This window comes from Heliconius melpomene, chromosome 18, assembly GCF_056956725.1.
Source record: "Heliconius melpomene rosina isolate 202511_hmr_F chromosome 18, ASM5695672v1, whole genome shotgun sequence".
Classification (NCBI taxonomy): Eukaryota; Metazoa; Arthropoda; class Insecta; order Lepidoptera; family Nymphalidae; genus Heliconius; species Heliconius melpomene.
In genome coordinates, this window is record NC_140406.1 from 5,600,871 (window position 1) to 5,672,959 (window position 72,089).

The 72,089-nt window shown below is 32.1% G+C and overlaps 2 protein-coding genes across 4 annotated transcripts; both read left to right on the forward strand.

Annotated features, from left to right (window-relative positions):
- The first annotated feature begins 9,251 nt into the window (after positions 1-9,251).
- Positions 9,252-52,926, forward strand: LOC146529359 (alkaline phosphatase-like). Of its 3 annotated transcripts, none has more exons than XM_085201496.1 (12): positions 9,252-9,582; positions 36,080-36,257; positions 38,095-38,176; positions 39,303-39,444; positions 41,563-41,737; positions 42,846-43,024; positions 45,671-45,878; positions 49,107-49,286; positions 49,580-49,774; positions 50,192-50,392; positions 52,168-52,301; positions 52,588-52,926. In XM_085201496.1, the coding sequence occupies exons 2-12, from the start codon at positions 36,161-36,163 to the stop codon at positions 52,810-52,812; spliced, it is 1,818 nt and encodes a 605-aa protein (XP_085057622.1). In that variant the 5' UTR covers positions 9,252-9,582; positions 36,080-36,160; the 3' UTR covers positions 52,813-52,926. The 3 variants fall into 3 exon arrangements, with proteins under 3 accessions (XP_085057622.1, XP_085057625.1, XP_085057623.1); XM_085201499.1 differs by having other exon boundaries at positions 36,091-36,257; XM_085201497.1 differs by lacking the exon at positions 9,252-9,582 and adding an exon at positions 28,198-28,352.
- An 8,043-nt stretch (positions 52,927-60,969) lies between these two features.
- Positions 60,970-62,616, forward strand: LOC146529360 (uncharacterized). The gene is made up of 2 exons (XM_085201911.1): positions 60,970-62,350; positions 62,501-62,616. The coding sequence occupies exons 1-2, from the start codon at positions 60,970-60,972 to the stop codon at positions 62,614-62,616; spliced, it is 1,497 nt and encodes a 498-aa protein (XP_085058037.1).
- The last annotated feature ends 9,473 nt before the right edge of the window (positions 62,617-72,089 follow it).

Here is a 72,089-nt window from a genome sequence, read left to right on the forward strand (position 1 = left end):
CTCGGTTGAGCGTAGATATTATATTTTAGCATTAAAAGTGGAGCCTATATATCGAAAATCCTAGATCAACGAGTAATTTTAATATTTGTAAACCTTTAATAATATTTAAACTTCAAAGGCTTATAAGCATAACCGAAAATATATTGTAAATATTTTATTTTTCATTTGCCCAAAATGTAAATCTGAGCCGGTCTGATAAACAGCCCCGGACGTCCGGCATTCAAAATAGGACAAATCCGGGGAAATCCGGACAGATGATGGGATGAAAACTATAAAATATAAATTTTCTCTATATAAAGTTAAAATATTGTTAAACTTTTAGTAAGTACAGTAAATTGCATTATTAAGAATCTATACTAATATAATAAAGCGGAAGAGTTTGTTTGTTTGTTTGTTTGTTTGTTTGTTTGAACGCTAAGATCTCTGGATCTACTGGTCCGATTTTCATTGTTTTTGTTTTGTATGAAAGCTGCATTCTTCAGAAGTGCTATAGGCTATATAACATTACATTACACATATATACTAATATATTTTAAAGTACATTCTAATTTGACATGCAATTTATTCTGCCATGTTAATAACAACCGTCGTTGCTACGCGACCGCTACCGCGACGTTTTGATATTCATCCTTATGAAAATAAATATAATAGTCACTTTTAGCATTTTATCTAGATTGAAATTATAGTTTACTGTATAACATACTAATAAATAATTAAGGAGATGTCACTGATTCCAAATGACCTAGCCACCTAGCGGGCGGCACAGTATGACCGACGCGAACGGGCAGATGACGTTGACGGTTTTATAAATTTTCATACATTTTCGAACTTTATTTGTTGTTTATAATTAATTTAAAATACACTTTGATTCTCTTCTTATTTTATTTGATATTGCCCGCTAAAATTATCCTACTTAATAGAGAGAAATGTTTAGTTATTTCGTAGAGTCGATATCTATGTACGCACGTACGGAAAACTTTAGGTACTTTTTCTAATATTAAGAATACCTATCCTTTAGTTACTTTTAATCCTTTTGTTAGTTCATTTCAATAACTCAGATAATTTTTTCTAATAATGTGTATCTACTTATTATTCTTTTTGATTATTTGAGCTTATATTTTCTTACTAATTCTATTGAGAATTGAAAATAATTTCATGAATATATTTAATGAATATTCTTATAGTTGAAGCAGGCGTAGCCGCGTCCGGGTCCACTAGTGCTATATATGTTTATTAATGAAACTCGACCTGTAGTAATTTAAAATACATATCATATTCTATATGCGGATTCTTTATCAAATTGCGGTTTGTTTGTGAATGAATTCAATGTAGTTGTATTTATATCATGCGGTTACATATATATTAATGTCAATTATATCACAATTATAAAAAGATTAAAAAAAAAGGATAAAGTTCACAGTCTTTCATTAAACAAAACAAGAAAACTAAAACAATATAGTGAATTTATTATATAATTAAGCATTAATAGTTTTCAATTAAGTATTTTATAATTTATTAATTGAAATATCTAAGAAAAATGGTTTTATCCTTAACTCACATACAAAGCTTTCTTTGAAAAGCTGTGCAGAAACATCAACTGTAGGTGTAGCACTAACTGCTCTACTCCCCGCGGTTAATGTCAAGTTCTCGCCACAATTTCTCACTTGCTCCGGGATTGCCGTTTGTAGAATATTATAAGAGTCTTCCATAGATGTTTTAATCAAGCTTAGAGTTACTGAAGTGTGAGATTTAAATAAGATAAAATCAGCTTTACGCTGTATACATACACATAGCAGGGTACGCAGAGGGAACCTCATGTTAAGACACTCTGTTCCCCATTTTTCGCTGAATTCTGGAGACATTACGTGTTGAGTGGCGGAACTCAACACCAGAGCGAAGAAATCCATACCTATATTATAAACGTCACCTATATTATAAACGTCACCCAAAGTGAGTTTGCTTAATGCATACATGGCGCGCGCCGATATAGATTTGTATACATTAACAAAAATTAGATGATTTCTATAATTTGATATTCATCCTTACGAAAATAAATATAATAGTCATTTTTAGCATTTCATCTAGATGGAAATTATAGTTTACTGTATAACATTCTAATAAATAAGATGTCACTGATTCCAAATGACCTAGCCTACGGGCGGCATAGTATGACCGACGCGAACGGGCAGATGACTTTGATGGTTTTGTAAATTTTTATATATTTTCGAATTACTATTATTTTTATGTAATTATTTGCTGCTTATAATTAATTTATCTCAGTTCGGTTATCTATACCGATGTTATACACTTAAAATATCGTAATTTTAATCATTTGGGATTTTATTTAATATTGTTCGCAAAAATTAATAATTATTTAATATAGAAAAATGTTTAGTACGCGCGCACGGCAAACTTTAGGTACTTTTTCTAATATTAAGAATTTCCTTTAGTTACTTTTACTTCTTTTGTTTGTTCATTTCGGTTACTCAGATATTTTTTCTAATAATAAATCTTCACTTATTATTATTTTTTAACTTATTTTAATTATTTAGGCTTATATTTTCGCGGGCGTAGCCGCGTCCGGGCCCACTAGTTATATGTATAAAAACGGAGTACTTTAGAGAACATAAAAGTCAAGTTATAACATAATATGTCGTAATAATGTAGCATACGTATTGTCTTTAATTGGATGGACTAGATGGGTGACCAAACGACTACGAACTACGTCATAGTCTATCTCGCAATAAAAATATAAAAAGTTAAAAAATTATAGGACTTCTTTAATAAACAAGCTTTATTACTTCTTAATAAAAACAATTTTAAAAAGTCATAGCCTACTCATCTTTATAGACTGTGTGCCCAGATGCAATTAATTGTTTCCAATAGCAGTTTCAACAAAACTATTTGTGTTTAAACAATATATGCTAGCATGTTAGCTTTTGCTTGTATCAAAGCATGTATTTGTGCAGTTTACTAAACGCTTTAAGCGAAACCGCAGAACTACCGCTGTAATAATGCAACCACTCTAGTAGTTTGAACGAAATTATTATGTTATAGGTATGTAGTATAGTAATATAAATATCCTTCCGTTTTAACCTATTAAATAAAAATACAGGTGTGTTCACATGTATTTTTTTACTTTTAATGAAATTCACGTGCTATTATCATATTTCCCAAACAAATTATAAATAATTCAAATACTTAATTTTAATTTCAAATCAATCATAATGCTGCGATCGTATTACCGTAATTAAAATTACCAAACATTACACATTGTAATGCAATCATGATATTTACTAAAATTCAACGAGCGTGGATTAACGTGTTTTCAATTTGGCTGTTAGACTTTTCATGACTATTTTATTTTGCTGAAAATCTGTTGTTTATATTTCATTAATACGATTTAACATTGTGAAATAGAAAACCGCATCTATACTACAAAATAAGGGATGGGGGAACAAGGAAGTTACTGATTAAAGTTTCTTACTTTTTATTCAAACTTTTAAATTTACCGTCGTTGCGGCGCAGCTGGTCAGCGCCTGTCTGTAAACTGTCTGTAAAAGTATCTGTAATTGAATTTATTTTCATTTGCCTGCTCCGTGTTGAGTTCTACCAGGCTACTGTTGTACATAATATTAGCGTACGTAAGATACGTAATATTATTAGTACGAATATTCAGTGAAAAGGCAAACGGAGTGACATAGCACCAGGTCTCGTATGCTTATCCTGCTATGCGGAAAATAGCATGAAGCTCGTATGTTTTTCATAAAATCAAATTGAGATCATAGAACAGCACTGGACTGTAAAAACGATGGTTTAGGGTTCTATTCCGATATGGAGAAATAAAGATAACTCATATCCCTTTTTTTCTAACTCTCAACATGAAATACAATTTTCAATAAATGGCGGATTGTTTAAATAATAGATTCTCCCCATCTTGTTGGCTATGCAGAATAAAGGGAGAAACTGGTAAAATTACATTTATAGTACTTTTTTTTAAATTGCATTTTTTATGCTTGTCAAAGTAACAATAGCAAATATATAAGCAGTAGCGACTGGTAGACATTCTCTCTAGATCAGATATTAGGTCAACGCTCATCTATGGGTTTTGTTAAGCAGTTCTCCTCGGTGAGCTGAGAATATTATGTGATTAGAATCAATATGAGAATAGATGTGATCAAAATGTATAATTGAGATGATGCTCTAACATTATTTACTTGCTCTAGTATTATTTACTTGTTAAAAATAAGAAAATAATTATAATATAAACCTGTGTTGTTCTACTATGCATTGCATTAATTATTCCTCTATTTTGGTTTAATTTACGTATAAAACGAAATGAATTAACGTCTCGAAACAAAAGGTATAAAAATGTTCGAATAATGCGCGCAGAATAAACGGAATTGCCGACGGATAAAGAAAATTGCTTGTGCTGACAGACAAAGCGAGAATTACATACGTGATATCGCGTTATTCAAGCCGAGAGTTCTGGTAACCTTAAACGGTTAAGGGTCATAATCAGAAAAAGTGTACATTTTGTGTCTTTTCTTGTCCCGCTACTTTGAATGCGTTTTAAAAATACAATTTTAAAGATAGCTTAAATATTTTGCCATTTAAGATAAATTTACTTATTAACTTAAAGATTTTTGTAATATCTTAAATGTATTATGGCTAATAATAGTATTTTTTGTTAGTTGCAAAAATCCTTTCAAAATGCTTCCATACAATTTTTCCTGTCCCATTCACCACTTTACTTTTTAAAAATAAATTTGTTACGAATATTTATGGTTTTATTTGATTTCAGATGTGTTTATATTACTTTACATTATGCATAACATTAAATAGAACTACTTTTATTGATACATTATTTAGTAAATAATATATATAAGTTAAGTAAATTTGTCCCAAAATATTGTCTTTTTGTTACTCAGGGTTTCTAACGTACAATTAAATTATGAACGCAATTATTTTGAATGGTGTTTAATATTATTTTTTATTGTGGCACCATAATTCTTAAAGTCAATGCTGTCGTAGCTACAACCAGTAGTGTTCTCGCAGCAGTTGAGGGGTTCAAATGTTTTAGAGGGAATGCGTGAAATTACATCTCAGGGTTATAAACGGCTTTTATTTTGGTAAGTATTCTAAAATTTCGTTTTCTTGTTTATGTTATTTGCGTCTTTTTACAAAATCTCAAAAAAGAACTTCAGTGCTTGCACATGCAACACGTGGCTTATGAGCAAATATTTAAAAAGGTTAGAATTTCTCAGATTTTATTCTCAATTTTGTTATATTTCGTTACGTAACGAAACTGAGAAAATATGAAGCCTAGTTCATAATTACGTTACCATCGGAAGATTATGTATATAAAAAAAAAATGCTGGCATATGAAAAAAATAATTAGTGACTTTTGATAACGTGAAGTAACCAAAAATAATGATTTTTAAGTTTTTTGTCTGTTTGCTTGTTTGTTTAATGTGTTTGTGCGCGCTTATCTCAGAACGGCTTAACCGATTTAGTTAAAAACATTTTTTTATTCTTCCTGAAATTACTTGTGATTTTGTAATTTTTTTTTTCTCTGGAGATAGTGCATTAATAAATATGTAGCTCAAGCGGGTGAGGCTTTTATTTAAAAACAAATAGGTTCTGTACTAGACAATATACATGAAATATCATTAAATACATATTGATAACTATTTTTTATTTTCAGTAAGCGTCATGGCTCCTATGTCAAATGCTGATAGACAAAAAAGATATAGAGAACGTCTTAAACAGACCAATCCTATTAATGAAGATATGCGAAATAAACACTTACAAAGAATTCAACTTAATTCCCGTGATAACGACTCAAATTTTGATATATTTTAAAGTGGGTTTAATTTTATCATTAACTTTGTGATCTCTAACTAGAAATATAAGTTTATTACGTTACGAACTAGCATTATTATATAGTTAATATTGTCACTTTGTTATGTTTTCTTACATTTATAATCTATTAATTCAACGATTGAATCTTTAAAATTTTAATTTGTGTCTCATTAAATAAAAAAAACCAATAGTTTTATTCATATAATATTCTTATTTTGTTGTGTATAATGCCTTATAACATCAGTTTCGTAACAAACATTATCAGTATTGTTACTTATCAGTTACGTTACGAATTCGAAAATGTCCACTTTTCTGATTATGACCCTTAAATAAGCATGGGAAATATCATGGGATGTGTCAAGTGACTGTACGTGGTTGTAATATTATGTAGTAGGGAAATTCAAATGTAACTGGCATATCTAGGTTAATGATAATTTTGATTAATGCTTGATAATAATTTGTATATTATATATATTTTGTGAGGCCGTCGTAGCGCAGCGGCACAAGGATGTGACTTTAACACGACGGTTTTGGGTTCGATCTCCACTCGAGGAAATGAAAGTGGGGAACGAAGTGTCTTACCACTAGGTTCCCTCTGTCTATCCTGCTTTGTGTGGATTGTTGTGGATACATTGTGAAGCTTATTTAATTGTCGATTTTCAAAAATAATTCAGCAAATATAAATCAGCCATATCAGTCCAGTTATTTGAAGCACACTTAAGCTTATATCTTGGAAATCAACCCAACAGTTGGTTACTACAAATTGAATTTTTGTATTTATTGACTTAAAAATAATAAGCAGAAATCACTGGTGAGTGATTTGCAATTGCTATCCGTGCCATATAAAAAAAATTCTACCTTTAAAAATATTACTGAACCATAAAAATAATTAAATTAGAAGCTTTTCTATCATCAAAGTCCTTTTCAATAAATATCATTTCATAGAATGTCTCTAATAAAAAACTCATTAGAGACAATTTTTTCATTGACGGCAAAAATATTGCGTGCTCCATCACAAAAATCGAATCTTTTCATATACGGCTTCGATCTTAAAATTAATTAATGATTATTATATTATAAAATTAATTAAGAATTAAATATGAAAATGAAAATGGTCAAATGTCTTAAAATGTTCCAAAACAAATTAACATGAAGCTAACGCTTGTTTCGGCGACCACAGATGCAATTTATGAACGGAACGCGCGCCGGCTGCTTCCCAGAACTGGGCTCGAGCGATTTATGGGCGGACAGGCTTAATGTCTGGAGGTTTCCGAAACTATTAAAATCAGGCTTAACGCATCCACGCTGCTACGTTTGGCAATACCTTATAGGATTTGTGTTATGGTTTATATCGTTTTAATATTTTGTCAAGATTTGTCAATGGAATATTAGACATAGGAATGTGTATATAAGTTTTTGAGAACAGCGCTCTCAACAATTTTTTTAAAATTTTATAATAACAGCATAGATTGTATGCACATATTACAATTGTAATCTTATCATATACGATATATCTTATCATATACTCGTATATCTATATTCAACAATTTGAGAGTACATTATTAAAATGTTAAAAAATAAATAAAATTATTTGATAATAAAAAAAAAATAGTTATGTAACCAGGGCATAAAAACTTTTGATGTAGTTTTGTACTAGTAACGACACTAAGAGTGTATTCTCGTCAGTAGTCGTATTTTGAAAGAAAAACTTCTACAGCCTGTTTCACAAAGCGTAAGTGTACAATGGTTGGTCTAGAGTTTCTTCACTTGCATTGAACATGAAAGTTCTTGCTGTTATGTTTTTTTAATTCTGTAAATAGTTGTGAGCGCTGGAAGCGCTAGGAATAAAAAAAATAATGTCGCTAAGTATTTCTCTTATAAGATTCTTAAGTTTTAATTATAATTACAACTTTCTCTTGTTTCCCAAATTCACAAGAATTTGGGAAACATGAGCGAGCATAAGATCTTTTTCAGTTCTTTTATGTTTTATTATTATTTTAATAAAATGATTTTGTTGATAACAGTAGATGAGTTAAAGCGTGAAGCAAAAAAAGAAAAACTAAATGGCAAATTTCGTTACTAATAATTTTAATTTATTTGTTGAATAAATATAGAAGCACGCATAATATTATATACTCTGTATATTTTTAGTTATTATTTATTGAAACATTTTTAAAATATATTGAAAGGATTGTAGGTCACTCAATGACGTACTAACGCAACCTTTCCCTCACGTCTTATTTATAACTTGTTGCCGTATCTACGATATTATAACTTGTAAATATTTGACACAATAACGAAAAAATTGTGACAAGGAACGTTTTTATATGTATTTTTAATGTTAAGCAGAGAAGGGAGTGTCTTAGCATTAGATTTTCTATGTCATCACTGCTATAGGTTCACAATGTATCCCGTACACTGCGGGGTAGGCACTTTGGGATAGGCAAAGAGCGGCGCTGAGTTACCCCATTAAACACGCAGTGCCTCGAAAATTTCGGCGGAAAACGGAGAACGAAGTATCTTAATACTAGGTCGGGTCTGCTTGCCCTGCTTTATGCGGGATACAGCGTGAAGCCTTATAAAAAAGGTTTCGATTCAGCGACAAACAGTTCCATAATTACATCTTTAACTAAAATAATAAATCTGAGAACGAATGAAAAATACTTCCATTCCATTTGAAGCAATGAAAAAAATCTTTTTAATCTTTTGCTTTTACGCTTTTCGCTTCAATCCGATGGCATTTGATGTTCTGCACGTACTTTTTTATTATTTTTCTGTACTATATGTGTGTCGTTGTTAATCCAACTCAAATTGGCAATTTAATAGCAAGTTACTTTTCGATTGGGGAAAATAATAATAATTATTAACAATTCCCTGATAAGTAAGTGCGGCGTTGAGTTCCGCCACTCAAAGTGGTAGAATTCTAACAGAAAGTGGAGAACGGAGTGTCTTGACTAAGACACAGAAGAAGAGAACGTGAAGAGCACTCTACCTATCCTATTATGTTAGACTTTATCCCGGAATCATACTAGAATTGAAGAAAAAGTAGGTGTTATATATATTATCTTGAAAATAAAGTAAGTAACTAATCATCATAATTACGTATAAATTAAATATATAATACCTGAAGAGACATTAGGCATATTTTTATATTTGCAATATTATATGTATTATATTTAATTAAAGAAACAAATAAAGACAGTTCCTAATTACGTAACGTAAAATTTTAATAATATTTTTTATATATTCCAAAAATATTATATTAGTTTATTTTAATAGTTTTAGTTTGAGTATAATTTAAGTAACGTTTGAGAGAAGTGCGAGGTTTAGGAGGACGCATGCGTTGTAAATTCTGGCTTACTTCAGCACCAGTATGTTCTGAGGTTTGTTGGCTAGCGGTCCTGCTACTAAAATGTGATCACAGAGTGATAGCATACCATACATAGTTATTTTAATTATATATCAATTTTATTATCTGTATAACGTATATTATAATTAATAAACAGAAAAAAAACTTTTTTGAAATTATTAAAAAAGTTTTTACTAACTTACTAGACGTAAAACTTTTAAGTTATAATTAATAGTGTTTGTGTAAGTGTTTTAAACTTCTAAATAAGTGTAAGAAATATTTTTAATATATACTTTATGCACAGGTTTAAGTGTGGAACATAAATATAGTGTTAAAAAAGTTTAGTTAAGAGATTGGAAGCTGTTTCGGTGAGTAGGATCTTTAAACTAAATTAATTTAATTACATAAGAGCTAAATTTATTATTTAACACGCAAAATAAATAACGGTGTTAATTCACTATCTCTCAGCGATTCAAAAATCTTTTTTTATATATTTATATTCCTAATATGACATTGTATACAAAACCAAATATTTATTTATTATTTTTTTATCTTATAATATTTTTTTAAAAGCAAATATGAAGTTTGTATAATAACTTTTATGAAACATCTAACGGGTTAACACTTCGGTAAGTGTGTAATGAAAAAACACAGAGAAATAAATTGGGGTTTTAGGAAGGGTCATGTTTGTTTAGGATTTTAACTTACTGGCTTTGTATAAATATTTCGAAATGGCAAAAGAACGGCACGCTCTGCGGTTAGCTAATGAAACCCACAGATGAAATATCTGTGAATTTTGAATCCACTTTAAATAATATATTTTAATATTCCCGTAAATATAGGAATTCTTTATAAGTACTCGTATAAGAATAGCATTAAAAATGTCATTTGTAACATTTTACTTTCCAAACAATTTATATCTATCGTATAAAGGAAATTCGTCTGACGATTTCTCTCGCGAAATGTATTTTTAATGAGGTTCCACTTTTTATTTTTCATTTTGTTTTAATTCCTATGATGTAATTATATCATTTCGTTTTTCTTTTTTTTATTTGAAGATTAAAAGCTCGCCGATCTTATTTAGATTTCAATAATTATACGCTTATTCATATTTTATTTTAATTACGGATTTACTGGGCACGTATTGTGTGATGGTATCATAATATTTTTCTTTTAAATACACAATATATTTATTTATAAATGGCCGTCTTTGGTTGATCTCAGGCTAATGGCAGCTCTCTTTAATTTTAATTGTAACAAAATTAACGGTTAATTGTAGCGTAGTAATGTAATTAAATATCGATTATATTTAAAACAGCTAAGTACATCTAGCAATTAATAAAAAGCTGAAATACTGAAAAATTATAAAAATAAGTTAGATGCTAAAAGTTCGAAACATATATTTGAAAAATAAATAAAAATTTGCCACTGGCTTATAATATTGCGAACATCAAAGTAATTAACATTGACATGTTTATTGAGATTAATATATCAATTCAGTTTTTGTCGGTCACTGTTAATTTACTTCATACGATAACTAGTTGCCCTCAACTTTCTTTGCGTGGATTTTAAGTTTTAAATTTAAAAAATCGGCGCAGGAATTTCAAGAAATCTAGTCTAAATTCTCTCCAATACTCTGTAACCTACTTACATGCCGAATTGCATCGATTGTGCATTGTCTGCCTCTTAGTAACGGAACAGTTTTATATTATTAATATTTACATTCGAGTGTAATTAATAATCTAAGTAGCGAACTACATATTTATTAATTTACTGATCTGTATTACTTTTATTTTCTAATAATAATAATAATCATTATAAAAACAATTTAAATTGAATTTCTTCCCTCTGGTATCAAGGCAAAGTGCGGCGTTGAGTTCCGGAACTCAACACGCAATGCCGCCTGTATTCGGCGGCAAGTGGATGATGGAGTGTCTTCATAATAAGTTCCTCTGCCTGCTCTGCTATTTGCGGGGTACAGCGTGATTCTGATTTATTATGAAAACAAAAAAGTTTCAACTAATTCAGTAAAACTGTAGCAAACTTTAGCAATTTTGTCGAACAAACATTCTTAAACACAACCCTGCCAAAATACAATCGGTTAAGCAGTTTCTGAGATTAGCATGAACAAACGCACAGACAAATAGATATACAGACAAACTATGTATATTTTTTGGTTCTATTACGATAAATAATATTTTTTCTTATATATCTTCCATGTACGACATCGATGACGATTTTATTATAAGTACCTCTAGATATTTATGGAAGTGTTTTATTATGAATCTTTGCTCTTCCGTTTCTGTATTAATATTAACGTTTAATATTTTTTGGAGCAAGAATAGCTACGAGTACAATAAATGATAAAGGAAATTATACGGAAAATAATAGCTTTTCATGAAATATATTAATATTTTTGTTGTTACACGCGATTTAGAGGTTAGTGACTTTGATTTGAATAATTAATATTTTAGATTTCTATCAGAAAGAAACGATTTGTTTCGAATACGATTAAGCATTATACCTACGGCTTCGCTGGCGTAAGTTAGTCGTATCCCATAAAAAAACATACATATAAAATCAGAGCCAAGTTCAATTTAAAGTAATCAACGTTCTCGACATCACCGACAAAAGAATGAGAGATCTATATGGATGCCGAGTTCTGTGTTCGCTCTGAAAGCTCTACATTTCATTCGAAATTGTTTTATATACAGGTTCTATTATATTTGCAAATTAATGTACTTTAAGGTTGTCCTGGGCAGGTTAATATATAAGGTTAATGGTCAAAGAAAATCAGTCACAAAAATGCTGGTTTTTGAACGTTAATTAATATACCTATATCAATTTGTTTACGAGTTATGAAGGGCTCAAAATTAGTTTGAAATGGTTCGTGTAAAATACACATTATGCATTTCCAACTTTTTAACTTGGCTGAAGTTGCTTGGCTGAATATATTTTATTGAAACAACTTTCTGAGAGGAAATATTCATTATCAATCATTGTCAAAATTTTTAAATTATTGTCAGATAGCTCCCAACTGCGCCACAATATTTATATTTACGTATTTGTATATTAATCGCTGTGTTTCTTGAAATTTCTATAACAAAAAAAAGTTAATGATGATTAACAAATTAAAAAGATAATTAAAAAAATATTTTAAAAGAAATTAACCAATCTTACTACATTTAGATTTAAAACGATAATTACAACTAGGAAGGTAACAAAAAAATGAAAACCTACGTCAACGTGAAAATATATTCATAAAGGCAGAATTATATTAGGTTGTTATTACGTAATTTATATGTATTGATATTATTGTTATTTGTTTTCAATTAACGAAATGAATGTATTTTTTGAACTAACGATATTTATTTGCTTGTGACAATACTTTATGATTGCAATTTATTATTATTTGAGCTCAATATTTCTTTATAAGTTTATTATGCTTCTATTTTTTATAATACTTAATTAGATTGAAGTACCTGACCTAGATAAAGATATACAGATCTCAACACTATGAAAATAAATTTTTAAATACGACATCGATTCTGACATTGCTATGAGTTCATCGCAGCGTATTACTGTAAAGCCAATGAATATGGGTTTGAATCTCACTAGGGAAAATGACCTATTTTCAGTTTCCTGCTCTGACAAAATAAAATGTTTAAGCTTTTGTATTTAAAACATTCGTTTAATAATCCATGTATTTAAAACATTTTATTGTCTCGGACTGGTTAAACTTCATGTAGCATTGTTTTTGCGGTTAGTGAAGTGCGGCAATGTCTGTACGCAAGGACAGTGAACAATGAGGTTTTATTTTACTAGGTCATTTCCACCACATTTATAAAATTTAGAAAATAAACTAGAATTAATAATTATTATACATAAATACGATTAATAAAACAATATAGTGAATTTTTGAGCAGCAAAACAAGAACTATATGGAAATGTACATTTTTAGTGACTTAAGTAAGCACATTATGATAATTAAAATATTCTCTTAGTGGAAATAAGTAAGGAATCTATTTATTTCTACTAAGAGAGTAGATTTATTAAATGCAGATGGAAGTATAAATAATGTTACTTAGTGCAGTGGCATAGAAATTGTATTTTATGATTTACAATAACCGTATCTGCACCACCGCTATAAAGGTTTAATTACTATGACGCATACTATTTAGAGTAAATAGCAAATATATATATTTTATTGAAGTGAAGTTGAAGTGTCATGCTATGTCTTTCGTTTGTAGATATTGGGCGTGCCCCACGATTTTATTTTAGTAATCATAATTTTCATGAAATTATTTTTTAGCTTTTAGTACATTTATCTGCAATATAAAACCGTTTAACTTAAAATATTTTTTTTTTCTTTTTTATTTTTAAGTTTTTAGTTTTTATTTCTCATTCTATTCAATTCGTTGAGTCCCTCATTATTGCAAGGTTAATGGATAATGTTACGGTCGACCCCCCAGAGGTGCAATAGAGGGGCAAGGCTATGTACAACAAGATGTGGCTGAATCTTGAGGGGAAAACGCTAACAACATATCATGTTTATCCATAATCCATGATATCCTAATGCCATACAGTTCTCGGCACGCTTTTACCTTTTACCTTAACTTGGGTGGTGTACTCCTAGCGACGTATCATTTTTAGCCACCCTAACATTCTTCGACAGGATACCAGATCTTGACTTGGGTGGGAGATTCATATTGTAATTTTATATAGTATACTGTATTATACTTACCGAGCCCTTTATTTTGATACCCATATTGATGGGATTGAAAAAAAGTAAGTTGTCCGCCATCTTGTAGCGGCGGCCATCTTGGATTCACAATAATATTGAATATGGATATTTGTATTGTCACCAGAATTAAAGGCGTATACCAAATTTCAGATCAATCGGTTAACGGAAAGAGGGTTAAATTTCAATTACAAAATTTGACCCAAACAAATAAATAAATAAACAAACAAACGGGGTGAGCTAAATAAAACCATTTAATAATAAAAACAGACAATTACCTCGTCCTCACCACGTGTTTTTTAGGTAAGGTCATTGGTAAGAAAAGACGTTTTTAGTCTGTCCATTGACTGCGGGAACGAGCCAGTTAAATCCTAACTTAGAAATAAACGACTGATTTTACAACTAATTCTCCAATATATTGCATAAAACATAGCGAGAAAACTACAATTTAAATAATTTAACAGTGGTTAGCGAAAATTATTTAAGTTGTAGTTTAATCCGTTATAACTGAAGAGTACGGATAAAATTTGCACAAGTCATCGTTTATCCAACGGTCAAATAAAAATGTATATATTTTAAAAACAAAATATAACGCTTTCAACCTTTGACAGTTCAATTTCCAATCATTTAGTGAGAATATAGACAATGTTTATATTTTATTTATCGACTTTTTAATTTAAACTTTTCTGTGGGTTTTTTGTATGCATAGTTAACAGATTCTATAAATTTAATTTATTTTAATATTTTATATAAATCCAATGGAAGATTTAATTCATATCTATCTTAGCTCTTGTTTAATAACAAGCTTACGTAGTTTTTTTTTTTGTATTCACTAAAACAGATTTTGTAATACATAATAATTTAACAAATGGAAAAGCCTAATAAAACTAAGCTAATTGGACTCGTCAAGAGCCTTTTACTCGTCATTCGGGCGAGCAGCAAATTTAATGTATATTGGATGTACTTAAATTCAGTACGAAATTATAAAGACCTTGAAAACGAAGTTAAAAGCCGAATCGTAAAAGTGGTGGATTCCGTCATAATCTCCATCGAGGGATGTTGCCGGGAGGCGTGAGAGATAAAGACGTCGGCATTTACCGCCCAATGTCCGACTCCGCCGTCCTTTATCTTTTGTTTCCGAAAATCGTATAGATTACTTTTTATTCTCAAAGCACATTCAATTTTAGAAAGCTTTTTATCACAATTTTATTTGAGTGAAAACCTTTACGAAAGGATAAATATATTTTGACGGCTTTGAAATTCAAATAGCTTTTCTGTGGCTGTTCTCAATAGGTACTTTTTCATAAATGTAAGTAAAGTAAAAATAAATATACATTTATTATATGTATAATACATAGCTAATAAGAAAATTAAGATTACATATTCACATTACGTTTGGTTTTGCTTTACATATTTATAGTGAGAAAGATTTTCGTTTGACTTGTGAATTCCGAGAAGTAGCTTTATCAAGATTTATGTATGTATAATCCGGTATGCTATACAATAACTAGGCAGTGTATAAAATACTTGGATCAACCAGGCCATTTATAAAATATTATTAATATTGTTGTCCATTACATATTTTACCTAAGTAAAGAATACAATTCCAAGGGATCCATTTATGTGAATTTATAGCAAATATCTACATTTGATTCTCTTAATAAGGGTGGTACGCATTTATCTTTCTTATTATATAACATCACCAGCAGCTTTCTTGGTTTAAATTAATTTAATAACAAATAAATTTATCAGATTTCGTAAAATTTGATTTATCACTTAGACTTTAGAAATTTCTGCTGTTGTTGACTTCAACTTTGTTTTCTTTAGTGGTTAATTATATTTATTAAAACGCCATTTAGGAAAGTGTTTACTGCTGGGGTTGTTGCAAAAATATGATGATAATATTTATGTCAGACCGTCGTGGCATAGTGGTGTAGTGTCTATAAAAGCTGATAGTTGTGTGTTTACATAATAGGATTTTTTTTATTTAATATAAAAACACTCAGTTTTCCAAATATTACCATTTTTAGTGTTCCGTACCTCAAAAGTTAAAAACGGAAGACTTACTTTGTTGTCCACCAGTCCGTCTGTCGGAACTATTTTTCACGAGATCGCATGGAGGTATCAGCCTTTCGTCCCTTGAAGCAAAGAAAAAATTAAGCATTTTAGTCTACACAATCAAATGATACGGGCATTTGTGAATCGATTTTGTTGCATTTTGGATGCAACCGCGTAATTAAAAACTGTATAGTAGTTTGTATGGTTGCGTGGACCTACAGTTGTGAAATTTGGCACAAAGTGAGAATTTATGATACAAATAAAGGAAAAAATGTGAAAATTTATAAGCATGTCATTGAAAAAAATCATTATAAACCCTCAAACTTAAGTTTGTCTACTTTTATAAAAAAAATATAAATTCCTGAAATTAGTACGGAGGCCTCGGTGGGCAAGTCCCGAGCGAGCCCACATTAAAATTTCCTTTAGGTACATCAACTAAAAAAATCTCATTATTATCTAAATATGTAATTATCTAATTCAATAGCATTAACAGCATAATATATGCAGTTTAACAATACGTTAACAGCAAGATCGATGGTTGACGCGTGTCGTATGCACCGTTAAACAGATTGTGCTCGCTCACGGAAATCCGCGGGCTGACGCATGTCACCACACCCATGCGCCTAGTTAATAGCTCGTGTGGAATATCTATATAGCCATGAAATATAATAGTAATAAAATGTTATACCGAATAACATGAAATAAAGCTATAAAGCTTGCCGTTTGAGTTGACGTGTTAAGTTTGTTTTTTTTTATTTGTGTTGCATGTTCTTCAAATCAATGTCCATGTCATAATTTATATTTTTAAAAGTGTTTCCTTTCAATTTTAGGACAAAATAACTTAAACATTATGAAGAAATACATTATATTTTTTATGTCGTTTTCGTTTTATTGCAAAAGAGAAAAACGATTATAGTATTATAATAAATAAATAAAAAGATATAGAAAAATAAATACGAAGAGAAAATCCTGGTCAAATGTATCGCCCAAAAAATACAATTTATATTCCGAAGCTGTAACAAGTATTGAGAATGAGAAAAAGTTTCGCTTTTTTTATTTCACTTTCTCTTTCGATTCGTTTTGTCAAAATATACAAATCATGGACATTGCAAATAACATACAACTGCTTTACTTCCCTTTGCAAACATACTGCTGAAAATAGAATTCTTCCGCCCGTTACACGTTTCAGCTTAGCACTGACTCAAGGTCGGACAAAAAATACTGTAACTTCGTGAAATTTTCTGCCATTCTTATATCTATTCTATTATATTCTTGTACATGCTTAAATAAATTGCTATTCTTATAGTCAACGTAGTGCTTCTAAAATTCTCTTCTTTACGTCAATTACCTTTTGTACAATTGTAGAGTTTGTACGTACAGATAATAAATCTTCCTATTTTACATTCTATTTTAGACACATCGCGTGCAGGCTGACAAATCAACATCGCGTTTAGTCGCATTAATACTAATTAAATTTATTAAACACACTGTTCGTGGAACAATGGATTACATAAAATATACGCAATAATTTCACGCTATTTACACATTAAGTAATTATAGTTTTAGACGAAAAACAAAAATTAATTTAAGATGACCAAAATGGAAATAAACCAAATTTTAAATAATAATAAATGTTTTAATATGTGTCGGTTATTTTTTGGACTTTATTTCTTTTATGTAAAGTAAGTACAAATGATACAAAGATAGGATGTAATTTTTGAAAAACTAAACTCGTAGCTATTTGTATGAAATATTAACACAAACATATATATGATAACCTGTTTGATATGTCATCTATATAAGTACATTAATATATATAAATTTATTATACAAACATAAACTATATTTAGTTTATATATGTATACAATATACAAAAAGAGAATAACAAATATCATGAGAAAAACTAAGGTAATAACAGTAAGTGCAATAACATTCGCTACGTAGAGTTAAAAATTATTGCGATCCAAGTTAATACTACCGAAGGGAACTTGAGCACGTTTCGTTCGCACCGACGCGTCGCGACGGAAAAATATTCACACGAAATATATGAACCCAACAAATGTTATTTGTCCCTTAACAATAGGCTTACTTTACAAATAGAGCACAGTTGTAAATTGTGAAAAAATGTCGCTTTTTTTTTATGTCCCATGAGGTTAACTTTACTAAGCCTTTGTATATGATTTTTTTCTCCAATTTGCCAACGCCAAGCTGTCCAACGTTTTTCCCTTATAGCAAGCAGGTTATAACATAGATTGTGAGATACTTTTGCCTATCAAGTAGACAAAACGCGGCGTTAAGCTCCGTCTACCATTCTTCCGAGTTGGGATCAAAAACATCATCACCGCGTTTATGCTGCGCCACGTAGCCAAATTAGATTCCTTTGTCCTTCTTCTTTTTCTTCTTTCTTTTTCTGTAATTGTTCTGTCCATACGATGTTTGAATATGTGAACTGCTTGAATAATAGCTGTTATCTATATATATAAAAGGACTTGTCCTCACTGACTGAGGTAAGACGCACGCACAGCCGTAACCGCTGATGGTAGAAACTTGAAATTTAGACAGGTATTTACTTTTGTAATCTGTACATCCACTAAGAAGGGATTTTGAAAAATTTTAACTCTAAAGGGATGAAATAGGGGTTGCAAGTTTGTATGGAAAAATTTTTAAATCGGCACCGATTTTTATAAAATTTGAAATTCAGACTCTTAAAAATATTTAATTGAATACGTGTTTCATAGTTTATTAGAATTCATCCCTAAGGGTGCAAATAAGCACGCGAAGCTGCGCGCGTCCGCTAGTCCATATATAAAGACAAAATTAATACAGAAATTCCATGAATGGTATTTGAACGCGTAATTGAACGAGTATTTGAATAGACACGATCTAATTATGTCACACTGATGTCATCACATCGTTTATCATAACTTCATATTATTTTAACCTGTAGGGTTCATTTTGTTGTTTTTATGCTGCAATTTTTTTTTTATTTATATTAACAGCTAAAACTTAAGGAACCATTGTTAAAGTTCAAGTAATGGGTTTTTAATTATTTTAATTTTTAAGTGCATAAATATAGCAGTAGTGTAACAATGTCTGGAGTAGTTATGTAGTTTCGAATAGTTCTAATTTTAGTAGGCTTTCATTTTATACTCCAATATAATATAATAAAAAGTTATGATAACCTGTTTTTTCGTTGTTTTATAATACATTATTTCCTTTAAAAGATTTAATTGAGGCGTGAATCTATAAAAATGCTGGATATAATAAACAGAGTCTATGGATAAAATAAAAACCTTTAAATCTGTTGCGTCATCGTTTAATGGGATGGATAAAAGGTACAATCATCCGGAAATTAAAGGCAGGGCGATTAACGTGATAGACACGATAAGAAAAATATTTTTTGTACCATTTAATGATAATGGTATTAAAATCAAAAAATCATTTATATTAAGGAAATGGACTCGCCCACCAAGGTGGTAGGTCAACGGGAAGTACACTGTAGAACTCTTAGAGCTGACAAACTTAACTTTGCGGGCTTATTCACTCAATTTGTATGAAATGAACTACAAATGTGGATTTGTAATTATTTTATTCTATTAAATACCTATAAATTTTCACTTTTTGGATTTTTTCCAAACTTCATAACTATAGGTGTACGGCAAATACTCTATGGATTTTATTACGCGGCGAATTTTATACAAAATATTGCGAAATAGATACTTAATTGATTGCGTTAAATGAGATGCGTTGCGTTAGATGCTGCATATATACACTCGTAGGTAAGAGTTTTACACTGTAATTATATAAATAATGTAAAAAAATGTTCTTAATAAATAATTATTATAGAAATGAAAAATACAAAAGATTAGAAAATATTGAATAAATACTTTGAAGGCAAGTGTTTAATTTTCTTCAGTAACCATAGCCAGCTTGAATTGACCTAGATAAGACAATACGCAACGTGATGGCTTGACACGTCGTACAATATGGAAACCCTATTCATACGATTTGAATAGCTCTCATATTTGTACTACAAAATATTATGATAAATTCTGAATTTACATTATAGTAAAAAAAATATTACATACATTAATAATTAAATAATTATACCTTCTAAAGCTATCGTAGCGCAGCAGCACAGCTGAAAGTAAACGAACAGGTTGTGAGTTCGATTCCTTCGATTCATTGGCACATTACAACATTTTCACAATCCACCAACAATGACATATTTTACGTATTTAAAATTTAAAAGAATGTGGCCATTGTTTACATGCATTTGTTACATTTGTAAAAAATGTACTCGTATTAGCAAAACAGCAAAATATCGAAAAATTATCATTAGCCTCTAAAATTCAATATTTTTTTGCGAAATTTCTATGACAGCCTCCTTTTCCGGTATCACACAAAACACAAGTGAAGTTAGTGCGATACGCTATCAATCTTTGCAAATATCTAATGCGAGTACTCTTGGGGACCGCGCACACAGAAAAAAACGGACTTCTACGCAGAAAAGAACAACGAGAGGTTTTCGATTTACTTTACAAAAAAAAATAAAATAGTACTAGTATATATGCATAAAAAAAGTAAGGAAGTTATTTTAACTTTAAACTTTTTATAGTTAAACTAATTAGTACAGTTTTGTCACAATATAAAAATATGAGTTTTCCATTTATACTGTTGTTAGAAATAATCAAATAATGACCATAGAGGTTATATAACAACGACTCTAATTACTGGCTGGCACTTTTATGGGCTGTCAACGGCGACCGAAAGAAAAGGATCACTAACGTCACTCTACTCGATGGATTCTTTAGAACGAGATATTGTTATTAGACTGCTAGATAATTCCCTTTGGTTGTTTAATAATTATTTGAAGCCTTGTTTTAATTCATTACCTTTCCCACTTTATTTAATATTTTCAATAGTTTCTAACACTGTATACACTGGAACGTATCGTAAATAACGAAGCAATTTGAAACTTTACTAATATTTTGTTCGCTGAATAGCTGTTATTGTCAATGGTTAATAGCATATCATAATAATAATACGAGTTGTTATTTGTTATTTTAATTTGAGAATTATTTTCATTCATTAATTGAACTACATACAAAATTTAAATAAATCAGTTTCACGCTGTATCCCGCACACAGCAGGGTAGGCAGAGGGAACGTAGTGTTAAAACACTCCGTTCCCCACTTTCTGCCAATTTATGGAGGCATTACGTGTTGAGTGGCAGAACTCAACGCCGCGCAGTAACCTCGACACCAGAGCGAAGAAATGGAAATATAAACGTAAATAAATATTTCACTTCGCCGAGTGGGGATCGAACCCACAACCGTCGCGTTACAGTCACACCCTTGTGCCGCTGTGCCACAAACAAAATTACTTTCTAATTAAGGGCTATTATAGTAGCAAGTAACTTAAGCTTATATAAAATACTATGAAATGGCCCTCATTTTAGTGAGAAGGAAATAACAATGCGATGATAGGATCATGACATAAAGAAAATTAGATTTCTGTGCCTTTTTATATATCTCTATACTTTAACAAGTTTTTACGTAATTCTTTCACTCTCAAGATGAAGTATATAAAGACTTTTGTTCTATAAAGTTATGGTATTTTTCTTTAATTCACTTTTATTGATATTTGCCATTATATATAGTAGAGTATATTATGTATGTACCTGTTTATGTATTTGGATGTTTTTTTTAGAATAATGGCGAATTATCCTAATAAACTAAAAATACAGGCCGTCATTGTGCAGTGGAACAAGCAATTGTAAACGTGACGGTTGTAGGTTCGATTCCTACTCGGGGGCATGATTTATTATTTAGTAATATTTTCATTTCTTCGCTCTGGTACCAAGGCAAAGCGCACTTTTTGAGGTATTGGGTGTTCCCAATACCTCAAAATGGAATCATGGTGTCTAAACACTAGGTTCCCTCTGCTTACCCTGCTATGCGGGATACAGCGTGAAGTTTTAAAAAAACTAAAAACACAAAAAAATATGTATGTATGTATAATTCTATTTAAATTTTGTGTTTCACTGAGTACGTGTAGATCAATTTTAAGATATTATTAAGCATTCTTATTTTATCAAAGAATAGCTCTGTACCAATTTACATATTTTATTCGTTTAATTATAGTTATGTTAATTCCGCGTCCGCAGTGCGCGATTGTAATGCTATTTGAATTCACAGCGTGTATTTTATTTTTGTTCAAGAAGAAAAGAAATCACGCTTCTTTCTATACATAATAATGAATAAAATTATTTACATAGAAAATTTTATTCATGCTATAGATTTTTTCCATAATTATTTATTAATGATTGTTTTATTTTGATTTTATAATATAACCATTAAAACACATATTATAAAAATATTATTAAAAGAAAAAAAAAACGGAGAATACTATTTATTATACACATTATACTCGGAATTTGTAGCTGAAGTATTTCACTTAGCCAGAATATATTTAAGACATGTCCTTCTTTTTGTGATTGTGCAAGAAAATCTCTCAGGGAAAATCTCTCCCTGTATATATGTACGTGGACTGTATACAGTACGGTCGACGTGTTGTGGCCGCTCTGAAGTTAGGCTTTCTAAATTTTACGCACTGTTTTCGGGAAGAAAATAATCAAAAGGAAGAAGAAACTCATAATCAAATCTGCGGAGCCACCTGCAGCTTAGTCTAAGGGTGGCATGGAGTCGTCGATCGTACGGTCGATAATTTTATTACATCAGAGTAACTGGATGTTTGGTATTCATAAAGTAACTAACAAATTTCAATACAAATTGGCTTTGGAACAGATTTTCTACTTTCCACGAAGCGCTATAGCAACATTTTAATTTCGTCGATATTTGAAAGCTAGCAGTGGATTATGTGTAAAAAAATTTTTTGCATCTCACTTTTAGATTTCGACAAAAAATAAACATAACTTCTACAATGTAGGGCTAGTCAAACGCACGCTTGTGGCCCTGCATCATGATGGAGGGCCACAAGCGTGCGACTCTCGACAGGTTGAGGGTTCGATATTCACTCAAGGAAACGATCTCTCGGTCTGGTAACAATGCAAAGCGTGGCGTTGAGTTCCGCCACTCAACACGCAATATCTTCAGAATTCGACGGAAAGTGGGGAACGGAGTTTGTTAACATTAGGTTTCCTCTGCCTACCCTGCTATGAGCGGGATATATCCCGCTATAGCGTGAAGCTGATTTCATTTAATTTGATTTAATTCTATAATCATTTATGCGATAATTTTAACATCTTGGTATATTGCGAATTACGTCCACTACGGTTAGTCACTTGTTTCAAAATTTTTCTTAAGGCAGAAAATAGCGTTAAATCTAACATTTCTTGCTATAGCGACAAAATTACTTGGCTCAACTGTAAATAGTATGTTGTACCAATTTGTTTTCAGGCACAATTCGCCCTAGATTCATATGGAACTGTGCTGTCTCCATACTAGCACTACGGTTGGTAATGAGAAGAATAAAAAGTAACGAGCGTTACACAATCATGCGGCATTCCTTTGGAGCAATCCCATCACCACAAAACCTCTTACCTGAATAGCATTTGTAATTCTGTTTCATCACCTACATAATATCTTTAATGTAATTGTCATTGCTTTATTTGGCGATGAATTTGGTAGAATAAATAAGTCAAGACACTCTTTTCTTCTCTTATAGTCCCAATTTCAGAACTAAGTGGGGAAGCCCCACTAGAAGCAGAATTTAAAGCCCCTCTTTGCCTGTATGCCTGTGCAGCCGGTGTTAATCGATAAGACGTTATCAAGTCAATTCAATTTTTAGGACTTTTTATATGAAGCATAAAAAATGTTTATAATTCTAAATATATAATAATAGTAGTAATATGTAGTTTAAATTAAAACATAAACTAAATATAATAAATAAGGTAACATATATATATATATATATATATATATATATAATTAACAAATATATATATTATTAATTATTATATATTTTAATAAATATATAATTAGCATTGAATATTATTCCGTTGCGAGCCCGTCGGAATATCGGCTTTTACCCGACGGATATGGATCACTAGTTTTGCTCCTACATACATACATATGTTGTTTCTTTTTATGTTATATACGAATTTAGTAACGTTACGCTCACGTTACAAATTTCGTTAGTTTGATGGATGAACGGATTAGTGGGGCCTTCAGAGCCTTCTTTGTTCTTTTGGAAAGTATCTATCTTTTTTTTCTGATAGTTTTTACTATCAGAAAAAAAAGATAGATACTTTCATAAAATATCATTTATATTTAATATGCAAAATTTTGAAAATTTCTTTATTAATAGTTCTGTCAGTCAGTAAATATAGGTAAAATATTAAGATTTTTTTAATTGACCCAGCACATTTTCAATAATTAAGTTATTTTTTTTTGCTTTTCCTAAGACTTTCTATATTGTTTTTGACTCAATGCTAGATTGTGGTTATTGGTTTGCCTTTAAGAAAATTTAATTTAAAATTAATTGAACGAGTTCGTATAAAGAATAAATACTTTGAGAGACGTCTTATTGTTTGACTAAAACTGAACAATGGTCTAATTAAAACTAGATTTGATTTCTGCCAGCATGGCGTATTTGAAAATAAAAGATTAATTCTTGTTGTTTTCTCGTTATAGCTTTTCAATTAGTTGCCTTTTAAAGAGGCCGTCGCAGCAACACAGCATCTTCAGCCGGTGACGTGAAACGTGTCGATCACCGGTTTGATTCCTACTCGAACAAATAATTTATGTTAGGTGGTAGAACCCATTGTCACTCTATTTTATCCTTTTTAGTATTTACCACTTTATTTGGACATAAATTAAAAACATTGTCCCAAATTTAATTCAAAATTATAGCAGTCGAATATAATATATTATTTATTTATACGTATTGTATATTTATTTATACATATTGTAATTTATTTTCTGTACGATAGATCTATTAAAAAAATCATAAGATATGTATATGGTAATGGCTGAATATACATTTTTAAATTAGTAAAAATAAATTGTTGTTACCTTGCCGCTATTTTTTACTGTTATAGTAAAATTTGAGATTAAGCTTTACATTTTTATTGCTGAAATATTTAAGAAAGAAAACAATTTTTACAGTTTATAGATTTTACTTTTATATATTGCGCTAGTGTTTTAAAAAATGCTAATGTCCATAGCACCGTTTTTATGAAGGTCGTCATACAAATTCTCTAAAAATACTAAACTACAAAATATACTTAAAATAAATTAGTTTGGTGTATCAGATTAGTAGGTACCTACATTATTTCTCACATGTTCGATTTCTACTGTGCACTTAACACCTTATGAGCACATATATCTCTAAACGGGTTCCCCAGACTCGAGTAACGCCACTTAAAAGGTAATAATATTCAAATGAGTTTGCAAAAGTATTACCATAAGCTTGAAGGCGTTGTGTTACGTGTCACGCTTATTCTGGTAAATAATGTGTATCGCATTTAAAATCAAAATGTTTGTAATATTTTCATGGCTGTAAACATTACCTTTATTCGTTGCGAATATCTTATAGCGAATAAATTCCGTATGGAAATCGGTATCTACTTTATCCACTTGCAAAGTATTACAAAATATTAACATAAGATGCTAATGCACGCTACTGTCTCCACTTTACGTGAGGGTTCATTTATTATTAGTCTGTCGAGCTCTATACGTCTCTACGCTTTCCGTTTTTATTGGAGGAAATAACGCTATCATTTTACGTAAGTTATATTTTTACAATAAAATTGTTGTCGATAAAATACCTTTACGTTTTTTAATATTTCAATGAAAATATTTATTTTACTACTAAAATATGTATAAAAACGTAGATACCATGTGTTTTACACATTTTTCACTTAAAATTCAAAACTTTACGATTTCATGCTTTTATTAAATGCACTAATTAAGATAACTTCTTCCAAATAGTCCTACTATGCCTCACTTTTTAACTAATGAACGTTCATCTATATATATAAAAGGACTTGTCCTCACTGACTGAGGTAAGACGCGCGCACAGCCGTAACCGCTGGTGGTAGAAACGTTAAATTTGGACAAAAGTTTACTTTCGTAATCTGGACATCCACTAAGAAGGTGTTTTGAAAAATTTTAACCCTAAAGGGGTGAAATAGGGGTTCAAAGTTTGTATGGAAAAAAATTTAAATCGGCACCGATTTTTATAAAATTTGAAATTTATATTTTTAAAAGTATTTAATTGAACACGTGTTTCATCGTTTTCTAGAATTCTCTCCCTAAGGGTGCAAATAAGGGGTTGAAAGTTTGTATAGGTTTTTTTTAAATCGTCACCAATTTTGATAAAATTTGAAATTCAGACTCTTAAACGTATATAATTAAACACATGATTCATGGTTTTCTAGAATTCACCCCCTAAGGGTGCAAATAAGGGGTTGAAAGTTTGTATGGAAAAATCTTTAAATCGCCACCGATTTTTATAAAACTTGACTTTTACTTTAGGCTCTTAAAAATATTTCATTGTACACATGTTTCATGGGTTTTAGAATTCACCCTTAAATACGCAAGCGAAGCTGCGCGCGTCCGCTAGTATCTATATATATAAAAGGACTTGTCCTCACTGACTGAGGTAAGACGCACGCACAGCCTTAACCGCTGATGGTAGAGACGTGGAATTTGGACAGATTTTTACTTTCGTAATCTGGACATCCACTAAGAAGGGATTTTGAAAAATTTAAACCCTAAAGGGGTGAAGTAGGGGTTCAAAGTTTGTATGGAAAAAAAATTAAATCGGCACCGATTTTTATAAAATTTGAAATTTAGATTTTTAAAAGTATTTAATCGAACACGTGTTTCATCGTTTTCTAGAATTCACCCCCTAAGGGTGCAAATAAGGGGTTAAAAGTTTTTATGGAAAAATCTTTAAATCACCACCGATTTTTATAAAATTTGAAATTTAGACTCTTAAAAATATTTCATTGAACACATGTTTCATGGGTTATTAGAATTCACCCTTAAATACGCAAGCGAAGCTGCGCGCGTCCGCTAGTAATATATAAAATATGAGTATTATTTTTGCTTTATTCGTTTGCTATAATTCCAATTTTTATAATAATAGAACCCGAGCAAACGAATTAGCCCAAACAATATATTAAAGGTTATTTTAGGTACGTGGCTATTTAAAACAATACACAGAAATATACTTATAATAAAAATAAACTTCTTTTAAAAGATGCATAAATTGTAAGGATGAGTATTAAATCAATCGCACAGTAATCTACCTTTGATGCGATTCAGAATTATAATAAGGCTTTAATTAAAATAGGCATCGATTGATAGTCATGAAAGGTAGGCTCCTTACAAGATATATGATACAAGATATATTATACAAGTAGGTATACAAATTATTTCAAAGGCGGTAGGTAATATGTGAGTAAAAGGAGGAGGGAGCTAATATATGAGTATGTATGTCTGAAAGTAGATTGGAGGAAAAGCGGTTTTATAATCAAAGACCAGGGAAACCCTTTGCTCTCTGTGGACTATAAATTATAGTGTAGCCCATGAGGTAATGGCGACGTCCATTACGTTTAATTAAAGTCGTGGTGTCCCATTAAAACTGTGATTCGTTCAAAGATGTATGTATATTCTGTTACAAGGTTATTTTGGTTTAAATAGAAATATTAATTTATTTTTTTGACACTTTTTGTTTGTTTTGTGTATATATATATTTTTATGTTTAGCTATATGTGTAGTATGTCTGCTTTTTTATAGCATGTTAGCTAAGCTCATATTAAAATAAATATATTTAATACTAAATTATTTATACTCTGAAATATTTATTTAAATTTATATTTCATTACTTCGCCCTGGTGTCGAGACAAAGCGCGGCGTTAGGTTCCGCCACTCAACACGCATTGTCTCCAGAATTTGGAACGAAAATAGGGAACGGAGTGTCGATGTGAGAGTCCGACGTGAGTGTATGTTAAGACTAGATTCCCTCGGCCTCTCTATGGTGTGCGGGATACAGCGCGAAGCTAATAAAAAAAATTGAACACGTAAAGTAAAATCTATAAATTTTATCGCAATCTTTTTTCCCTTTTAGACTGTATAGTAGCTTTTGTTACAAGCTTTGACATAAATGGAGTGAAGCAATCGTATGCTGAAGTAGAAAATCCTTGATCTAATAATGTACTGCTCTCAGCTCAAGGAAAATCGCAAAACAAATACAGAGGCAATCTCCTAAGTTCCTCCATGTACCAGGGACCCAGTCAATGACGGAATCTTTTCCTTGTCATGTTCTGATTGAAATACTGTCATAGAGGCCCGCCTGATTGAAAAGGTTCGATATCAAACCACAAAATGACTTGCTTTATTCTTGCTTATTTCCCGTAGCTGTTTATAAGTTGTTGCCATGATATATTTTTAATTTGTTTCGGTATTATATTTATAACTATTCTCATACAGCTGTCCTGCTTTTTAACAAAATTTTATTAGCTTCGGTCGTATGTATGTTTGTAACGGAAACTTTGGACGTGATTTTAAACAGCTTTGAAACGTCATATTTATTTAAAATTTTGTATTCTTATGAAGGTCCGGTGACAATGTATTATAAAACACCGGTCAAGTGCGAATGTGACTCACCCATCGAGGGTTTCGTACCAATTTCCGAATTGTACGTCAACGGGAATTATAAGTTATAATAAATAATAGTTAAAAAACTAAAACACATGCTTTTGTAAAAGCCAACCAAAAAAAAAATAAATCATTTTGTGAAAAAAAAATACTAAAAAGTGAAAAGTAATTATAGTAGGAACCTATAAAGCTTTTTATATATTCTTAGAAGCATTTCACGTATTTTTCATAGACTCATATTCAAAACGAGAGGTATAAAATTGCTAAACTTGCCTAGATATAACGCTCAACTGAACACTTATAAGCGTTGTTCAGATATCAATAGGCTGTAACGTGCAGAAGTTCCATCAAACGTCTATGATACATTATCTCCAGTGACACCTCTTGAAAAGACATTATGTTTCGAAGTTGGGTCTTTAATGAAACACTGAAGCCTGTAATCAATAACTCTATTCTTATTAAAATAATCGTTTATTGGTGGAGATAAATATTTTTCAATATTAAATTGTACCTAGTGTATTTATTGCTTATTACATCGTTCATTAAATTTTAAGAAGGTTTAGAAGAGCTTGTGTAAGGAAGAAATTAAAAATAAAGAAAACTTAAACTATTTATCATGCGTAAACTCCCGAAGCCTATTCTATCCTATCCTTCTCCTCCTTCTCCTATCCTATATTCTCGTACCTAGTATAAAAACATATATTTTTAAATAAAAATAAAATTATTTTTTTATTTTATTTATTTATATTTTTGCTTTGTGGCAAGGTTAAATGTTTAAGATATTTACGATAAAAATATTATGACTAATTTCTAACTCGTCTTAGTATTTTTATTTAAACGGTTTGGAATTGAGGTTTCTTATTTGATACAATTATTTTCACTTTTCTTTTTCTTGCTTTAAATGAAATTAAAGAAAATATCAGCATATGCTCGATGGAAGTGTATTTATTTTATTTTTATATTTTTTTAATTAAGATATAAAGGAACGCATATAATTCAATTGGAGTTTTAATAAGTTGCTTTTATTAGTTTACTGTAAATTTATATGACTGTTGTTAATTTTGATGTACCATAAATGTATGCTGAAATCAAGATTGTATCTAAACCTTAGAGTAGTGTAATTAGCGAGATTAACTCGGTCTAAAGCGAAGCAATAAACCTCGGCTCTGAACTCGTTACTCCATATTGTGGGAGCAGTGGGAAATATTTGTAATGTCCTACTTTGATACGTAATATTTCTTTTTTAATATATTTCTAAAAATATGTTTTAAAGCTTAATCTAAAAATAGTATACTAAATATATTTTTGTTTTTTTTTTAAGTGCGCTTAAATATAAGCATATTTCATTCATAACTAAATTACTTATATATCAAATATCTAAATATTTTTTTGTAATATATATGGTATATATATAAGAACATTGTGAGTACATGACATGCCAGAGTGACAAAATGAAAATCATTAGAGATCGAGCGACAATCGAAACAAACAACCGTTGTATTTACAGAAGTATTTTTTTTTATTAAATTCATCTTTTAATTTTTACATTACGTATATTAAAACTAGTCAGTTCCTATCAAGTGTTTTTAGGTAAAAAAGCGACACAATCTAGATAGTTTTTGTTGTTGGTTGCGTCGTTAACATTTTATGCATACTCATGGAGGCTCATACTATAAAAGATCTGGGTCATGTTACTGGATTGTGAGATTTAATGTCTTATTTACCCGAATTTGTATGAAATGGAAATAAAACATTTTTTTTATTTACTTATCTTGTTTTTTAATATGCTGCTTAACGTCCTGATCAGCATGGCTAATATTTTTGTTAACCTGTCATTCAAAGGCATGTAAAAATGATTTCAAGAAATAATGATTTTTAAACGATTTCCGAAATTATCAAATTTAAAAACATAATAATAGCTTCCTCAAATCTACAAAAATGAAATAACATATTCTGATTAATAATGTATTAGTTTTTAATTAGAATTGTATTTAAATGGACATTTGGAAATTCGGAAACCCAGTTTAATTGAAATTGTTTCCCACAATCATTATCTAAATTGCAAACATGATGCCAAGCGTAACGCACCTGGGTGAACCTCGCATTTGTCATCTATTATTAGTTGGTAGTTTTGTAGTCGTCCCATCAAAACATAAATGTGAAATGAGAGCCAAGTTAAATATTAAGTAATGCACCGTTCTCGAATTCACTGACAAAAGAATAACAGATCTATATTGGTACTGAGTTCTCTGAATACCCTGAAAAGCAATGTAAATATCTTTTTCATTGTCTATACGGTCTTCACCCTTATATTTGCTAAATAATTTTAAACGAAACGGGCCTTGATTTGTTCTATAAATAAGTAATCGCCATTACCACATTCCTTTATGGCAGGATCGTGTCCACAATTGTAAAAGCCTTTTTATTTGCGGTATCATTAAGTACGATATACGTACAATGTGCGCTCGACGCGGATTTATGGAGGTTTGTGCTTATTGCCATCGTGATAAATGAAGAAGATCCGTATGTTAGACTAATGTCCAGTTAGGTAGGTACTATCTTAATTATTTTTATGGAAAATCTATGGGAAGCTAATTTTATTCAGGGAAAGAAAATTAAATACATTTTGCACATATTGCATTATACTCGTAGGTAGGATTTGAATTTGGGTTTTTTATTTTATATGAACTGTCTATTACGCAACGCCAATTTGAAGAATATAATTTTGCAAAAAGTTAAAAAATATTATTCACCAAAGTCATTTTTTGCGTTCAGTCACGAACATTCCAACCACCTTACATTGTAGGCAGCTCCTGTAAGGTTTATAGCTATATAGTAAAATAATTGACTACAAAACATGCTAGAAATTTCGGTGGAAAGTGGATAACAGAGTGTCTTAACACCAGGTTCTCTCTGCAAACTCTGCTGTATGCAGGATACAGCGTAATGCTGGAAGAAAAAGTTTTAATAGTATTTCGATCTATTTTACCAACAATTAGCTAAATAAATATGAACCGAATGAAACTTCTATAAATATGAACCGAACTATAAGTTGCGATAGTTTATAATATGTTTACTTATGAAAGTCATTAATAGTTCGTTTCGAAGCTGCAAATATTAAATGTGATAAATTTAATAGGGTTCTACATGTTATATATATGCTATAATAAACATTAAATGTTAGTGCATGTTTCGTTTCTCTTGACTTTTAAGCTCATAATTAATGCTACTAAGACTCCATTTATTAATAATCAATCTACGTCTTATTTTTTTCGATAAACAAGGAATTTTTTTATTTCCTTCTAGACATATATTGGAAATTAGTACAGCATGTTGCTTTTGTATTAAAATCAATGAAATTAATGACTTTTTGTTATGACTTTATGTAAAAACGCAATATGAAAGGAGCTTTGTATAGTTCATAACTATTGAAGCAGAAAAAGAATCACTTTTACACCGGCTATAAAGTGAAAGAATTCGACATGAACAATCAGTCTGGAACTTTTACAAATTAAATTGTTCAAAGGATACTTCCACAAGTGCCTCATAACTGAGCATGTAAAATATGTATATATTACTTTTACAATGCCTCAAATTGCTCCGAGTATTTTAGTTACATTATAAAATTAGTAAAGGAAGAGACTATCAAATTTTAACTTCAATTTTAAAAGAAAAGAAGAAAAAAAATTTATTCATAAATGACTGGAGTTTTCGCTTTACTGGCGACTTTTTACACTCTTTGTCATCAATAAGCTCCCAAACGGTTTGACCGATTGAGATGAAAAGTTGCAAACATATAGATATGACCACGTAGATAGTTTTAGGCGAAAAAAAAATCTAAAAATTCAATAATTCATTTCTCGTTTCGCTCAACATGTGAACACTACCGAGATCTTGCGAGCGCAGCAAGTCAAAATTGAGGTCCGGTTCGCACTCCTAGTTATGTTATATACTCGTATGTATAAAAGTACTAAAAGTAGACAGCGGCATCTACTAGATCCAGAAAAAAGGACATTTCTTTTTTTAACATAAAAAAGTGTTAACATTAAAAAAACGTCAACAGCCGTCAACTTGTTCTTTTATTATAAATGAATATAAAAATTGCAAAAGTAATCAGGATTATTAGTCCAGCACCTGCTCTACAATCGATCTTTGTAGCGAAAAAATAAATTATCGTTATATTTTCCTCATATATAAAACTGAATGCTGAAGCATTTTTGTATGAATATATCTTTGTTAAATCATCCTACGATTTATCCGTACTGTTACCCTTACAAAATTTATTCATCCAAATACCCTCTTTGTACTGACCAAATTAACAATTGTGAAGTGGTTGTTATTACGAGGGTCTTGCCCTCTATTGTTTTATTCATCACAGTGACTAGCCGTTGAGCCGTTCTTACTTGAATGTTTTTCAATTGTGGACTTTGTGGTTTATTCTTGTAATTAATTATACAATATCCTGAGGTCGTCTTGGCGCAGTGGCTCTAGAGTGCGACGGTAAATGCGACGCTTGTAGGTTTCAATTCCACTCGGGGGAATGAAATATTTAATATTTTCATTTCCTCGCTCTAGTAACGAGGCAAAGCTCGGCGTCTAATTCCGCCACTAAACACGTAATGATTCAAGAATTTGAAGAAAGTGGGAAAGAAAGAGTCTTAATGGAGAATGGAGTGTCTTAACACTAGGTTTTCAGGTACTTTCTCCCTGCTATCTGCGAGATACAGCGTAAAATTATACAATGTGCATAATATTACGCTGCCTGTGTAAAACAATAAGTACACTATAATTTTACGCGCTTATAAGATAAGAGTAGCTCGTAAAGCTATTTTCTGAATGCTTCAAGTACTCGTCATGTTCGTAGAAAAAAAAAATCAGCTTTACGCTGTATCTCAAATTAAATGTATTAACAAATTAACATTTTAGCTTAGCATATACTCGTAAATACATCACTTATAAGTGGATCAATCAATTTATATAATGTTTAAGAAACTTCTATTTTATTTTTTCTGGTATTATACAAGAAGTAAAAATATAATTATTACATAGTTAGGAGATATAAAACAAATAGTTTCGATGACCACAATTGTTATGTAATTGAATCTTCTAAGAATGTCAATTTAGCTCGACCCTCCAGTCTATAATCTTATTTCCTAAGAGATTCCACTCCAATACCTTCATAAAGATTATAGATAAATGCGAAACCTAGTTAGACCAGAACGAAGGTAAAAACTACAATAAAAGGATTTAAATTAAATTCAAGTATTTTTCTCTTTTTAGAGTAGGATGACAGAGCGTAGTGATAAATTATTCCTTTCTTGACTTTTCTATATACTTTTTGTTGTAGCTGTCAATATGTACATTGCACATGTTATGTACATTACTGAGATACTTTGATTTGATTGATAAATTTATAATACCTACACTAGAAATTATATGAAGGCAAAATGGAAGGCGGGAAGTAAAAAAAACTTTAATTTAAACGCTCCCATGACTAAAATACGAAGAATATTAAATTATTATTATATAGAGTCAAAAAATAATCAATTGTGCCATGATGATATCACACTAATTTCTTAGAAATCCATTATATAATATCACAAACAGTTGAACATACTTTCATGTTTTTACAGAACGTTGGTATTTTAATGGGCACTTTGTGGATTTTCTTAAGCGGCTCCTTCATTTCTGTAATTACACAAAAGCAATCCAGCTAATGTGATTTTGTGTTGCGTGACTCGCTACGAATGTACCCTTGCTTTTTTCTTTGAAAGTCAGAGTAATTAAGGGTTTTTGGGTAAATTGTTTGAAATTAACGCTGTTTGTACTTACAAGTCTCATTTGCGTATACCTCTTTAGTAAAGTAGGTTGAGTATGTGTAGTTACTTAAGAGCTTCGGCGTTGTACTATAGCTTGGGTATTGTAATAATAATTATGATTTTAGTTTTTTTTTTGTATTCGGTATTTGAAATGTTTTATTTAAATTACATAGTTCACTATTTAAAGTAACCTTAGATAGGCATGTTTATAATAAATTTATAACAAATACTATTATTGCGTAATTAATTAGAAATGTAGGTTATAGCACATTTAGTTAAACATTGAAAATATAAGTTATTAGATATACTCTAACAAACCCGATATATAACTATTTGGCAATAATAAATAAATGTTGGTATTTCAAGGAATATTATAGTTTGGTTTATTTGTAAAATGAAGTTTGAACAGATATCTAAAGGGTAAACTTTGGCGCTCGCTCCGAATTTCAAAGGCCACGCTATTGGACTTAGAAATTTCTAATCTTAAAGAAACTTTCAAAACTTAGGAGGAGAAAGATACGCTTGAGAGAAATAATGAAAAGAATGCAATCTCATTTAAAAGTTCTATGTACGCTAGTTAAATAATTCCTAAAAATTAATCCTTTTTAGGATCAATGAAAATGACATACATATGTATGTACTAGTGGACCCGGACGCGGCTACGCCTGCTTGAACTATAAGAATATTTTCGCGTCGGTCATACTGTACCGCCCGTAGGCTAGGTCATTTCGACTCAGTGACATCTCCTTAATTATTTATTAGAATGTTATACAGTAAACTATAATTTCAATCCAGATAAAATGCCAAAAGTGACTATTATAATTATTTTCATAAGGATGAATATCAAAATGTCGCGGTAACGGTTGCGTAGCGACGCGACGGTTGTTATTAACATGGCAGAATAAGTTGCATGTCAAATTAGAAAGTACTTTAAAATATATTAGTATATATGTGTAATGTAATGTTATATAGCCTATAGCACTTCTGAAGAATGCAGCTTTCATACAAAACAAAAACAAAGTAAATCGGACCAGTAGATCCAGAGATCTTAGCGTTCAAACAAACAAACAAACAAACTCTTTCGCTTTATTATATTAGTATAGATTATTAAAAAAAATAAAACAATTTATCAATTATAAGATACATAATTGAATAAACTTATGTAAAATGTAAAACATATGTTTACCGAAGCGTCAAGTAAATATATTGTAAAAATTATATTTACAATTCCAATTTTCGCGATACGTCGCGAGCCTTAAACAGAGGTTCCGGGTTTACGAGTGTGCACATATCGTCGTGAAAGGTACAAGATGAAATACGAACTTATTATCATATGTTGTCTGTGTATCTTCCTTCTCGGTGTTGACGAAAATCATGATATTGCCCCAAGTACCTATAAAGACAGATTAAACTTTTCCCCGGTGAAATATTTGTTTGCGGAAGCTTACAGTTTTCTTTTTTGTTACGAAAAAAAACATTCGATTGTTTATTTTTCTTACAAGAAACAATTTTAATAAAAGTTTCCATGTAATCGTTTTAGTTTTTCTACTTTGAACGTTTCAAATAAAGTGATAAATATCTATTTTAATTATTACCATAAAGTTGTCTCTTGCAGGTTATAAGAAGGTTATAGAGAGAGAAAGAGAGTTCTTAGTGACTGTGGGAAGAACGTTAGCACCGATGAAGCTTATCAATCATGAGTGCTTGGTGCTGCATCGTGATCATAATGTGCACGATCAGCAATGGGATCTTGTCTCCGGCACCGATGAATACTGAAGCTAAGGAGCCGTACGGTAATTATACATGTTTTATTTTTCATAGCCCTATTCATCTCCTGCTTATAGAAGAGTAAGAGAGAGAAGCTAGTGTCGAGATATTCTGTTTTCTAATTTCCTGTTTTCCCAAACATGAGTATTGTGTGATAAAATGCAACGTTGCACTTTGTATTATCAAAATAAGCAATGCTGCACGTATAGTTCCTCTGAGTAAGCGAAAACCTCTTGATGGTGGTAACGAGCTGCACAAGAAAGATACAATCGTATAAGTCTAACAAATTTTACTTTGGCTAGTGCAGTTTGGCGATTCTTGGAATTCAAAATATCGATTTGTAGTTTATACGGCTAATATATTGTACTAGTGTCTATACAAAATATATTTAATTATTTTTACAATTTAGTTATGATAGTTACTAGTATAAAAATTGTCTCTGATATAATGTAAATTAGTAAATTAATAATAAAAAGAAACTTTGGGTTGAGTCAATAAATAAATAAGGACCGTGATCAAATAAACAATTATTTTAAAAAATATTATGTATTTATTTTTAAATTAAAAAGCCAACACGAATTGTTTCGTATTTGGGTGGAAATCCCAGAACAGAATATTTTGAAACTTGGTTCCCTCTGCCTGTGCTGGTAAACAACCAGAAATAAAAAAAAAATGTTATTTTAAGAAAACATACACTATTAACATTTTGTTATATTTTTTCGTATAAAACATCACTAACATATTCGAAACGATCCTAATTTGACTCCCCGAGAGACTGAGATAAGTAAATATCTACGAAGTTGAACTTGAATGGAGACCAAGTGGGATTTAGAGATTGCTTTGATGTTATTCTTGATAGCGATAGTCGGTCGAACCTTGTACGATTGCTGCTTTTCATCTTAGAATATTGTACCTGTAATAATATTTTTTTTTGTCCTGTTTTTTTTTATTTATGCTTGTATAAGTTAGGATGTTGCGTGACAATAATTTTATTATTTTCAAAGTTATATTTTTTGATATTATTAAATTATTTTGAATATTCAGTGAATATGTTATAATTTACTATTAAATTTCATTTTCCACTTTAAAAAAATGTTCATACATTACCGCGACTAAAATATACCACAAAAAATATTCCTAAAAGAGAAAGATAATATTAATGAAATATTGTGTTATTTGTCATTTAGAACGACTTTCTATAAATTAGTTGGACTTCATGGCAACATATAAATGAGACTGTTTATGTTAGCATTTTCATATCTTTACATTGGCTTTCCAGATCGGCTTTGTTATGTAAATTGATTTATTTGGAGTCAATATAGATAAATATATCGTCTTAGTTTTTGCTAAATATTTGCATTTTATTGATATTATTAATATTACCGTAACTAAAATCTATTTAATTTTTTTATTTGATTTAGGTATTGTTTTTATACGTATTAGTTAGCGGTATTATTGGAAACTACAATTCTTGTACAAACTGAAATTGTAGTGCTCGCGCTTATTCGTTTGTTAAGAGAAGCTAGTTTACGCCATATCCAACAAGAACTTGTAGTGAAAATGAAAATAAATGTTTTAACACTCGAAAAGCTCGAAGTTGTATACTTGAAATCTCTATTTAAGCCACGAGTATTATTTGCTTTATACCTAAAGTACTATTGAAATTATAGTTTAATGTATATGTGGACATAGTGTTGTATTATAAAATAGTAATAATTTTTTTTTTTCAGCTTCACGCAAATAGCAGAATAGGCAAAGAAATTTAAATCGTCTATTATTTGATTCTTAATAAGTGAACTCCATATAACAGTATAAGGGGAAATATTTGATTGATCGGAAAAAATAAAATATTTTAATTTTCAGATCGTCAATATTGGTATGCACAAGCACAAGAGACACTACAAAAACGCCTCCAGTACGCTTCAGAGAAAAATCCTGTTGCAAAGTGAGTCATTTAATATTGTTTTGCTAGCATCGGTCGTTTTATATACCTAAGCCAAACAAGTTTAATATTTCATTTTTTAATTTTGAATAGGGAATATTTATCATATAGTACTAAATAACATTTACATATGTATAATATACATATTTTTGATAATTTAAACTGTGTGACTGTAAGTACAACTGGTCATGTGTTCGATCCCCACTTGAGAAAATGAAATATTTATTTAAATTTATAATTTCATTTCTTCGCTCTGGTGTGGAGGCAAAGCGTGGCGTTGAACTCTGCCTCTCAACACGCAATGCCTCCAGAATTCAGCAGAATATGGTGAATGGAGTATCTTAACACTAGATTCCCTCAGCCTATCCTGCCGTTAGCGGGATACAGCATGAAGCTGATTAAAAATATATGACATTTCTTTACTCATTTTGTTTATGTTTATATTTTCAGGGTATTTAAATTAATAAACAATTGATGGTCTATTGATATACATATATTGTCTATGCAGTTATATTAATAGGCCAGTATTGTCTTTGAGTTGATTGAACTGTTTGTATGTAATTTGAAGGCTTATTAAGATAGGAATTAGCATATATAAAGCGAGTTTGTCTTCTATAATCGGGAGCAACACCTATAAGATTGTATTATTACCATGATATTGTGTTAGTATGGCTCTAGTGCTGTTTTCAGTTGTTTTATTGATATTGACAAAACTGTACAAACGGAATGAAATCTAACAAAAAATATATTTTAGCTTAGGACAAATACTAATTAAAATTAGAGTGTTGAATTTTTGGGTGGGTTGGATTTTAATGTATTTTCCCTACACAAATAATCCATTTTATTAAAGCAAGCTTAAAGTAACTGTTTTAATAAATAAAAGAAGGCAATTATCATGCATGCTGTAATTTCACACGTAGCAAAGTAGACAGAGGGAACCTGAGAACGTAGTGTTAAGACACTCCGTTCCCCACTGACCGCCAAATTCTTGAGGCATTGTGTGTTGAGTGGCGGAACTCATCTCCGAGCTTTACTTCGTACTAGAGCTAAGAAGTGAAAACGTTAAATATTCCATTCTCCTGAGCGGGATTAGATTATATTTGTAATCATTTAACCTTTTTTTCACAAGGAACGTAATATTGGTGGTCGGTGACGGCATGAGCTTAACAACAGCGACGGCAGCCAGGATACTTCGTGGTCAGCGTAGGGGTCAGTCGGGGGAGGATACGGATTTAGTTTGGGATACATTTCCAGCTGTTGCACTTGCTAAGGTATTATTAAATGAGATTTTTATAATATTTAATATGATTATTTTAATTGTAGAGTTAAATAAATTTTGAATTTGATTAACAAAAATTAACATATATGAAATTCATATAACATTTGCTTATAAAACACATATAACATTTCTTACGAGTATATTTCAAATAAAAAACTTAAGAGGAGATTCTAGAAGTTGATATATTATTTTGGCCTTAGTTTCGGAAAGACTGAGCCATAAAACAGTCTAGGGCCGGCTCCGGCGTGACGTATTCCACTATCGTTTGCAACTTTGGGCGATTTCCAATACCGTTAATAGTTTTTATATAAACGATAGAATGGATATAAAAAAGTTTTTTATTAACAGTTGGAAGCTATTAAAAATTGTATGTAGGTACTATTTTTAAATATATATATATATATCGAGTACTATACTATAAAATCATAATATAATTAATATTTAATATTATTAATATATAATTATATGTTTTTAAATATCTATTCAACGATACCCCACTAGAAGTAGTTCGTTGGTTTTTCTTTTTTAATTTGACAATACGGTGGCTGGGTGTCTATGATGAATTTTGATTGATGACAGTTTTTCAGGCGACACGTGAAGGTAAAATTAATTATCACTTATTTTACTTCAAGTAATAATGTCAAAGGCGCCTGAAAACTAATAGACGCGTCTACTAATTAAAATTATATTTTTTTATATTACAAGGTAAGAAGAGCTTTCAACTTGTAGTTAATTAATTTAAATAGTAAGTTCCATCTTTGATCCCAAGTTAATCTCGTGTAGAAACAAATCGTCAACTATAATTGTGTTATGAGGATAGGGTCCGGCAAGATTACGTAGGGTCTACATACACGGCGATTCGCACAACTTAATTAAAACTATGTTAGTATATAATGCTATCTTTGGTCATGATGAAGACTGAAGGGAATATGAGTTACTTTATCAATAGTAAAGTATGTTTTATTCAAATATAAATCATAATCGAACTTACTTAATTTATTTTGTGTCAAACTAATAGAACAATCGTTAGATATAAGGGATATATCATGCCAGACTGTTTATTCATGCACTAGCTGACCTGGCGAACTTCGTACCGCCTAACAGTCATTCTTTATTTTTTGTTTTTTAATACTTATTCTGCTATTCGGGACACCGTGTCAGCTAGTATATAATAATAATAATAAAACTTTATTGCACTAAAAACAAAGAAACAATATAGTAACAATATTTAACTGGAAATGGAAGCTGTTAATTGTCCTTTAACACCCTAGCTATTTTTTTTTAAATATTTTCAATGTACAGAAATGACTTTTTTACAGATTTATTATAAGTATAGATAGTTATATGAAATGAGTATAATATGTAGGTACCTATAGCAACTTTTTATTCCAAAATACATAAATATATACAATGGTGCATTTTCGAAGACCTAAACTAGAAGATATCATTACGTCAGCCTGGTTGTTATATTTTATCAAAGATATTTGTTATTAAAATTGTGAAGTAACTTGGGTTGGATGAATACCGAATATTTCAATTATATTCTGTTACGTATTTTTAGAAATAACAAGTTAACAAATAATAATAATAATAATGAAAGAAAGCAAAATGAATGTTTCATTTTCATGACTCACTTTTATTTGCCTGTCGTCTCCAACTTTACTAGTACAAATGTTCGCGACCTCACGTCGGCCCCTACACTGTTGTTCATAAATAATACATTTTTTATCAGTTTCCTTGTCGTTTTCCGAGGAAGGTTGCATGAATTACAAAGGTGTGTTTTTATTTATTCCATACATATGTACAGTTTTTCGCTTTCACAAGACGACAATAACTATGTATGTATTGTAATTATAATATGTTATATGAAAAGTTCAGAACGCGCGGTTTTACGCGTACTCTTACGCGTAACTGAAACATATCCAAGACTTATAAAACGCTACGCTGGGACGGTTTTCAAGAGGTGCGAAGAAAAAGTATTTTTCTCTCTAAGTATGGAATACCACTTTAAAATATCACAAATAATATAATATTTTTACGTATGTTTATTTTATTAATATTCATTATATTACAATGCTAAATTTAATATTACCTACCTATCTATACACAGACGTACAACATAGACGCTCAAACTGGCGAATCATCAGCGTGTGCCACCGCCCTCTTGTGCGGCGTGAAGGCTCGATACGAGACTCTCGGTCTCGATGCGAGCGGACGGTTCAATAACTGCGCGTCCGCAATTAACTCTAAACTCACTTCTCTGATAGATTGGGCGCACGAAGCTGGTGAGTGGAACTTAGTTCATGTTTGATTTTATATCTTTATATGAGTAACTTAGATACAGGCTGTGCGTTACAACTCTGATTACTTTTGAAGTGGTTTTCAAAGTAATATTCTATGTGTGTACGTATATAAGTATGTATTCTTTTATTTTATTGTAACTCGAGAAAGCTTGTTTTTATTAGAACATATTTAAAAATATTAAAGTAACATATTTATTAATGTAACATATTTAAAAATATTAAATTTTGATTATTTATTGTCTTCCAGGAACTATTGTTAAATAAATAAACTGATAATATAAAAAAATGGATTGTTTTTTTTATATATGGAATAGGCTTACGTTTGACCGCATTAAGTCTGGTGAGCTTTGATGCAATCTACGGTGGTGCACGCTTGCCTAGAATATACCATACCATGTAAAACTATTACTAACTTGGATATTTAAAACTATTACTAAGTTAGATTATTAACTATTGTGTTTTTTATTTCTTTATGGGTGCAAAAGGAAAAGGCGTGCATTTTTTAATTTAAATATTTAAAATTATGATATTACTGTAATATCCAATCTGTACTTCGTACATTCTGCAAGCTTGTCTATTCAGACAAAATATACAGCAATCGTACATTATTAAAAGAGATGAATAGAGTAGGTCCATTGCTAAATTGCTTTTTATTTCTCATGAGAGCTACATAAAGACGAAGAAAAAATTAATTAAGCGGGAAAACGATATAGTTGGATCATAAAATATAACACTAATTGCTCACTTATCACAACTGCATTAATTTTTTCATCTGAAAAAATATATTTGCAATTTTTACATTTTATTGAATGATTTTTTCTAATAAAATAAATAGGAAAGCAAATTGGATATTTCCAAGTTTATTCTGCAGTTATGCATTTAAATATTTTAAAGCTTTTTATATATAAAATACTGATCTAAAATCAATTTTTAAATACTTAATTGAATAATAATACATTTTCGTTTTACTATTGAACATTAATAAATAATTGATCGCTATTACTAAATCTTTTATATTTTCTTGCTTTTTACATAATTTATATGGTATTTAAATTTCAAAGCAAAACTTCTAATAATTATGAATTCTTAGGTAAATCCAGTGGTATAGTGACAACAGCGCGTATAACTCACGCAACACCCGCTGCGCTATACGCACACGCGCCGTCACGCTACTGGGAGGACGACAGCCGCGTGCCCCCCACCGTGAGACGGGACTGTAAGGACATAGCCTTGCAGCTGGTGGAAAATGAACCCGGTAGGAGTATTAATGTGAGTTTTTTTTATTTATTTATACATCAGATGGTCTTTAAAATGTGTAATTAATAATCAATATTATATATACTCGTATAATAATTTTAATTATATTATGAGTCAATCAAAATATTTTTGTTATTTAATAAATAGATTTTAAGTTGGCAATTTATTGCTCTTTAATTCCATAAGCGTAACGAAATATTAATTAATTTGGAGTTTTTTAAACGTTAACAAATATTAATATATTTTATTTAATACTTCATGTATTTTGTTCTGGTGTTTTAAGGAATAAAAAATTTGGATTTAATATCACACATTTCGTTTGGGAAATAGACGATACGAGTTTTGCTGAAAAGCAATTATTGGTTGCACATTTGAACGGTTTTAACAAAATATCCATTGATTCGATATTTTTATATAAGCCTCGCTTCCCATCATGAGATATTAAATGACGAAAATATGTTTTTTTAAATACTTTAAACCTTATTAATTCAAATATGGAGAAAATACGAGTGGCTTTAGAACGAATTATTTTATTTAATAAAGCTTAAGAAATATTATTTACTTAAATATATTAAAAATGCAAAATTTACAACGTTTTATCACGAGATGTGTATGTGATGTGCCAAGATTACAAGAGTTCTTGTATATTCTATGAAAGACTGAAAGGAATATTAATGTAGGCCATTTTGCATAATATCAACGTTCTTATATACTTATACTCCTTATCGTAAGACACCCGCCTATAGATGATAGTCGGTAACCTTGGATAGAGGACGTGACTCCGAAAATATTGCTTTTTTCCTTGCTTCTATTATATCTAAACTCGCGATACAGGAATATTCAAATAATGTATGTAAGATACATGTTTCGACGTTAAGTATATTATTATAGAAATCTGTAATAAAAATTGTAGCCCAGTACACCAAATATTCTAAACAAAACCAAAAATCGTTGATGTAGTTAGACCAAGTAGGGCAGAGATAAGGGGCACTATCTCATATTATGAGGATTTAGCAGAAAAAATATCCAGTAAATTATAGCTCGAACTATTCGACCGAAATGGAGCTAATATCAAGAAAGGTGAAGTATACTGAGTTTGGATTATTAATGTTTTCAATGACTTTAGTTGTTTGAGTCATTATTTCCTTTCAATTATCTGTTTTGATGGACACATTTTAATACACGGATACGGCATTTTTTACCTCTATTCTCCATAGACTAAGTGAACTGTAGGTTTCTTCTGTCAAATTGACTGACATTTCGCTTAATATTTCTACATATACAGTAGCGAAGATTTATAATATAAAAATATTTTATATTATAAATCTTCGAAGATATCGAAACAAGTACCTATTAGTAATAAATAAGTATGGATGTAAATATAAATAAACAGCGCATACTTTCCTGTATTTTGTATTTATTGTATTCGCGTACCATTTCAAAGGAAGTTCTTAAACACCTGTCAAGCCTGGTTTAACCGCGCCGTCGATCGTCATCACAGTACGATATTTTCGTTACAACAATATAAAACGTTATAAAAGGGGCCCAAACTTTGATTTATAACGAAGTTTTTGTACACCTGTAAATATGAAAGGCCAAAGGAAAGTAACTCACTTTGTGCTGATCGACGTGAGCGGTAATTATTTTTCCGATAACCTTTTTTTTCTATATAAGAAGGGAAATAAGGGATTGAGGTCGCAATTTATGAAATAGCACTTTGTTCGGAGCTATGAGTGAAGTTTGATGAAACTGTAAAATTTTAAATACAAATTTATTATTTTTTTATATAACATGCTTTATATATATAAATAGGAGAAGTAGGAGGTATATATATATAAAAAAAAACAGCTTCACGCTGTATCCCGCACGTAGCAGCGTAGACTGAGAGAACTTAGTGTTAAGGCACTCCGTTCCTCATTTTCCGTCGAATTTTTCGAGGCACTGCGTGTTGTGTGATGGAACTCAACGCCAATTTTTTGTCTTATTGCCAGAGAAAAGAGATGATAATATTAATAAATAATAATTAATTTCCCCGACTGAGAATTAAACCCACAATCGTTGCATTGTAGTCACTAGATGTCCTTAGCTGTATATAGTAGAATAAAAAAATAAAAAATCACAATTATACGTAAACGCGAAAAGTTGCATGTATATATAAGAGGGAAGAGGATACTTGTAAAAGATTCCAGACAAACAATAGCGAAATATATTTAGTATATAATCTGTTATAGATATTCCTTTGAAACTTATGACTTCATTGTTTCGATAAAAGTAACCGTTAAGACAGACATCGGTACAAAGGAATTTATTCTTGATGTAAAATACTGTAGATGCACTATATCCTATTACACGTGGACTTCTTTGTGAGCCAACTTTAACTTTATTGAAATACAAATATTAATAATATATTAAGTAAGAAGCTTATGATACTTTCAAAGAAATTTATTCTGTATTTTCTTTGAAATTCTTTTAGAAATTGTATCTGTGCAAGTACTTTGAATAATTATTTCTTTTCAATATGTGTTTAAGTTATTTTTTTGCGTAACATTGTATCGTTTATAGTTTTAAATAGTTTTATCTATCAATACAATAGATTACAGTATTTTTTTGTTTCTTAACTTTTTGTTTGTATTTTAATCAAAAAATATATCCATGAAGGTAATAATGGGAGGAGGTAGACGGCATTTCCTACCAACTATAACAGTAGACCCTGAACATCCAAACAGAGAAGGAAGACGATTAGATGGACGAAATTTAGCCGAAGACTGGGCTAGAGAAAAGAAGAGAAGGCGATTACGAGCCCAATATATCCATTCAAAAGAGCAACTTGCTAAGTTAGACCCGAGGACGGTTGATTACTTATTAGGTAAGGCTTTTTAAGATTTATAATATTTATATTAAATTGAATATGAAAAAGTTTTTAGTAGTCCGAAATTAAAATCACATTTTTGTTTGTTTTTTATATATTTCGTTTAACTAATAGTGTCTCATCTAAATATGCAAATTTCTTGAGTAACGACGACTAAAAATATTTTTTTCTTCTATTGCGTACATAATGAAAAGAAAGCCTGGAATAAAATTAGGCGAATTGGGCTCCTTGAATGTTTTATACTTTATTTTATACGAGGAAACGTTTCTAACTATCCAGAATAAGTTCCGTAACAATAAATGAACGGCCAATTATTCATTTTAAACAAAAGACAAAGAATTTTGAAACTTACTATTCCGCGAGAGTAAACTTTGGTTTCTTATAAAAATAGTAAAGGAACTTAAAAATGTTACTACTTTCGTTTTAGGCAACATTTGAAAATATTTTCTTGAATCATTTACATAGCCGTCTAGTATTTTGTTTTTATTTCGAAGTATTTTTAAATAAAGCTTCGTTACAAATACAATTCAATTGATGAATAAAAAAAAATGTCCGTATGTTGTTACGAAAATTGCTTCAGTTTAAAGAAAATCGCTAAAAACGCTATCTCTATCTCTGTAACATTTTAATAGCTTACAGCATTTCAAAGTGAGCGGGTACATTACATAGCGGCACTACATTTGTTACGAGCGGTGTTATGGTTACTACGCATATAATGTTACGCTCGCGTCCACTATAGCTTCGTTTGCAAGAAAAAAAAAAGAAATAAAGAAAGAAAGAATAAGAAAAAAATTATATAATCTATAGTAGATATAGTTTATCTGTTTTAAAACGTAGGGTTATTGAAACTTAAAATATGAAAGATTATAGATAGATTACCTTCTATTCTTAAATTTTACTTACAAACACATACAAATAAGGGCAATTATAATAACACACAGTTTGTCATTTCCTACTCGGTAGACGTTATCGCAAAAAATATCATCAGCAAAAAATAAATAAATAATACAATTTTAAATTTAATACAAAAAGGAAACGAATTTGCCTCAAATTATCTACCTCATTTAAAGTGGTAAAGAGAGAAGAAACACTGTATACTTGAAGTATGTATTTTTGAATGAAATATATATTTTTTAAAATACAAATTATATATCAGATAATTTCGCTGATAATGAATTATAATGTTAAAAACTACAATAATGATAATTGAATAACACATTATAGTTAGCTTTCAAATATACATTTCAAGGATTAAAATTAAATATTTTCAACACTCAAAATTTCACTGAAACGGATTATATCATTAACTGAATAGCACTTATCCTGTTCCACAGTTTGTACAAGAGCTGCGGTTTGCAAAATATAATATTTAACTTTGGGAATGAGAAAGACAATAATATCAGTGTTTTAATTGCACTTTACCCGCAACGTGGTTTAAATTAACTGTGATAGCGTTTTAAATAACCATCAACGTTTTATTGGCGCTTCCTTACTACGATATTTGCACGAGAAAACTGCCCAGGATTTTGTAAATATACTTTAATTTAAATTGTATATTAATAAACTACATGTTCCGTCTCAGCCTAAATATATTTTGCTTTGTTGGGTAATAATTAATTTATAGAGAATATCATAGAGAAATCCCTTTCTTTGTTTCACCATGATAAAAATTGTAATAATGTTGTTGATTTTATCGCTATTTATAATTAAAAAAATTAATTAGCAACAGTAAAAACATAAGCAACTTAAAATCCAAACATGTTCACAATAAATAGTAACTAAGTAATATTTTATATTCCACATTAAAATTTTAGGACAAAAGTCGCAAACGAATCTGGAATGTGAATGAGCTAAGAGGATTACAGAAAGCGTGATTATAATGTAAACACGGTCAAATGAAGTCAGAGGTAGACATTTACAAAGAAAAAATTTTGTATTATCTGGCATATGTGGTCTCATTAAAATTTTTCGTATAATTATATTTTTTATAATTTTATAGAAAGAAATCGAGATCAGGTACCTATATAAGGCTATTCAAGAATTTTTAGTTTATTTTAGATATCGTGACTACCTATTGACCTTCTAAAGAGAGATGAGTATCGAGTGAATTGACTGCCATTCACGAGGAAAATGAAACACTATCTCTAGTTTTTGCTACGATGCAGTAAAATTTAAAAAGAGGAGGTACCTCCTCTCTATTGAATAGAGAAACCCGAAGTAATACATATGTACGTACCTATATAGGTATATTAGGATGTTCTACTATAACGTCTATTGGCTATATCTATACAATATAGGTACATATCCCAAGAGCGTCACTGACTGAATAATTTAGCACACCTTTGTAATTTACTGCCTTATGTTAATTGTTCGTTTACGACAAGATTCAGTAGAAGTTACACGAGATCCCGAACACGTTGTAAGGAATAGCACGGTTAAAATAATTAGGAAAAAAGTCTATCACGATATAAAGAGATAAAAGGAAAAAAAATATTTTTTAAATTTATTTGAAAAGAGGACAACTCGCTCATTATTGTACATCCACAACATAGATTAAACTTCGCTCTAATTCCTCTGGAGTTAACAATAATAGTTTTATATCCAACGAACAAAATGATTTAAGATACCAATGCGATGTTTTTTGTTGAAAGAGATAATAAAATATGCACATTTTCTTTAGATTCATAGAGCACCAGTCATTTTCACCTTATTTTACTTTGAATACAAACTTTTAAATATCGTATTTACTGCAAAAATCCATATGGATTTCTATTTATTGATTTCTTACAGTTAGTCGAGTAAGCATAAAAAATCTTCTGTAATGACACTCCAATCTTCACTTTACGCATTTTGAAGATAAAGAGATTATCAAATAAATTAAAATAAGAAATAAATGAATCAGCTTCACGCTGTATCCCGGATCCAGCAGGGTAAGCAGAGGGAACCTAGTGTTAACACACTCCGTACCCACTGTCCACCGAATTGGCAGTTTGTGTTGAGTGGCGGAACTTAAAGCCGCGCTTTGCCTCGACATCGAGCGAAGAAATGAAAATATAAATTTAAATAAATATTTCATTTCCTCGAGTGGGGATCGAACCCGCAATCAATCGCGATTACAGTACATTTTGTATCCCTGAGATTGACCTGAAAATTAAAATAACTTTAAATATTATTCTTACTTTTAAAAACAATCTCAGAAATAAATTTAATTTCAACATTTAACAGGTTTATTTGAGTATTCTCACATGGAATTTAATGCGGAACGCGGAGCCGTCTTAGACACGGAAGAAGGCGCGGCGGCAGGTACAGCTGTGAAGGCAGATGATCCTTCTTTAGCTGATATGACCCGGGCTGCGTTGGCTGTGCTAACGAAAAATGATAAGGGATTCTTTTTGTTATTAGAAGGTTTGTATATTATGTTTTAGTGTAATATCTTATTCTCTTTACATATTTATAGTTTTTAAAGTAGACGCTATAAAAAAAATACTTGTGAAATATTAGTTTCACAATATGTGAAAATTAAAATTAACCACCATCCAAGTGTATTAGCCAATTCATAGCTTACATAGCTATAGCTTTAGAATACCAAAATATCAATAAACATTGTCTGATTATAGAAACCTTTTCAGGAAAAATTCAGAAAATACTTTTCATAATAAGCTTAGAGGCAAGAATTAAAATTATATCATAATTTATAGGTGGCAGAATAGATCACGCTCATCATTACAACAATCCTTATAGAGCTCTGGATGAGACTCTAGAGTTAGAAACTGCGTTGTTAGCGGCATTGGAAAAAGTAAATCCAGCGGAAACTCTAATAGTCGTTACTGCAGATCACGGACATGTCATGACGTTTGGAGGACAGGCGACGCCTAGAGGACATCCCATTTTAGGTAATATTCAACAGTTTCTTTCAGAACATAATGCTTATGTAGTGACTTTTAGACAGTTTTAAATAATTAATATGGATCTTAATTGTGTGTACATTATTATTTATGTAATATTTCACGGCGGTGTTGTTAGGACACGGACGTAGCTTGTTATATACATTATGTTACTATGACATTTTTTAGCTTTGTTTATGTATATAACATCGTGTATAATATACATGACGGTTGTTGTCGATCCCTACTTGAACGAATAATTTCTTATATCCATTAAGACAAAGCATACGATACAATATAAAAAATAATATTTATCATCCCCATAATCTCTCCGGCTACCTGGTTGCTGAGTTGCTAAGCCGAGCGTAAAAATATTTGTTCGTTGAAGCTGAGTTTAATATTATTAAATATTTGCTCTGTACAAAGGTGCAGACACACAGCCCTCCGACATAGACAGCTTGCCCTACACCACGCTGCTGTACGGCAGCGGGCCCGGCCACGCGGCGCCGCGCGCGCTGCCGCTCAATAGCAGCGTCGCGGGTGCGGCGGCGGACGCGGTGCACGCGGCGGCCGTGCCGCGCCAGTGGGCCACGCACGGCGGAGAGGACGTGCCCGTGTACGCTTTGGGTAAGTTGTACTTAATTCGGTGTTGCCAGATTTTATTTCGTGTAAGAGAGGGATTTTTGAACGTTTTCAGTAAAAAAATGATAGATTCATCAAAAGCGGGATATACAAGAAAAAAACATGCATAGCTCTTATTTATATATGTATTTATTTAAGTTTTAAATAAAGTGTTAATACAAAATACAAAATATTTTTAATGAACTTCTAATGTTGTCTAAAGTTAAATTAATAATTCAAAATTTACTAGTCATTCATTTCTATCTAACGTTTATTTAATATACACTTCCGCAATAACAGAAAGTTGGGAGAAAAAATGTAATGCCGGGTATTTATGTGTATACATGAAAGTTTCATGACTGAATGAGTCTTATTTTATGGCAGAAGGCAAGGTAAAGTTTATAATTATTTCTTCCTAGATATAGTATCATGCATACGTTTCTGTCTGCATTCTGCTAATTAAAATCAAGTTCATCGAAACTTATATAAAGTTACGGTTAGCTATCGTATACTTCTATAATATGTTTCAATGGCAACCCACGTTTCATATAGTAACTAGTTTAACCAAGAAGTTATGCTGTGCAGGGTATAAACAAGTTATTTGCCATTTATATCTATTTAAAGATATTTAAAAGCTTTGCAATAGGTACCTAAAAAAATATTGAATGCTGAAATGACCTTTCATTTTTTCGTGTTACGTCATAAAAAAATATAAGTGATTTATTTTAAATTAAACTTTTAAAAATGTATAATACTAAACAATCCTAAAAACCGGAATAACATCAAAACGGATTATACGGATGGATTTACAATATTTGGTCATAATCAATATAAAAAAATGTACGATAGAATTTTTGTTTTTATATACTCGTAGAAATCAATTTAGCGTATTTTTCTTTCACGATCTTTTAAAACTCGATTGATTTCGAAGCCTGGCTTCCACTACACTGTATTTGCAATGAAAATACCTGATATTTTTAGTGCATCACGAATACGAAAGGGAAATATTAAAAATTGGTGTATACATTCAATAAAGGGTAGAGATCGTTTAAAAAATCTATCTCTGGTATGTCCTTTATAAAGTAGGTCACGTAAAGTGTCAAGAGCTACGCTTCGGGCGTACCTCTTTCAGTTCTTTCGAAGTCATCATTCTTCGCGTGCAAACTTTTGAAGATTTTTGAAGAATTTAGGATACATATTTGATGTAAAATATGAAGATTTTAATGTGGCAGTACAGAAGGTCACACACCATAATAATTGCACAAAATTTGTGTTTAATAATTATCTACAAAAATTACAGTATATTATTCGTTTCAGTTGAAAAACAATATTATAAAAATATTTCGTATTTTAATTATAGCAGGAATACACAGCCTCGCTAGAGTTATAATGAAGTCGCAGTGGCCGAGCTGTAATTAAGTACTGGGACAGTTAACCATATTTTTAAAATATAATTAAATAAAGCTAACTATATAACTTGAAGTTATAAATAATTTTAACTAGATTTAATTTTTTTTTAAATATGATTTTTGAGATTTTTTTGTTTCACGGTGCATACCGCACATAACAGAGGAAACCTAAGAACCTTATGTTTAAAGACTCCGTTCCCCACTCTGCTGAATTTGCAGTTACGGTTTGATTGATTACCACGACGAGGGCCTCGACCAAAAAAAAAAAACGAAAAAGTTCTATAATTCTAGTTCTAGTTCTATAATAATATATCTACTATTTTTCGTTAGTACACGCGAAGTAAAATTTATAGGTGCCTTTTATTTGTCTAGGCCCCATGGCGACAGTCTTGTTCACGGGCGTTGTCGAACAAAGTTATATTCCGCACGCCATCGCGTACGCCGCGTGTCTGGCGCACCACGCGAGACGGTGCCAGGAATCTGTCTTCAATTTTACTAAACCACAGGTATAGTAAGAATCACGCTTGAGTATTTATTGCCCATCAGACTTTCAACTATTTTTATTTTCACGCTTCATCCTGTATATAGCATGGCAAGCACAGAGAGCCTAGTGTTAAAACACTCCATTCCCCAATTACCGCCTAATTTTTGAAACATAGCCTGTTGTGTGGCGCAGCTCAACGCCGTGCTTGTCTTGTATGAAAAAAAATCATTTCCTCGAACGGCAATCGAACTTATAATCGTCGCTATGTAACTTTTTAATATAAACATTGAATAAAATATTTGTTTTAGATCAAAATTCCAAACTGCGTACCACCAGAAGTGAGTAGCGTAGCAGCAGCGGAGGAAACAAGGAATGAGGCTTCAAGCGGGCGGCGTATAGTAGTAGCGTCAAGCGTCATGTCAGATGAACGAGTTCCGCGAAGCTCATCCGCTTCGTCTATCGCTCCTCTTATGGATGCGTGCTACCTTATATTAAGCGTTATACTCACAAGTTGGTCCGCTACGGAATTTTGACGTCATTTACATTTCTAATATATTTTGTACAGGGATCGTTCATAGATATGGCACTAATGTAAATATAATATTTGATAAATGTAAATAAAATAAATAAATAATACTTATAATACATTCTGGACTTTTATTATATTGTTTTTTGTTTTTAATATTTTATCGTGTAACTTGACCTATATTTCTGATACATCTTCTTTGTTTAATAATTTGTGCACATGTAAATATGACATGACATTGGCAAAGTGACACGCTTTATCTCCACGCTGTATCACGCACATAACAGGGTAGGCAGAGGGAATCTGGGAACCTAGTGTTAATTAACACGCACTTTACGTACTGGCAGAAGTCAACGCCGAACTCTACCTCTTTACCAGAGCGAGAAAATCAAAATATTAAATATTACATTCTCCCGAGTGCGACTTTAACGCTATAATTAAACTGAACTGAATAATATAATAAAATTAGTTTACACATAAAATAACAATCAAAGTTATTTACTATTGACCATTTCGTATAAAAATATAACGCTTGTTAATAAAAATGTTTATTAATTGAATTTCGATATGTTAGTTGAATAGTAAATTGACGTGTACACTGCACTATTCATTATCCGTGAAAAATAATTTTATTATAAGAATTGGTATTCAGTTTATAACACGATTTTTAATTAGTAAATTTTTAAATAGCGAACGATATCAAAAGTGGGACAAAAAAATATTAATTAAATAGAAGCCGAAGAGTTTTTTTTGCCTTTTATAATTTCTGGAGATGAAAATTTACAAGGCAGCACGTCCTGAATATATATTTTTCCTTTTTCTTCGTTCCCAGTATAGATGCTTATTGAAAGAGCAATTTTAGCTACGGAGTAATTAGTCACTGTATGACGTTATTAAAATGATTTAACTTTAATGGTACATGGTATTATGGTTGAATTTTAATAGTACACGCAGTTGTTGTGGATATTGATGTTAAGACAGCCCGTTCCCATTAAGACACTTCCGTTCCCATTTTCCCTTGCGATAAAACTCAACTCCGCGCTTTGCTTCGTTATTAGCGCGTTGTGTCCCTGCACCACGGCTGGCCTTAATTAATAATTTAATGATATTTTAAATTATTAAATAAAATTATCCACAGCTGTGAACCAAAACAGAAACATGGCATTATAAATTTTAGCTGGCAAGCTTTGCAGGTAGCACTTTTAGCTATAATATATAGATAGTACGTGGGTATCTTGAACTTTGTTTTATGGGGGTAATATGGGCCCAAGTTCGTCGGCATAATCTCTCTCAAATAGGTATTTATGTGAGTGAAGATTCCTTTCATATCGCTTATTCCATACATCTCCCTCAATTGTGGTGATTATTAATATAATTCCTATTCAATAAGTTAAATGGTAATATTTCTGTTTAATAAAATGTTTGTATTGATTTTAAATGTAATGTTATGTGGGTTTCTTTAAAACAATACAGAATATTTCATTTTCTGATTTTATTAAAAGTCATATTTGACTTGTTATTACAAGTTATATAGTTTAAAAAAAATACACGATCATTGTAAATATTTTTGAATAAAAATTGCAATATCAAATAAAACTTGCACGTCGTGTCACAAAATCTGTAGTAAATCTCAGGATAGTTAATTTTTTCAGTGACATCATAAGAAGCAACCTTCAGGAACTCTTTTGAGGCGACAGCCTTATCTTTTTGTATGTAATGTATACCAGTGCCTTGACAAAGATTAATAGAGTCAGCTTGGAATCTTGCTTAAGAAAGATATAGGAGGTTCTTTTAAAAATAATTCACTATGCGGCTTTTATATTCCTTATATTCACATTCTTTATTCTGTGACGATTTCAGCTTCTCTTCTCTGCGTTACTTGACCTACTTTTTTGCATTTACACCATAATTCAATTGAGGCAAAGGTAGCCTAGTGACGTAGACTTAAGATAGTAGGTTACCTAATATATATTTTTTTATTTATACAATGAGTAAAAATATTTATAAGTGTAATATTTTTTTAGTCAAGTTGTTTCAATAATTTTAAAGAGGCCGAAGCACGAGAAAAACAATGCATGTCAACTTACAAAACCCAATACAGGCATGCAGTAGTAGGAAAATGTAAAAAATACTTGACCAAAAAATATTTAAATTTTAATTAACATCACACTTTACAACATGTAGAGCGATTGAGTAATTTTATTTTTTGCATTTCCAACAATTTGTATGATAGGCAATAGAAAGATACGTCTAGTACAGACGTATCTTTCTTTTCTCTGACGTATCTGACTTCTCTATTTTTCTTCTATTATAGCAATATCAATATTTTTAATATTGCTTTGTGCTTGAGCCCATCGCCGCACTTTATTAACCAGACAAAAGAAAAGTTTTTTTAATATCGACGTTAAGAAGTCATTTTCATACGTATGACTTAATATAATAAAATAAAAGAATTGAAACTTTTTAGCTATAATACTAAAAAGGCATATAACATAGCAAATGAAATTCTATTGTCGATCAAAGTCCAGCTGTCCACACTCAGTTTTTGCGGACCCACAAGCTGTGGAAGGGCGTCGTTTGCGGTCATCGCGGATGGAGGTCGAGAGTTTCCACCGCAAAACAGTGTAGCTTCCAAGATGTTTGAGAACTGTCTTACAGAGTAATATATGTACGACATAAATGAATGTATGGGGAAGTTAGGGTTCAGTAATTTACGGTAGTTTATCGTTTCTTACTGAAAATTTTAAAGTGTTTTATTAAAAACAAACTTCTATTTAAATTATATATTATATTTATTTAAGAAATTCTGAAAATTATAGTCATTTTCAGGTGCAAAAATTTGTCTATAATTATGTATTATATTATGTGTAAAGTTGATGAATGTAATTAATATCGTGGCAACTAAGATCTAAAATTAATAATCTTATGATAAATGCCAAAAAAATAATTGTTTTGAGTTTGCTTTACCGAATGTTAAAAAATATAATTTTAATATAGTAATTGAAGTAAAAACTTTCAATGTGACAGAATCAGCATTTTCTTAGGTATAACTATAGATTCCAAACTCCAATGGAACACCTAACTGGAAGCACTTGAGGATAAATTCAGCTCTGCCGCGTTCGCAATTGACGGACGGACGGATTTGAAAATGACGGACGTCGAAACTGCCTGACTAGTCTACTATAGCTATTTTCATAGTATTTCATATATATTCATTCTTATGAAATACTGCTATGGGGCAATGCTACAGATATAAATTCAATATTCATTCTCCAAAAAAGAGCCGTGAGATGTATTTATAAATAGAGCCTAAGAGCTCGACATTTTCTGAGAGTTCTTTTTAAAGATGTAAGTATTATGTTACGTCAAGATTTCACCTAGAAAAAGTTATAAAATCCGCAATGTATTCTAAGTTTGCTATTACAAAAAATTAAAATATCTGTAAGACCACTAATAAGTAAAGTTTATTACACTTTTCAAGAATATTTACAGGATAAAGATTTAAGGCTGCCAGTTTATGTAATAATTAAATTGAACCATTGACATTGAAAAGAGCAACTGTTGAGATTTTTGCCGGCTCGTTTCAGCAGAACTGCCTTACGAACGGGCGGTGGTGGTTTTTTTATACGTTCATTCGACGATTCAAATGCTTAAAATAGTCTATTTGAAGGAAGAATATTTTGAATTTGAATTTGATCTAATAAGCGAATATGGTGAAAAGTCAATTAAAAAAATAATAAATTTTCTTGAAAATATTACTTACATATATGCGCGTAATATTACGTTCCCAAAAATATACATCAATGGGATCTCACAGACTTCAGCATTATTAAATACTAGCGGACGCGCGCAGCTTCGCTTGCGTATTTAAGGGTGAATTCTAATAACCCATGAAACATGTGTTCAATGAAATATTTTTAAGAGTCTAAATTTCAAATTTTATAAAAATCGGTGGCGATTTAAAGATTTTTCCATACAAACTTTCAACCCCTTATTTGCACCCTTAGGGGGTGAATTCTAGAAAACCATGAAACAGATGTTCAATTAAATATTTTTAAGAGTCTAAATATCAAATTTTATAAAAATTGGTGACGATTTAAAAAAATCTATACAAACTTTCAACCCCTTATTTGCACCCTTAAGGGGAGAATTCTAGAAAACGATGAAACACGTGTTCAATTAAATACTTTTAAAAATCTAAATTTCAAATTTTATAACAATCGGTGCCGAATTAAATTTTTTTTCCATACAATTTTTCAACCCCTATTTCACCCCTTTAGGGTTAAAATTATTCAAAATCCCTTCTTAGTGGATGTCCAGATTACGAAAGTAAACTTTTGTCCAAATTTAACGTTTCTACGCACAGCGGTTACGGCTGTGCGTGCGTCTTACCTCAGTCAGTGAGGACAAGTCCTTTTATATATTTAAATATTATTGTCAATTGAAATTTAAATCATAACATGTCTAGAGTACGTTTCAAGAAATCTCTTCTACATTGTACCACCGTTCACCTAATTTTAAGCTTAATTTGTTAACAGTTTCATTTTGGAGTAATTGGTCCATTAAATAGCCATGTCATTCATCAGCTCAAGTTTATTTAAATGATTAAAAACGATGCCCAAAATTTAAAATTTACTGAAAGGCTACCGTCAAACATCTTTAGGTTTATTAAGAAAGTAATCAGCGTTAAGAGAGGTTTAACGAAACAAATCTAAAGTTCTTTGAAATCGGTCGGGAGAAGCTGAAGGGTTGTTTTGTTGAGATATTTACCGATAAATGGAAATAAACACGCAAATGCATGTTATTGAAAGGAAAGCGTGGTACAGATTGATTGAATACTTATTACTACGAAGACAAGCTAAGATATTTTTCCTTTCAGAAAGTCCATAGTAATAGAATATGCTTTAGCAATATAAGAATATTAAAAGTATACAAATACATATTAAATAACATTAAGATAAATATATTTTTTATAGATAAATTATATATTAGATAAATTCATTTTTGTAAACGTAAGGAAAACTATACTTTTTATTTGTACAAGAATAAATTAATCTAACCTCCTGAATTGTTTGTTTTTGAAACTTTATCCTAAACACGTAATCGAGTATCGAAACTTCGTGTAGAGCTTAGATTGGAACAATGATATGCAAGAAAGTACAAATATATAGGGGGAAATAAGAGGATTACCGTTAATATATGAAGTTAAAGATAAATATTACCAAAGTTTTTAGCTTTATTACTTTGTGCTACACATTACGGTGTGTTTTCTTATATACAAGGGCTTTGTTTAATATGTCAACTATTATATTATCTTGTTACTGATGAAAAATGGAACTCTCATAGAATCCGGCCTGTATGTTTGTCTGTCTGTCAAATTAACCTTCTAAGTTAAAATAATCAAAAAATACTAGAGTAATAACCTTAGTTCCCTGTATTAGAACAACCAAGAAGGTTTCAACTAAAATTACTATAACTGCAGGGACAACAAATAAATATCCTGAAGTGAAGTTGTATCATATATTTTAAGCCTTTTTTAGTACAGAAGGGTCACCAATGAATTCTTTAAGTACAGATTATCTAAATGAGCATTCAAGTGTCTATTGTTAAGTGCAGAAAACTAAAAGGTTTCAGTCGTTTAAAATGTCAGAGCACTTAGGCCTGCCATCTGCATTGTGTCCTATAAAACCTCTAACGTCGGCAGTCCCAACAAAGGATGCAATTTTCGGTCGACAGATCTTTTACATAATATTACAAATACTTGATTAAAAGTTACTGCAGGAGAAAAGTTTCTATGTGAAAATAAGGCTTTGCTATATTTGACAACTTAAATTTCAAATCCCATGTGTTTTGCAGGAGAATGTTCTAAAAGATTTATTTATCACAAATTACTATGGGAGCCAACGTTGGTTTTTGTTTAATCATAAAGTATTTATTTGATCTAATTTATAAATAGACTACTGAAATATGACGATTTTTTAGACGTTTATTGGAAAATTAATTAATGTGTTACCAAATAAAGATGAAACCTTTTGAAGGAGATTGAGCATTTCAATTTCAAAGTCAATAACGTTTCCGCTGAACTGGTACTGCATTAAATTGAATACTGCCGAAAATTTTAGAGCGACTCTATAGTTCATTGTAAGTTCATATTTTATAAGTAAATTTAAAAGTTATTGAATTGTAAAGTGAGTTTCTAGTTTTTTAAGGTCAGGTCAAGGTCTGCCATTCAATTAACTATTTTCGAGTGGAATGTGGAGAAAATTTCAAGATTAATTCTAAAGCATCTAATTTTAAGGCTAGTAATGGCGCATGGGCACAAGTGTGTGACAGTAAACGCGACTGGTTGTGTGTTCGATCCCCACTAGAAAAATGAAATATTTACTTAAATTTAAATTTTCATTTCTTCGTTCTGGTATCAAATTCGGCGGGAAATGGGGAATGAAGTGTGTTTACACTAGGTTTCCCCCGCCTACTTTGCTGTGTGCTTTTGCGCGTATCTCTGCTATGCAGGATAAATGTGTGTAACTGTAATAATTTGTTACAATAAAATATATTATAATTTAGTACTACATGTACACATATAATTATTTTGTGTTTATTTTTTATAAAACTTTTTTATAAACGTTTTATATTGATTGACTCTTAAATTAACTTCAAAAATAATGTGATATGTAAATATGAAGGAATTCGGATTTCGTCTCACCAATCTAAACCTTTTATTACATACAAATCCAAATTAATTCAAAACACAATTCGACGGAAAGAGTCTTTAATTTGCAACTTTCGAATTTCTCTTTGTTCGTATTTCGAGAATGGGTACAAAAATAAAATGAGGTTGTGACGCCATGTTGTTGATTACTATCTCTTAAAAGAAAATTATATAATAATATATTATTCTTGTGTTATTAAAAATATCAATTATTTAAATAAAGGTGCCATTATATATTATTAATTTAATATGTGTTTTTAAAATTAATGTATTTTTTTTGTCAACTTTTATATACTTCCCTGTAGTAGGCATACAATCTTGAAATTAATATCCATCGGTATGCGAGTCCGACTCACATTTGACCGATTTTATACTTAATAATACAAAAGACCTATATAAATAAAACAGAATATCGTCGTATTCAAATCACAATATAATCTATATCAAAAATCAAATTGCGTAAAAAATGACTATTTCATTCATATTTATGTCAATTTATCACTTTCAATTGTTTGACAGTAGATAAAATACGATCAAAGGATTTACGGCGGACTGTGATCTGTTCTACGGTTACTGAGGTTACATTTTATATATGTTAGAAACAATAATATTTGGGAAAAATAAATGAGCATTTGATTTTCAACAGTAACGTATATAGAGACAGAATATTTATAATGGTAACGTTATCCGTTATCGAGATATTGCGCCGCCGTGCCAGAGCTGAAAACTGAAATTAATTAATTTCCTTCATTTCAGTTGGAATCGAACCCACTACCTTTACATTTAAATTGAGTCATATGTATAACATGCGTGTAAATTAATAAAGTATTAACGATCTAACTTAATATTCAGCCTTTCCAATACACTGATCGTTAAAATTGACAGTTTACGAAGAGATCCACCACAATCCTACAATAATTGTTTTCAGCTCCATTCCTGGGATCACTATCAGTGGCTCACCAGCAGCGCAGGAGCACGTCCGACCTGCACCGCGTCCGTGACAACACTCCCCCCCTCTACTAGTGTACATGAGACAATGCTACGTATCTATTTAATAGATACAAACACTACAATAGGTATAAAAGATAGTTGACGTTTCATTCCTTTTCAGATCCGATTCGGCCTTGCTTCGGTGAGGTCGCACAATTGGGCTATTATATTTATTTCGATCCCTTGTCGAAGTGCTACTGTATTTATATTAGTGTTGTGCTGCGGATTCCTGCGACTGCTGAGCTGCGTGGCGTCCTGCTGCGCTGCGTTGCCCTGTGGTTGCCGAGTCCCGCATCGCTCGTTTCCAGCGTCCGGATTGTTTGTTCAGTAAGTGGATACACAGTTGTTTTTAGTTAGGTACTCACCTACCGTTCACCGACGGTAGATTTTGCTTGCCAAATATAGTGTAGTTTTAAAATACACACCCCGTCCCTCGCCGCAAGGTGAGGGGAGAGACAAAGTATGGCCGGCCTCAGTCGCTCCGAGCTGCTGAGGTACTTAGAGACCTTCCACGGCGATACGTATAACGCCGTGGTCAAGTTCGCGCAAACGCGCCATGACGCGCCTAGCTCGCCTAGCGCGCCCGATTTCGGCCCAGATGCCGATATGCAGCCTTCAGCTGCCGGCCCGAGCGCCGATGATGAGCAGATGCTCTCCGGTGGGCTTTGCGACCTCGGAGTCGCCCCGCCGAGGGAGCACTCCCGAGACCCCTCACCGATCCAGTCTGGTGAAGAGATGGAGGTGGGCAATTGCCCTTCCTCTGATACGGAAAATGATGACGGTTTCGAGACCGTCGGATTCCGCTCGGCCAAGCGTAAGGCCAGGGCCCCTAAGGCCCCCCCCCCGCCCAAAAAGGCGAACAAGCCCGACGGCCGCCGTTCCCGCGCGAACGACTTAACGGTTTCCCCCTCCCCTGCCCCCGCCTCCGCGGTTGAGCGGGAAGAGGACGACTCCCCCCGCGCGCCCCGCGCCCCCCGTATTAAACCGCCGCCACCCATTTATGTGCAAGAGAAGCACAAATGGGGAAAAGTATCCCAGTGGCTTAATAGCCACAATATTCAATACACTACCGCGCGTTTAACGCAGGTAGGTATTAAAATCCAAGTCAGGTCTTCGTCGGAACACCGACAACTCACCTCTTTCCTTCGTGAGTACCAGATAGGGTACCACTCTTACGCCCTGGAGGACGAGCGCCAACTGCGCGTCGTCCTTAAGGGCATTCCAAAAGAGATCGAAGTCGATCTCGTCCTTGACGATCTCAAAAGCAAGGGCTTCCCCGTGCGCCAGGCGCACCGTCTATACAATTCTCGCACTAAAGCGAAATTCGACATTGTTCTTGTTATCCTGGACCTCACTAAGGAGGGAAAGGAAATTTTCAACCTGAGGTCGGTGTGTTCTCTCACCGGCATCAGAGTCGAACCCCCACATACGAGGGGTCTCATAGGGCAGTGTCATCGCTGCCAATTATACGGGCACTCTGCCCGCAATTGTTTCGCGCGGCCTAGGTGCGTTAAGTGCCTAGACGATCACGCGACTGCGGATTGTCCCCGCAAAGTCCCCGATCCCGCTGTGCCCCCAAGCTGCGTGCTATGCGAGACGCAGGGCCATCCCGCGAACTATCGCGGATGTTCCCGCGCGCCGCGCAGACGCACTAAGCGCGGAGGCAAAAAGCGCACCTCCAATAAAAAGGAGCCGGCTCCTACTCAATACGAGCCCGCCCCTCTCCCTAAAGAGAATGCGTGGTTTAAACCCGCACCTACACCGGTCGTCGCCCTCGCCGCGGCACCGGTACAGCCGCCTACCCCTCAGGTAGCGGCTCCCCGCCCCGCGCTCGCGCCTTCCGGCGCGACCGCGACCGCGCCCTTGCGCCCGGCGCCTTCCCGCGCCGCGCCCGCGCCCGCACCCGCGCATTCCCGCGCCGCGCCCGCCCCCTCTTCTAACGCTAGCGACTTAGCACTTGTGCTAAGATTCGCTAGATGTTTTGATTTCAAAGAAATCAAAGTCCTCGCGGCGAAACTTAGGAACACGAACGGTTCCGACGATCGCGCTCAAGTTATTATAGATCATATAGATCTCATCGAAGCCATTCAAGGCTTCGTCGCGGTTTAAATTTTTCCAATGGCGGTCATAAATAGATTTACCCCACGGCCCGCTGACTCGCAACTCGCGCGTATTAAACCTAGAGCCCTGTCAATAGCGACCTTTAACGCAAACGGTGTCAAACGCCAAAAAGAGGCTGTGAGCGCCTTCGCGCACGCCCATCAATTAGATATCTTATGTATACAGGAGACTTTTCTTAAACCTGCTGTTCGTAGTCCTGGCATTGCGAACTACAGGATTGTGAGAAATGATAGAGCCACCCACGGTGGAGGCACTATGATTTATTACAAGAAGAATTTACACTGTATACCACTCGACCCTCCGTCTCTCGAAGCAGCCGAGGCGTCGGTGTGTCAGGTATTCCTCACAGGCCATCAGCCTTTAATTATAGCTTCAGTTTATTTATCGTTCGCCGTCTAGGCAATTATTAGAAAGCGACATTTTGGCGCTACTTAGTATGGGAGACTCGGTCCTTCTGATCGGGGATTTCAATTGCAAACATAGACTTTGGAATTCGTCGGTGACTAATGTCAGCGGCAAGAGGCTTCTAGCCTTCACAGAGAAATATAACGCTTGTGTTATAGGCCCGCCTTCTCCCACTCGCTTTAGTGTCCTCGGCACAGGCGATGTACTCGATATTGCCATACTTTCGAACGTTGCACTGTCGCAACGTTCAATAGATACCATTCTCGACCTAGATTCGGACCATCGTCCTGTCATTCTCAAGTTAGGTGACGAGCGCCCCTCTGGCCCTCCCACCCAAACTGTGGTCGACTGGAGGAGATTTGCAAAGCTCCTCCGCTCGAATGAATCCCCTCTTAAGGAATTAATACCTGGCATCGCCGACTCCGCGGCGCTAGCGATAGACGCGGCGAATAAATTTACCGATTATATTTTAAATACAATCCAGAGTTGTTCGAAAGAGGTAACAAACTTGCCCGACGGTAGGTTTGATATCTCAGAAAAGCTCAGGCGATTGATTAGACGCAGGAACGTAGCTATGCGACGACACGATACCTACCCGACTGACAACAATCGTAGGGAATTTTACAGATTAAAGAGGAGAGTTCGATTCGAATTCGAACTTCTGCGCGGTGAGTCGTGGGATAAGAAGCTCGAGGGGCTCGCTCCATCGCACCAGGCATTCTGGGCGCTGTCGCGAGCTTTTAGAGTCGATTGTCTCTCGACTATGCCTCCTCTAGTTAGGTCAGATTGTTCAATTGCCGCCGATGACACCGAAAAAGCGGAATGTCTCGCTGACAGTTTAGAGGCTCAATGTACCCCGAGTAGTCAGCCCTGCGATCCGAGCCACATTGCGCGTGTGGATTCCGCGGTCGCAGAATGGGCGCTGACGCCCCCGCAAGGGGAACCGCTCCGCCCGACCTCTGAAGACGAGGTCAAAGTCATCATCAAAAACCTCAAAGATAGGAAGGCCCCGGGGCCCGATAAATTGTCTAATAGAATGTTCAAGTCCCTACCGGCTCAGTTCATATCTCTATTGGTCATTATTTTCAATTCCCTTAGTAAGTCGTGCTCATTCCCCGACGAATGGAAGGAGGCCATAGTCATAGGCATTCCCAAGCCGAATAAGCCGCGGAATATCCCGTCCAGTTATCGACCTATCAGCCTTCTCAGCTGTTTAGGTAAAATTTACGAGAGAATCATTCTCGTTAGACTCTCAGAGGTGGTAGAGGCCGACTCTCTGCTCTGCAATGAGCAATTCGGTTTCAGAAAGAAACATTCCGCCATACATCAAGTCCACCGTGTTGTAGAGCATATAGCTCGATACAACCTTAGGGATCCTTCTCACAGCAATACAGCTGCTATTTTTCTCGATATAGCGAAAGCTTTCGATAAAGTCTGGCATAACGGCTTGATTTACAAGCTGCGCGCCGTTTACGGCTTGCCAGACTGTCTCGTACACATCCTGCGGGACTTTCTCTCGAATAGGTACTTTCGCTATAAAGTCGAAGGCACTCTCTCTTCCCCCCGCCTCCTCCGCGCAGGCGTGCCACAAGGCTCTACGCTAAGTCCTATCCTGTACTCGTTGTACTCCAGTGATATCCCGCTCACTCCGGGTGTTCACCTGGCTATGTACGCCGACGATACAGCCCTCTTCACAACCTCGCGTTGTACTATCCTATTAAAAGATCGACTCCAGAAAGCGGCCCGCGCACTCGGTGAGTGGTTCCGCCAATGGAGAATCGAAGTCAATCCCGAGAAGAGTAAAGCAATACTCTTCCCTCTCAATAAAAATATAAGAGTCTCTACCATCCATCTCTTAGACAAACCCATTCCCTGGGAAAAACAGGTCAAATATCTAGGTGTCACTCTAGACTCTAGATTAACTTTCAAACCCCACATTACAAAAGTCTGCAATAAAGCAAAGTACATTCTCAATAGATTATATTATCTCATAAACAAGAATAGTAAAATGTCACTTAGAAATAAGCTGACACTATACAAAGCTTGTATTAGACCTGTCCTTACTTACGCTTGCGTTGCGTTCGCGCACACCAAGCTTGCTCCCTTGCAAAAAGTGCAAAATAAATTCCTGCACATCGCATCAGGTTCCCCCTGGTACGTGCGTAATGTCGACCTACATAGAGATTTTGAACTGGAATCGATTCACGAGCACTGCAAACGCTTAGCGAAGCGCTACTTTGAGCGCGCAGGCTCGCACGCGAACCCCCTCGTCGCTGAGGCGTGTAATTACACGCCTCACGCGATTCGTAGACGCCCGCGTAGCGTCCTCTTAGACCCCGATGACGCCATTACCGTAGCAAACGGCCCGTACGTAGGTAGGAAACACACTACACACGCACGACACACACACCGTCGTCGCCGGTATCGACGACGTAGTCTAGCTTATCTCACGGCCCGGCGGCGCCTCGGCGCCGTCGGGTCCAGCGGTTAGGGACCGTTAGCTCCCTTAGATTAGTCTAATTTTATCCCCCGGTCGCGGCTTCTGTGTCGCGGCCGGCTTTGCTTAGAATAGGGAAACTCCCAGCCCGCTCGACGACCGCAAGCCGAGGTTCGAGCCCCGCAGGGGGCGCCCTTGCGTCGTCGGCACTCCCCACAGGCAGCCACACAGTGCCTGCATATTTTCAGGGACAGAGTACCCTCTTCCCTACCCACCCGGTGTCGCTGTAAAGGCCAGTAAGGCTAACAGCATTAAAGTCAAGTCCGAAAAAAAAAAAGAAAAAAAAAAAAAAAAAAATCATTCCTTTTAAAACATGTTACACCAGGGTAGACATTAAAATAAATAATTGGCTTGAGTGGAGATCGAATTAAAAACAGTAGAGTTTCAGTGATGCAATAACTTCATTTGTTTTCTTACTTATGTGTGATTTTCCTTATAGATAAAAATTCAAAAATATATACATACCTAAATATATAACACAATTCAGTTTATGAAATAGTAAAGAGATTTATAATATGCAAGGGATTATCTTTCCATTCATTAATTACTCAACGTTATACTAGTATCACAATTTTATATTAAAATATTTAAAATCAATTACATGAATATTCATTTATAGTAATACCACATTAATATTATGTTATGCGAAAATATAGAATAAGAGATAATAATCGGCCTTGCTTCAAACAAAAACAATTTTGGTTGGTACTTATAGGTGTGTTTGTGTATTTATTTAATGCGTCAATACAATAAAAGATAGATAGATATTACCAAAAATTGGTTAATATTTAAGTAGGTACAACAATTAGGCTTCCAATCACGTATTATATCACTTATAAAATATTCAAAAAAGATTTATTTGTATTTGATTTAATAATCGCCCAAATCACCATAAATGACGTTTGAAATATAATACAGTAGTCCCAATTACGTATGACATAAAATATACGAAACATGAAGTTAACAAAGCTTACTCCATTGCCTTTTATCGAGCATTTAGCGAGACCCCTTAAACCGTATTTTCAACAATATATTTGCCCTCCTGACTCGGGTCGGTCTCTTTGTGTCTCACCTTTTCTACCGAACCAGAAGAATAATAATTCGTTTCTCTCAATCCGCTCGCATTTTTATATGTACGCTACTAAATCTTTCACAGTGTTTTTGAATGCGGAAAGCGGAAAAAATCTCCATTGATATGGTGAGATTTATGTTTTTAGCGTTAGACGGCTAAGATGTATTGCAGGAATGCACAAATGAAATTAAAAGAGTTTGTTATTACCATTTATTGCTAAAAAATTGTGAATTTAAAGATTTTCTAAAAATCAGGTAACATTACATTAGTATAATTTTTTTTTGACTCACGCTGTATTCCGCGAAGTTATGGTTTGTGTTGTGGGAACCTAAAGTAAAGTAACTCCGTTTCCATTAAGTCACTTCCGTGACCAATTTTCCGACGAATACTCGAGGAATTGAGTTTTGACTGGCGGAACTTAACGCTGCGCTGAATGTTTTCTCTTTACTCTAGTAACAAAGTAAAGCACGTTGAGGAAATGAAAATATTAGATACTAGCGATCCGCTCGTGGCTTCGGTTTGGTGTAGAGACAAGCGCGGCGTTGAGTTCCACCACTCATCATGCCTCCAGAATTCGGCGAAAAATTGGGAACGGAGTGTCTTAACACTAGGTTTCTTCTGTCTACCCTGCTGTGTGCGCTGACATTAAAAAATATATATCTATTGATTTGAATCCATAGCCCTACCAGCCCAGCTAGTGTTTGTAACTCACAGTTTCTTGCGGTATTATTAAATTATAGTTTAGTATTGTAACTGAATTCATTACGCTTAAAAGTAGCAGAGCTGTAATTGATTAAAGTGAATAACTTCGTTCTGTAGAGCGGTGGTTAATTATTCAAAGAAGATCTAACGTTTGATTGATAAAATTAAGTCGGTCTCAAAATGAATGCTATATATATATATATATATATATATATATATATATATATATATATATATATATATATATATATATATATATATATATATATATATAACATACTTAGTACTAGTTATAATTAACTTTTTAATTTTTTAGGAACGAAAGGTTTTAACCTGTAATGATTTTATTTGGTTAAAAATCACATGGCATGTGTAGATTTCGTAAGCAATAGTAGTTTTTATTATCATTTGATATATGAAATTGATAAATAACGATACATAGTAAAATAATTAAGATGAGTGAAAACTTGTAATTTGGCAATAAATAAAAATTTATTCTTAAAAAATCAAAGTAACGTTGTTTTATAAAATTTTATTTTAGTTTTTATTTAACTAAATTAAAAACTGTTAAGAATTGTAGACATAAGAGGAGTTTCAAGCTACAAAAATTTGCACTTATGTTAAAATCTACTATATTATTTGTTTGCTGAAATTGCAAATCAGATTTTGCATTTATTTAAATCACAACTTATTTTTGTCAATTTTACTAACAAAAGTAAAATACACTTTTACTTCCACTTCAAGGTATATATTGGACGCGGTTGTTAGTAGGTAAAAGTTGTAAATTCATTTAAGGAAATGTTTTTAATAAAAATATTTTTGTTTTCCAAAATAAAACACGGGGTTGAATTCCATCAATCAGCACAAGGCTGTCATAATCTCTCGAAAATTGGTTGGAAACTAGGGAACGGAGTGTTTTAACACTAGATTACCTCTACCTACCCAGCTATTTATGCATAAATAGCAGGCATGATACCTTGAAAATAAAAAAAAATCTCTAATTTTATTTATTATAAAATAAATATTATTGAATGATTTGTGTAAATTATTACGCTAAGACAATATATATAAAAGGTATTAATATTTTTTAATTATAGTAGTGATAAATAAAAATGAAAATTTGATAAAAAGTAAAAAAAATGAACTGATAAACACCAAAAAGTAAAAAAATATATAAAAGTAACAGAAAGGGTCATTAATTTTAAATAGCTGCTAATTGTAAAGCGAGTGTAACAACGGTAATACAGTGTGTACGCCTGTAGTCAGCACCACCAATGTTAAATGCAATACCCTATCTACCTTTGTCCCCGCGGGGCGCGGTAGCGTTTGCGGTTTCGGTAGAATTGGTATAAATTGTTTAGTGGCAAAGCGCATCGAGTGGCAAGCAACGACTGTTAGAAATTAAATATGCCGTCGACAAAGGGGTAGGAGTAGATATTACGTGCAGGAGTATATATCCTTACCGGTTCAGTCGACGGCAGCGAGCACTTTCATATGAATATACTAAATACGAATTCTTGTTTGATATATAAATTCTATTAAATGTATGTATTTAAATGATAAATAAATAAATTACGATATTGAAATAAATAAACGATACATATTAAATAAACTATAGATATAAATAATAGTTCTCTATAATAGTTATCGTATTTTTAAGTAGTTTTATTTTAAGTTTTTAATTTAATAAGTATTGATAAGTATAAGTATTGGTTTTAGAATAAAAACAACATAATGTAAATTATAATACATCATGTAGGTATATACAAATATATGTGGAAAATAAGAAACGAACGAAATAAATGAACAACAGATTTCGAGGAAAGTACTCGTACTTAGAGGCTGATTTGGAATTTGGATGTCTGTTTCTGAACAGAATAATATGCCAAAATGGTCCAATATGAGCAGGATTTTTTATACTTACTTATTCTTGTTTAGTGATTTAAATATGAAATTATTTAATTTGTATTAATTTTCACGCTGGTAAAATATTTTAGAAAAAAGTGAACAAATACGTTCATATCGATATAATATGTACACACTTTATATCTCGACCTGGGTGAAAAGTAGGAAGTGTAGCTTCAACACTTGAATACCAAAGAAGATACGTACGTTTTAAATCTCAGGCTGAGAGTTTTAATTTTAAACAAGAATTTTATGTGCATGAAGAAAAACATTAAGGTACCATGCCTCCGAATATTTTTAGAACTACATATTTTTTTACATTACTCTTTATTTATTGAAATATCATAATCTATATTATGATATTTCAATAAATTAATATTAAAAATATAATATTTACAACATTGCATGTATATTTTTTCATTAAAAAATAAATATTTATGTTCATTCAATGAAAGCTTCCGCTATATTTGAATAAATTTTGCTAGCAAATTATCAATATTTTAATCAAAGTTATGGATATTCAGAAAATATAAAAATCTATCGAGTAAATATCTACATATTACAAAAGTGAAACATTACGGAATAAACATTTGAACGTATTTTACTGCCTATTTTATCAAAGCATTAGCCGAGCTCTTCGCCCATTTTTTAGGGTTCTAAAGATATTTTAGCTTTCGGATTATCAGGGCTATGATGGATAGCGGCCGTCATTTGCAGTCCCTTTTTTCACTCTCTGCTTTTATTTTTTACGATCTGTATATCAAAATTGTACTTAATCAGCTAGAAATATGCTGTTTTATTAAAAAGTTTACGATATTTCCAAAATTTATATACAGTTTATTATGTCATGTTCATAACAAATATTTCTTTATGTTTATTATATTTATTGTAATATTAATAAAGTGGAATCTAAAGTTAATAGACGATATATTAGTAACTCTATATTTATATTTAAAAAGTATATAATATATAAAATTTATGTAAGTATGTAAAAGTTAAAAAATACACCAAAAAGGCAATTTAGAAGCCACGTTACGTAAGAAATACACATATAAGAAAAGCTCTTTGAATAGTAATGTGAAACTTTTGTCAAGTCACTAACTGCAATAAAAATACCACAAAAGGAACTTGAAGAATGTGTAATTTGGTACCCTCTATCAAACAAGTGGATATTGGTTTGAAAGATTCATACTGTTTTTCCAACTATTCTTGAGATTTAGTCTCGTTTTGAATTGTATTTTTTTCGTATCGACGACGACAAGATTAGCCGTTGCCTGTGCTATGGTAATAAGGAACGGATACACCAAATGAGAAGAAGGTTTAAATACATTTGTTTTTACTTCTCGTTATACTTTTCGTTGAACTTCAATGATGAGATTGGTACGGAACTCTCGGTTCGCGAGTTTGGGATTAGAATAGGGTTCATCAGGTATACCTGCGATATAAATTATAGTAAACGAGTATATTTTGCCGAGGACCAACAGCCAATAAAAAACTATAACAATAACATAAACTACATTAAAATTCGTTCGGTAATTTTTACATGAATCGAGTATCACAGACAGACAAAAAAATCATAAATCATACTTTTAGCTTCTGTTCCAAACCCCTAGCTTTTGTGCCTGTATATTATACTACGCTTTAAAGCTTAGTACTCTATAAATAAATTGTCACTGACATACTAAATAAATTAGATGAAAAATCTTGGCTCTCGAAGAGAATACGTGAAAAAGACTACAAACTAATAATAGTAAGTCACGTGGCCTCAATACGTGTTATATTTCCGTAGAACTAAAATTGCTAGTTCCGTTGAACTAAAAGTACTGGTCCGAAAAATAGTTTAGTTCGTCGAAAAAGTTCCTATCGGTATTTGAGTTGTGAATCGATAGAAAATGGCGCCTTTTCTACAGATATACATATCTGATATTAAATTGACATACTGATATTAAATTGATATTATTTGAATCATGGCCCTTGGGGTTTTCCCTAACATAGGATGCTCATTAAAGGAATAGATTTCGAGGATATTTTAACTTCTGTTATATCTACATAATCAAACATTTAATTAAACAGACGAAATAAATAAATATCTAATTCTCATTAAAATAATGCTTTATAGTAAAAATTTACGAAGTTACACGTCGAACAGACACAATATTTTTATACTAAATCTAAATTTACTTTTATTTTATTACCTCGTAGGACTATTAGGTTAAAAAAATATATATTTTCAGTATACTTTCGTATTTTTTTAATGCAATAAAATTATTTACCCCAAAGTCCTTCTCTCAAGAGCTATCTCTTAACCGCGAAGCGACCAACCATTGTACACGAAATAAAAAAAATCGCTGACTGAAGAGTACTTTTCGTGGTCAAATTATGCTATTAAATATAAATTTTGGATGTCCTTAATTTTTATGTTATAACGAGTAAAGTACATTTTAATTGTATACTAAATCAGGAAGCAGTTATTATAATGTTTAATTTTATTTCTGGTATGTTTTCTCTGTCGACGAATCATGAAATATAATATATACGTGTTTGAATTTTGAAATATTTTACCCAATATGCTCCCGTAAAAGAGCGCAATTGCTTCCACTGTCTAAATAAACCAACAGAATCTGGTAGTTCATATAGAAAATAACGTTGCCATTACATTACGTAAATTTTTTTAGAACAAATCTTTAACTAAACCTGTATCTTTTATTTTATTATATCTTACTGAATAATGCACATGCGTTTTTCGAGTCGACATACAGTACTTATTCTTTCTATATTGAAATAAGGCTAAAATGAATTTATAGAAGCTTGAAACGAATGTATGAGAATTTTGTATAAGCACTGGTACTCCGAGGCGTAGACTGGAAAAATTGCACGTTA

Coding starts and splice junctions, on each gene's coding strand:
- LOC146529359 (XM_085201496.1), top strand. CDS start 36,161: ATGAGTGCTTGGTGCTGCATCGTGATCATAATGTGCACGATCAGCAAT. Junction 36,258..38,094: donor TGAAGCTAAGGAGCCGTACG/GTAATTATACAT, acceptor TTTAATTTTCAG/ATCGTCAATATTGGTATGCA. Junction 49,287..49,579: donor ATTCTTTTTGTTATTAGAAG/GTTTGTATATTA, acceptor CATAATTTATAG/GTGGCAGAATAGATCACGCT.
- LOC146529360 (XM_085201911.1), top strand. CDS start 60,970: ATGGCCGGCCTCAGTCGCTCCGAGCTGCTGAGGTACTTAGAGACCTTC. Junction 62,351..62,500: donor CCCCGCGCTCGCGCCTTCCG/GCGCGACCGCGA, acceptor TTGATTTCAAAG/AAATCAAAGTCCTCGCGGCG.